General features: G+C 41.7%; 1 protein-coding gene and 1 non-coding gene across 4 annotated transcripts; both read left to right on the forward strand.

Annotated features, from left to right (window-relative positions):
* Positions 1-9,909: 9,909 nt before the first annotated feature.
* Positions 9,910-18,177, forward strand: MAGED2 (MAGE family member D2). 3 transcript variants are annotated; one of them, XM_061410259.1, is made up of 13 exons: positions 9,910-10,025; positions 11,523-11,596; positions 11,958-12,431; positions 13,031-13,339; positions 13,460-13,523; positions 13,784-13,863; positions 14,401-14,495; positions 15,189-15,268; positions 15,363-15,405; positions 15,741-15,803; positions 16,906-17,020; positions 17,452-17,858; positions 18,043-18,177. In XM_061410259.1, exons 2-12 carry the CDS (start codon positions 11,552-11,554, stop codon positions 17,848-17,850), a joined length of 1,767 nt encoding a protein of 588 aa, XP_061266243.1. In that variant the 5' UTR covers positions 9,910-10,025; positions 11,523-11,551; the 3' UTR covers positions 17,851-17,858; positions 18,043-18,177. The 3 variants fall into 3 exon arrangements, with proteins under 3 accessions (XP_061266243.1, XP_061266242.1, XP_061266244.1); XM_061410258.1 differs by lacking the exon at positions 9,910-10,025 and adding an exon at positions 10,551-10,655; XM_061410260.1 differs by lacking the exon at positions 9,910-10,025 and adding an exon at positions 11,308-11,408.
* On the forward strand, positions 16,617-16,744 carry LOC133243615 (small nucleolar RNA SNORA11). Its single transcript, XR_009735165.1, has one exon. It is a non-coding gene; the product is annotated as a small nucleolar RNA SNORA11 (small nucleolar RNA).
* Positions 18,178-72,089: the final 53,912 nt, after the last annotated feature.

The following is a 72,089-nucleotide window of genomic DNA, read 5'->3' on the forward strand; positions in this document are numbered from 1 at the left end:
CAAGGTCCCAATCCTGGTCCTTTCTGACACAGATATTAGCCTTGAGACAGGAAGGACTTATGGTCCCATAAAAATTAAGACTCTCATGGACATGAAACTTACAATGTGCAGAATAGTCAGAGGCCAAGACAGTCTAGAGCAGGACTGAGAAAATAAGATAATGGTTCAAAATAGAACTGCTGGACTCAGACCATCTGGGTTTGAGTCTTGATTCTGCCACTTACTGACAGTGTAATATTGAGAAATTTAATTAATTGCTCTGTACCCTCAGTTTACTTACCTATACAATGAGAATAATAATAGCACCTACTTCATAAAGTTGTTAGTTGAAGATTAACTAAGGTTGTACTTTCAGAATGCTTGACACACAGTAAGTGTTCAGTGAACATTAGCTTCTAGGACTAGAGGGGGATGAGGCCTGATTGAGCTCAAAAGTATGGGAAACTCCCTCCGGAGACCTAGGTTGGGGAGGGGTGTGGAGATGCTGAGTTGATTGGCATCAGTCTGTCTGTGGGAACCCAGAGGTGCTCTGGACTGTGTCTGTAGGAATTGTGGAGGGCAAGAGTGAGAAGTGGAGCCTAGAAAGAAAATTACTTGAAGATTTGCACACAAGAGGTCAGCATCAATCAGAACCCCTATCTCTCTGCCCTTTCCACCCACATAGAGAACATGTAGCTCCAACACTTACCTTCAGGCAAAATCTCTAATGACATTTTACAAACTGCATAGGGAACATTCAGACTTCTACTATGGCATTTGGTACCACAGAACAAGGCCTCCTCATTCTTGTATTTGGGTGATCCATGGCCTGTTAATTGCCACCTCTCCCAAGTCCACAAGAGGTTTCCTGTCAGAATTCCCTCATGGGAGAGAGCCCTAGCTAGAACACAGTCTTGCTTATATAACAACTGGCTCCCAGTCCTTTTCCCTTAACTGGGATGGATAACCAGGGGTCCTCAGGTAAATTAAGGGAACCTGCAGCATGAAAGCAAAAGACTGAAGTAAGTGAATAGAACAACTGACCCCAGAGAAATTTGGAAATTGTTGAAAGAAAAGAGAATTTCATAAAAGAAATTACCTTCAGCAAAATTCAAGAGGGTAAAACAGAAATAAAACAAGAACAAAATGCCACAGAACAGGAACAATGAGAGAAAAGAAAGACTCAGGAGTGGAAGTAAGTTGCTAAAATTAAAAGAAAAGCAACAGGAGGACTGGGAAATAAAATTAAGGAAATTTTCCAGGATTTAGGGCAAAAAGACACAAAGAAACACAATGTACAAGAGAAAATTCAAGAGATGAAGATTAATCCAGCAGGTTCAGCATCTGAATAACAGGAGTTTCAGCCAGAGGGAGCAGAAAAAATGAAGGACAATTTGTCAAAAATGAAGGACAACATATTAGAAGTTAATTTTCCAAAGCTGAAGAAGGATCTCCAGAATAGTCCCCAGAAAAATGAACCCAGAAAAATGAACCCAGGAAACAGTGGATCCAACCCAAGCAGTTATTGCTACAGCCCCCCTCACAGGTCTTCAAGTTTTCTATTTTGTCATTCCTCACCTCCCGCCCCACCCACTTCCCCAGTATATCTGCACAACAGCCAGAGGGAACCTTTAAAAACTCAAGTCAGATATTCTCCCACCTCTGCTCAAAACCCTCTTGTGGATCCCACTGTGCCTTTCATGGGGGCGGGGGGCTTGCTATAAGAGTAGGCCCTCATTACCTATCTGGCCTCATTTTCTGTTACTTCCCTCTTTGCCTTCCTCCACCTGTCTAGCAACACTGACTTTTATATTCTTCAAAAAATGATGAGCAGGAGGCAATGCTAGGCACAGTCCTGTTCTAGGGCCTTTGCATTTATTGTTCTTTCTATTTGGAATGTTCTTTCCACCGGTATCCACTTGGCTAGTTCTCTCACTTCATGCAAGTTTTTGTTCATGTGCTACCTTTTCAGTGAATCTTTCCCTGACCAACCTATTTAAAATTGCAATATTCCCTGTCCTTTTTTCCCTCACTTTTTTCCTCCATGGCACTAATCAAACTTAAACTTGTTATATATTTCACTTATTTATCTGATCATTTTCTTTCTTCCTCGCTAGAATATTACTCCATGGGGACAAGGATGTCTGTCTATTTCACTGCTGTATCCTCAGATTCTAGAACAATGCCTGGCACATAGTAGATACTCAATAAATATTTGTTGAAAGAATGAATACAACAAAGGCAAACAATTCAAAGAAAAAAGAAAGGCTATTAGAAAATTCATGTGTATGTGTTTGTGTGTGTGTGTAACTGTTCAAGAAAATCATGGGCTAACTACAAAGCTAAATGAAATGCAACATGATTATAAGCAGCTGATAGAATATAAGAGGGACTCCTTCTGGCTTTAATAGTAGAAACATTCTCTTTTAAGATGCCCAGATATTGTGATGTTGGACTTGTAGAGAAGTAACTGTATTCCTGGCTCACCACTTACCTTGGTTTTTAAAAATAGTCATGATAGTGTAGATGCTGTTTATTGGTTTTCAAGTTTTAAAGTCAATCTGGGGACAAAGCAGGGAAGACCTGGATGTGGCCGCAGAACAGAATGTAAATGTTAATAACCTAGACAATGTAAAGGAAAGATGAGACTGACAATGTGGGTCATTGAATGGTAGAGGGAGGGTGGTGATTCTAATATCCTTGTCTTAAAAAGTGGGTGGTCAAAATTAACTGTCAAAAATAAATGGAATAAAGTTTAAGTATATAGTCTTTTCAAGTTACAAAGTCAACTAGGAACAAAAGAGGAATATCAGTGTTAAATATTGCAGGGGAGTCGAGGGAAAAGTGAGGCAGTGTACATAAGCAAAGCCCTCATTGTCATACTTGGGAGTCAACAGGATATTGTCTGAATTTTATAAACCAAAACCTAAAGTATATAGGTGTTATCTAGAGTTGTAAGGCAACCACCAGCAGAACTAAACGCAAGAACTGTTAAAAGTTTGCTTTGAAGGGGTGGGACGGAGATGAGGAGGGTCATTCTCCTTCCATACTGTTTGATTTTTGCCTTGTATACACATTATTCTAATAAAAATAAGATCTTAAAAATTTATAATGATTTTACAAGAAAATAATTATATATCCTATGATACTTTATGACAATATCAGAAAGGGTATGTGGATATCCAATTAGACTTGCCCTCCAGAGAGGGAAATGATACTGTAATGTGCCTTGATATGTTCATGAAGAGGGTTGGAAAGGATATTATGGGACTTAATATCCCATATAGTGGTAAAGTCTCTGGTATTTGGCATCACAATGACCTGGGTTCAAGTTCTTTTTCTGCCATTCACTAGTTGATCTGTCATGGGCAAGTTACCTCCCTTATCCTCAATTTGTCCTTTGTAAGGAAATCCAACCAGTCCATTCTGAAGGAGATCAGCCTGGGAGTTCTTTGGAAGGAATGATGCTAAAGCTGAAACTCCAGTACTTTGGCCACCTCATGCAAAGAGTTGACTCATTGGAAAAGACTCTGATGCTGGGAGGGATTGGGGGCAGGAGGAGAAGGGGACAACGACAGAGGATGAGATGGCTGGATGGCATTACTGACTCGATGGACATGAGTCTGAGTTAACTCTGGGAGTTGGTGATGGACAGGGAGGCTTGGTGTGCTGCGATTCATGGGGTCACAAAGAGTCGGAAATGACTGAGAGACTGAACTGAACTGAACTGAACTGAAAGTGAGGCTAATGCTCATACAGTAGAAATGTAAGCCCTTGAAGAGAAAAAGCCACCTCTGTAGAGGTGTCAAATGTAAGCCCCTGAAGAGAAAAAGCCACCTCTGTGGAGGTGTCAAATGTAAGCCCCTGAAGAGAAAAAGCCACCTCTGTAGAGGTGCCTAATATATAGTTGGTGTTCAGTGTTTGCATGTGAGGCCTGAACCTGCCTCACAGGTGTGTGCAAAGAGAAGAGGAGGAGTGTTAGTCCAAAAGTGGGTAGTTGGTTTCCTTGTCTAAGAGAAATTTGCCTTTGGTTTAACAAAATGTAGTCATTTTGGTTGTGGAAACAATAGCTCTCAGGGCTTAAAGTGATACAAATTTAATTAAATTGCCCTGTACATAAAAGGGAGAAAACAATGAGAGTTCACTAGCAGCTCAAGGGAGAGGGCACATAAGCCTGGAAATGGAAAGGAGGGGACCTCCTCTCTCTGCATGTTGGGAACAGAAAGAGCCCAACAGAGATATGGATTGGGGTCCAGGAGAAGGGTTGGTTAGGAAGCCTGTCTCAGTGATGTGAACAGCTTAGGAAATGTGAAGAGCAAGAAAGTCTGATGTTCAATATTAACTTGATTGCTATGCTGTGCTGTACAACTTAGATGACTAAAGAAGTGATAGGTAGCCTTGGAAGGAAACCTTTGCCACTTGCTCCCAGCTTTGAGAATTTTCCAACATTCAGAGGTACTGATTCTATATAGTTTGGGGAAAGGGAAATATGTTAGGAGAGGACTGGTGGTGAGGATATTCTGGGCTTTCCACGTGAACTTTAGGGGTCTGAAATCTTGACTGCGCCAGTATTAGGCAGTTTCATTCCCTGACATTCTGCACTAAGCAGTCTTTAGCTTGCCTTTCCTTATCTCCTGAACAAAGCTACCTGGTAATAACTCAGCTTTTCATCTTTGTTCCAAGTAAATGTGTAGGATCTATGTGATTGCAGGTATTTGCCTGCTGATCCATGAATGCTGGAAACCCATCTGGGACCCAGTGACGTAGGTTTGTTCAGAGTTTCTGAGCAGGTGCTGAAGATCAAAAGATTCCAAGAGTTCACAAGGAGAGAAGGTCACTGGGGAATCTCTCTAGTCAAATGGTGAAGATTGCAAGTGAATTTGTTTTGTTCTCTCCTGATAAAGTTTCATCCTGTCCTTTGACCCCCCAGATCATAAGATAAGGGCAGTTATGGTATTTTTCTAGGAAGGTGGTGATAGTTCTAGACAAACTTCAAAGTCTAGGAAGTTTGACTTTGAAAATTTTGGGGAATGCCTCTCCAATGGACATGGACTGAGAGTTCGGCTGAGTTTCTTGAGTCCAATAACTGCTAAGAGTCTGACTTTATATTCTTTTAAAGTTACTCCAGGATCCTAATGGCCACAACCAGGACTTAAAATGCTGTGGAATTTAAAATGATGGAGGTATAACAGAAGGTAGATGTAACAGAGGGCATTCCACGGGGAGAAATTGTATGAACAAAGGCTCCTACATAAGAGAAGGCAGGACATGTTTGGTGATAGTGAATATAGGCAGCACTCAGAAAAATAGCAAGAAAAAGGCTGAAAAACTAGTCAGGGCTATATTTTGGGAGAGGCTCAGAATCAGAGTCAGACATTTCTTTAAAAAGTAGTTTATACACACTGTCAGGAATACTTCACCTGCAATTCACATTTCAACTCACTGCAATCATAGAACTGCTGTATGACTCACATATAGAGAACAAACTAGTGGTTATCAGTGGGGAGAGGGAAGGGGATTAAGACATGCAAGCTACTAGGGAAAAAATAAGCTACAAGGGTATATTGTATAATACAAGGAATATAGTTAACATTTTGTAGTAAGTGTAAAAGGAAAGTAGCCTTTCAAAATTGTATTAAAAACATAACATCAAAAATTTAAAAAAGAAACCTTCCATATGGCATAGATTCCCAAACAGTGGCTTCAATAAGGCCTACACATATTGATCTCACCTAAAAGAAATTCAGAGTTAGGCAGTCCAAATCTGGTGAGGTGGCCCTATGAAATTGTTCAGTTTAGTTCAGTTCAGTTGCTCAGTCGTGTCTGACTCTTTGCGACCCCATGAATCGCAGCACGCCAGGCCTCCCTGTCCATCACCAACTCCCGGAGTTCACCCAGACTCACGTCCATTGAGTCAGTGATGCCATCCAGCCATTTCATCCTCTGTCATCCCCTTCTCCTCCTGCCCCCAATCCCTCCCAGCATCAGAGTCTTTTCCAATGAGTCAACTCTTTGCATGAGGTGGCCAAAGTATTGGAGTTTCAGCTTTAGCATCATTCCTTCCAATGAACACCCAGGACTGATCTCCTTTAGGATGGACTGGTTGGATCTCCTTGCAGTCCAAGGGACTCTCAAGAGTCTTCTCTAACACCACAGTTCAAAAGCATCAATTCTTCGGTGTTCAGCTTTCTTCACAGTCTAACTTTTACATCCATACATGACCACTGGAAAAACCATAGCCTTGACTAGATGGACCTTTGTTGGCAAAGTAATGTCTCTGCTTTTCAATATGCTATCTAGGTTGGTCATAACTTTCCTTCCAAGGAGTAAGCATCTTTTAATTTCATGGCTGCAAGCACCATCTGCAGTGATTTTGGAGTCCCCCAAAATAAAGTCTGACACTATTTCTACTGTTTCCCCATCTATTTCACATGAAGTGATGGGACCAGAGGACATGATCTTAGTTTTTTTAATGTTGAGCTTTAAGCCAACTTTTTCACTCTCCTCTTTCACTTTCATCAAGAGGCTTTTTAGTTCCTCTTCATTTTCTGCCATAAGGGTAGTGTCATCTGCATATCTGAGGTTATGGATATTTCTCCCAGTAATCTTGATTCCAGCTTGTGCTTCTTCCAGCCCAGTGTTTCTCATGATGTACTCTGCATATAAGTTAAATAAACAGGGTGACAATATACAGCCTTGACATACTCCTTTTGCTATTTGGAACCAGTCTGTTTTTCCATGTCCAGTTCTAACTGTTGCTTCCTGACCTGCACATAGGTTTCTCAAGAGGCAGGTCAGGTGGTCTGGTATTCCCATCTCTTGAAGAATTTTCCACACTTTATTGTGATCCACACAGTCAAAGGCTTTGGCATAGTCAATAAAGCAGAAATAGATGTTTTTCTGGAACTCTCTTGCTTTTTCCATGATCCAGCGGATGTTGGCAATTTGAAATTGTTAGAGGTCCCTATTCTTTTTAGTTTACTCCTCCACTATCCTTAGGGTGATGACCTTTGTCCTCAGAGCCTTTATTCCAGAAGACATCCTGTGTCCAGGTAAAAATCAGATGTTCTATCACTAGGAAAGGAGACGGGAGTGTATATTGAGGTAAATAATTAGAAATCTATGCCACAAGTGTCTGTACTGAACCTATCCCCTCCAAGGTCGCCAGAGACCAGACCACCACCTGACTGCTACAATCCCTAACCATTTTTTCAGGCCTTTTCTTGACCTCTGGGTAGCATTCAATGCTATTGACCCCTCCCTCCCTTTGAAATATTCTCTTCCCTTGCTTTTGTGACATTACTTTCTCCTGCTTTTCAATCTCCTTTGTCATTACTTATCTGTCTCTCTCCTGGGCTCCTCTTCCTTTGCATATGCTGAGGTCACTGCTGGCCTCCAGGGCTCTTCCCTGGCCTCCTTCTCTTCTTAAGGTTTTCATTCTTCCCAGGTGCTCTTGCTCTTTCCCATGGATTAAAGAATTGTTCATATTATAGATCTGTAACCTCAGTCCAGACCTCATTTATAAGCTTCAGATATGTATACTCACCTGCATGTGGGTCATTTCCATTTGGCTGTTGCGCAAGTACCTCAAAATCAATGGTCCCCTCCATTAGTATTCCATGTATTACTGAAAGGGGTTACCTTCTACACATTTGATCTCTCAAATTAGATTCCCAAGAGTTCCCTTTGACACTTCCCTCCTCCTCACTTCTTTTCCTACATCCAATTATTCATAAGGTCTTGTCATTTTTAATTTAATATTTCTGAATTCAGCCATTTCTCACCACCTCCACTGCTACCATTCTAGGCCTAACCACAGTCACTGCTTAGCTGGATGACTACTCTCCATTTTTCCAGGAAGACATCTAATTCATACTTCTAATGGGCTAGGCAACTAGAATGGTGTTCTTTCTTTAAAACAAATCTATGCTGTATCCAAGCCTAGAACCCTTCAATAACCTCTTGGTGTTCTCAAGATCAAGAACAAAGTCCTTACCTTGGCATTCAAGGCTTGCTGTGATTTGAAAGGAATGGGGATTTAGAGTACTGGAACTGGAAGAATGGAAGAGCTGTGTCTAGTGCAAAATAAAGCCCTGTAGCCCCATGGATGAAGGAGCCTGGTAGGCTGCAGTCCATGGGATCGCTGAGGGTCAGACATGACTGAGCAACTTCACTTTCACTTTTACTTTCATACATTGGAGAGGGAAATGGCAAGCCACTCCAGTATTCTTGCCTGGAGAATCCCAGGGACGGGAGAGCCTGGTGGGCTGCCGTCTATGTGGTTGCACAGAGTCGGACACGACTGAAGTGACTTAGCAGCAGCAGCAGTAGCTGGGGGAGAGAACCTAGGAGACAGAAAAGTCGTGAGCTGATGTCACAAACTTGGAGGAAGCAACAATTTAGAGAAAAAACCAGGAGAATAGAAACCCACTGTGAATATCTATAAAGTGTGTATATGTGTATACATATGTTGAATTGTTCACAGAACATAGGGATTCACATTTCATTTGCTTAAATGAGGAAAGGGTGACTTCATAAAGCAGAAGGCATAACCATTTAAATTATTTTTGGATGTAGGAAAGGCATTGAATATTAATTCTATAACTGACCACTATGTTGAAATTTTTATGGTTTCTAATAATATCAGTTGATGCTCTCAGGTTGTCCAGCTCTGCATTCATATACTCTGTAATTAATAATAATGTTGTCTTTCCATTTTTTATACATCTTATTCTGTTCTCCTGAATAGATTCAATTACTTATATGAATCTGTTATGTGGTAGAAGTACCATTTCAAATCATTTGGGGGAACGATGGATGAATCTGCACATGGTGTAGGGAAGAAGCTGCATTTTTTTTTTTTTTGAAAATAATCCTTATACAAATGCTGGAGTGATCAAACTTTTAAATGTAAATAATACAGCCATAAAACTGGAAAAAACTGATTATTATACAGTAGAAGTCTATAAAGCATCTGTAAGCATGAAGCAGAATCAGTCACGATAAAGGAAAACCTGATACATTTCACTACATAATAATTAAACCTTTTTGTACAGCTAAGAATATTATAAATAACATGAAAGATATTTGTAATATATGCAGCACACAAATGTGCAAGAGACATTGCTTGTGGAAATGTTATTCTGTGTATCTTTTTAGAGTAAGCTGACAAGTTCGTGTATCAAAATAGAGTCAGCTCTGCTTGTAACAGTAAATAAAAAATGGAAACAATCTAAATGTCTATGTACCCCTGGACTGGTTAAATACATTATGGGACATTTATACAGAAAAAATTAGGGGCTAGTGCACTGAGACGACCCAGAGGGATGGTACTGGGAGGGAGGTGGGAGGGGTGTTCAGGATGGGGAACACGTGTATACATGTGGCGGATTCATGTTGATGTATGGCAAAACCAATACAATATTGTAAAGTAATTAACCTCCAACTAAAATAAATAAATTTATATTAAAAAAAAAAGATTATGGAGCAGTTAAGAAAAACGTACACTATGGAAAGCTGTAAACAGCTTAATTCTAAAGAATATACAACTGGGAAAAAAACCCAGGTCACAGAGTAACAGATACAGTGTACCATTTGTGGGGAGAAAACTCAAATAATCAGTATATGAATAGAAACAAATCTGGAAGAATGTATATCAAAATATTAATAGTGGCTATTTCTGGGGCATGAGCTAAGTATGTTACAAATTTCTGTATTATTTGAAATTTCACAACTACATTACTTTTGCAATAAACAAAAATAAAGATATAAAAATAAATATATTCAATGAATGAATCGCTTTGAGGCGGTGGTTTTGGTTTGGAATGGCTTCAGACCGAGCCTGGTACAGTGGCATAAACACGGGCTTTGGCGTCAGACAGCCCTGAGCTGGGCCCCATTGCCCCACCCCCCGAGGAAGGAGAAGGGGGGTGGCAGGGGGCTGCGGAAAGGGGCTGGGCTGGGCTGTCTGCAGCTCTAGTCCAGGACGCTGACTTCCAGAGGGACTAAGAGACGGAAGACAAATTCCGGACTCGCTGGAGGACAAGGTGAGGGACGTTGAGATTGAGGTTTTCCAGACAGTAGTTCCAGTCCTCTCGAACATAGAGCCAGGCAGGTGGGCAATTTTTACTGCACCACTGCAGCTAGGGGAGAGGTTACTTGGACTGGGATTTAGGCAACGAAGACGACCAAGAGAGTAGTAGGTTTATGGACTGGAGAGCAGAGAGTAGTTGAGGAAGGGAGGGGAGAAAAACTGGGAACTGGGCGTGTTGAATGGTGAATGGGGAATATGAGGGGGAAGGGGAATGCTGAGGGGAACTGGAAATTCAGAAAAGAAAATAGGGGAGTGTAGAGAATGGTTAAGGAATACTAGGGGAGGGAGTGCAGTAGTAACATGAAGGAGGATGGTGTGAGGAATGGAAATAAGGAATCCTGTGGGGTAAATAGGAAAGTCAATGGAGAACTAGGGAGCGGGGATCAAGGCAGAGGGAATACGGACTGGTACGAAGTGGGGGATAAGGAATGAGGAGTAGGGAGCGGGGGAAGGGCAGACGGAGGCCCCCCTAGGGAGGCGGAAAGGGGCGGGGCCACTTCCGGCCTGGAGCGGAGAGGGAAGTCTCTGAGTTTATGAGGGGCTCAGAGGGAGTGGACGCACTCAGGAATTGTAGAAGGACGAGGTGAGCAGCCCTGGATCTGAGCCCGGGAGGGATCTGCCCCACCCTCTGGGATATGCAGAAATCCTACTCTAAAGGACCGGATCGTACCGGATCCATCCAGTCAGGAAGGGAGGGGACCGGACCCTGTTTGGCTGGGCCTAAAGATGGAATCACTAGCTCAGTACTGATTTGAGGAGGGGGTGTATTAGGGACGGGGAAGAACCAAGATGCACTTGGGCACTGTTTGGAGGGGGGGCATATTATGAAAAAGGGCGGGACCAGGCGGTGTTCTGGACTTGGGGTGTATTCAGTAGGGGAGGAGTCAGGACTAACGGACACTACGACAATTTGAGAGTGAGGTTTGTTGGGGAGGGGGCGGGACCGAATGATACTATGAACTTGGAGAGGGGCGTGTTGGAAAAAAGGTGTTGGACTGAGTCCTCGACTATTACGCATGCGCACTATGGATCGCTAGAAAGGGGCGTGTAGAGAAGGGCCAGCTTGGAGAGACACCAGCTGCAGAGTGCGCATGTGCAGGGTGGACATCAAAGAAAGGGCTTCTGCTGGGAAAGCGGGTGGGGCTGAGATGGGCCCTGCAACGGATGCGCATGCGCATTGTCGACTTGCGGCTGGGGAGGGGGGTGCACTGGGGAAGGGGGCGGGGTCCTCAGGGCTGCCGCGCTGGCACATCTTCCTGGAGAAGGGGAGGGTGCGGCTGCAGAGAATTGAGACCTAGACGTTCTGGAATACTGAATTTGAGAACGAAGTCTTTGGGTGGGGGGGGGGGCGTGGGAGGGTTTGGGATTGGATGGGGATCAGCCTCCAGGCAGAGCGGGAGAGAAGACGTTCAGTGGGTTTGCCTCTTGACCCAGGCTTTCTCCCCTTCAGGCTCAGCTCTTGCCAGGCCGACTTGAGACATGTCTGACACAAGCGAGAGTGGTACGGGTCCAACCCGCTTCCAGGTAAGCCCTTCTGCCCTCTCCCTAGCTGCTTTTGCTCTCCAGCTCTTGTTGCTGCCCCCAATCCCTTGGCACCTCCCCTCCCATCCTAATCCTTCTCCACCTACCTCCTTGCTTGGGTGCTGCCCCCCTCCCCCAAGTAGAGGGAAGGAGGAGGGAAGGAAGGAGGGAGGAAGCAACGCTAGAGGGAGAGTGGGCCCGCCCCTTTTCTGCTCAGGAGAGGCCTTGTTGGGCAGAAGTGGTCAGAGCACACCACAAATAGGAATTAGTATAGGTAAGAGAAGTGAGGCCCTGGAATTTTGGAGCCATTTGCTTAACTAGGGGTGGGGAGAAAGTTTGTGAGCTTCCCTGCTTCATCTTGCAGGCTGAAACTTCAGAAGAGGACCCTGGCTTGAAGATGCAGACCGTACTGACAGTGACCCAGAACTTAGAGGCCTCAGAAACACCGAAGGGCTCAAAGACACCAGAGGTCTCAAAGGCCACGAAGATCTCAAATGCTGCAGGCGTCTCAAAGGCCACTGAGGCTCAGGAGGTATCTGCCACTCAGGCTTCACCTACCACTAAGCTGACCGATACCCAGTTTCTAGCAGCCAAAAAGAAGAGTCTGGCAGCTGACACCAACATGCAGCATACTGACCCTCAGGCTGTGACAGTGCCTGCTACTGAGACCAAAAAGGTTAGCTCTGTGGCTGATACAAAGGTCAATACAAAGACCCTGGAGACTGAGTCTACTGCCTCTCAGGCTCTGGCAGATGAACCTGAGCCTGAGGGTGCAGCTGGTCAGGCTCAGGAGAATCAGGATACCCGGCCCAAGATCAAGGCCAAGAAAGCCCGAAAGGTAAGATCTTTGCTTTTCTACTTCTCTTAGTTGGTTCCTGGTTCTGTAAACCTTTAGAAGGTTGGTTCCCTCTCCTCATAATAGCTGTGGGGGGACACAAAGAAGAATTTGTTATAATTCCTGTCTTCAGAAAGCTCATAGACTGGACATGAGATAGGAATACACATAGCTGAAATCTAAACAAAATGCAGTTTATGTTTACGTAGTAGCTTACCATATGTCAAGGGCTTGAGCTAGGCATATTCACACAGGTTATCTCATTAAATCCTGAAAGTGATCTAGTTTTGTAGAGAAGGAAGTTGAGTCCCAGAGAGGTGGAGTGACTTGTCCAGGGTGATATAAACAGAATCAGTGGTGGACACAGGAAGAGGAGAAGCCTCAGGCTTTACACTTGGGTTGCTCCTGTCCTGGTGGGAAGATGAAACTCCTACTTGGAAACCAGTGAAAGATGAATCCAAGACTCAACATGGCCAATATCTAGTGAGTCGGGCTGTTACTACAAGGGTGGGATTAGAGGGGACTTCTGGAAGAGAGAAGATGAAGGAAAAAGGACCATCTGTTTCATCTGGCAATGTTGTGTTTGCTCTCTGTTGATGCAGGTGAAACATCTGAATGGGGAAGAGGATGGCAGCAGTGATCAGAGTCAGGCTTCTGGAACCACAAGTGGCCGAAGGATCTCAAAGGCCCTAATGGCTTCAATGGCCCGCAGGGCTTCAAGGGGCCCCATAGCATTTTGGGCCCGCAGGGCATCAAGGACTCGGTTGGCTGCTTGGGCCCGGAGAGCATTGCTTTCTCTGAGATCACCCAAGGCCCGTAGGGGCAAGGCTCGCCGCAGAGCTGCCAAGCTCCAGTCATCCCAAGAGCCTGAAGCACCACCACCCCGGGATGTGGCCCTTTTGCAAGGGAGGGTAAGAACCCTGTCCTCTCCACTCTGCATTATTCTCTGCTTTGCCTGCCTTCTTCTCTGCCATTGTGTCAAGTTTTTTGCAAACACATTTTGATCTTTCCATCTTTTCCACTTCTCCCAGGCAAACGATTTGGTGAAGTACCTGTTGGTTAAAGACCAGACAAAGATTCCCATCAAACGCTCAGGTAGAGTCCTACTAACCCCTTCCTTCCTCCAGCTCTGCCCTCCATTGCCCTGTCCCCCACATGCTGAGGGCATTTCTTGCTCTCTTGCTTCCACTTATGCCCTCTCAAAGTTCTAATTTGGCAGTAGTAGCATCTCTGTTCACTAGCTCAGAACCTGTTTGTGCTACCCACAGCAGGGTTGGTAAAGGGTGTATAGTTTGGGTATGGGGGCCACTTGGCTTCACTTCAGCCCAGGTGCTCGCAACACTCTCCCCTTGCAGACATGCTGAAGGACATCATCAAAGAATACACTGATGTGTACCCTGAAATCATTGAACGAGCAGGCTATTCCTTGGAGAAGGTGAAGGGGCAGACCTGGGGGATGGGTGCAATGGGGAAACCTTGAATCAAACAAAGGTGTACATGTCTCTTCTGGGGGGCACCACAGAGACTAATCCAGCCCCATCACTGTGCAGATGGGAAGACAGTGGCCTAGCAAGGGGCATAGACTAGCTTGAGGTCACACAGCAAGTCCATGGTAAAAGCACAGCTAGAACCCAAGCTACCCAGCTTAGTCTTGGCTCTGTCCACTGCTGGACAGTCCTGTAATGTACTTCAGATACTCACTTCTCAATTTCTTTACCCACTCTCTGGCTCCCTGGATTCCACTGATCACAAAGATGACAATAACAGTAATGCATTTGTTGTCTGTTTGCTGTGTGCTGGCCACTCAGCTAATTGCTTTATGTGCATTATCTCACTGATTTCACATGCACACACACATACACACACACATACAAGCATATACACACACACAGACTCCTGAGTACATGGGGAGCTATGGGATGCCAAGGAAGCTGAATTATGTGGTCTCACAAACTGTTCTCCCCATCCACAGGTTTTTGGGATCCAATTAAAGGAGATTGATAAGAATGATCACTTGTACATTCTTCTCAGCACCTTAGAGCCCACTGATGCAGGCATACTGGGAACGTAAGCTGGGATAGGGCTGGGATGGGAGGGAGGCATCTGCTTTCGTTCATGGTACTAGTTCATCCCTATCTTCTCCCTATACCCCCTTAAGAAATAGGAAGGACAGAACCCCAGACCCCTTTTCTATCATCCACACATAGTTGGAGCCCTGCACACAGGAGTGGTACCTGATTATGATTGTAGCGTGTAGAAGCCTCGGGTAGAAGCACTCTTACTGTAAGATTTTCTGGTTTTCCAGAAGCTTTCCAAGAAAGCAGACTTGTCATAACTTGTCTCTTCGTATTGGCCTTGGTAGAATAGTTCTCACAGGAGGGCTTCCTGGTATGAGTGGATCATGGTGCTCGATGGGCAGGGGCATCAGTGGGGCTATGCCTAGAATTTTCTTGAAACTGATGGGTCTAGGGGAGTAAGAAGGGACTCAGAGTTGACTGGGTGCTCAGATCATACCATTCTTCTATTCTCTCAGCAACACAGGAAGAGAAGGATGTGTTTTTCCCATTTTATGAATAGGAGACTAGGCTCAAAATCTTAAGTGCCTTACCCAGGATACATAGAGCTTGAAGCATAGACTGGGCAGAATTCTCCCATATTTGAAGAATCTGGGAAAAGCTAGCCTAGTGAGCTGGCTAGTGAGTTTTTTTTTGCAGATGGCTGCTGGATGTAAACCTTCTCTCTGTCCCATTATTCTCCTAGGACCAAGGACTCACCAAAGCTCGGTCTCCTCATGGTGCTTCTTAGCATCATCTTCATGAATGGAAATCGATCCAGTGAGGGTGAGTGGCTGGGTTGGCAGCTGGATGGGGGGGTCATGGTCAGAATTGCACATGTTCATTTTCTATCCCTGTTTCCTTTTTCCTCCCCTTGCAGCTGTCATCTGGGAGGTGCTACGCAAGTTGGGGCTGCGCCCTGGGTATGATTGGACTCTGTCAGCACTTGCTGTCCGTGTTGTCCTTTGGCAAGAGAGGATGGTCCCAGGATTGCATCAGCCTGCTGGTGTGGTGGGGTGGGCGGGGGTGCTGGATTGGGTCCAGGGTTCTGACCTAGGTGGATGGGGAAATGGTCCTGAACTCTGCTTTATGTCACTGACTCTTGGGTTTCTATGGAATTTCCATCTTATGCTGGAAGCTTCTTTTCCATGTGGGAAATGTCTCTGTCCATATCTGGGAAGTGCTGTAGCCCCAGTTATATTTATCTGTGTATATAGTTATGTATGTATTTATTTATTTTATCATTCTCTACTGTAAGGATACATCATTCGCTTTTTGGAGATGTGAAGAAGCTCATTACTGATGAGTTTGTGAAGCAGAAGTAAGTCTGTATGGTGTTGCTGTGTTCCATGTATTTTGCCTGTCTTCGAAATGAGTGATAAAGCTCTGGTGCATGTGCATGTGCCTGTGCATGTTATATAAGTGCATATGCAAGTGGTAGCTTATTCCTGAGGTAGTGGCAGAGAACATGAGTACACGTTTACCGACCTACTTGTGCTCTCATATATGCCTTTGGAGCAGTTCTTCAGGGGAAGGATTGTCATCACCAGTATTGTATGTGTGAGGAAACTGAAACTGACAGAGGTGAAGTAATTTGCTCAGGGTTATACAGGCAGCAGATAGAAGAGTTGTATTTAAATCCTGACTTCAATACCTTGATTCTTTTTACTATGCTAGCTGGGGATTCATAGAAATTAATTTCCATAAAGAAATGCCATAGAATGGTAGCTTTAGGCAGCAATGTACTGTCCTGGAGTCTTGACTTGAACATCTCATTTCATTTTCATAGCTACTCTGCAGAATAGCTGCCATCATCCCAACCCCAGTATCAGTTGAGGAGCCTGGGGCTCAGAGAGTAGAAGTCTGAACATGGCCCTGGCTGGTAAAGGACCCATTTGGATCTGAAGCCCAGTCCTCCTGACTTTTCTGGCCAGGTCCCACCCTGTTCTTGGTCCTTGGAGAACATGTGTGCACTCACGCAGCTGTACCAGCCCACATACCTGTATGCTCACACACAAATGTTTGAGAGTATGCATTGAATCCGCTGCTCTTGGTTGACTGTTTTGTCCCATACAGTCATTTCCTAGGATGGACTGTACCAGGGTTCAGCCAGGCCACGGATGAGCCCATTGGTGGGGTGTGTTCAGAGCAGGGGGCCTAAAGAACTGGCTTCTCTATTTGCAATACACCCAATAGGAATCTGGGTTATTGTGACAGGGGCACAAAACTTGTGGCCTTCCTATGAAGAAATACTCTATACAGGCCCCTTGTACCTCCACATGGCTGCTGGGTAGGGTCAGTGAGATAGGGCTGAAGATTGGAAGAAAAGCTGCAGTAGTCAGTGGGGGAGTTTGCCACCTAAATGCATGAATGGGCCATTAGTGGTCTTATAGACATAAAGGCTTTGACCCTCTCTTTTCAAGGTACCTGGACTATGTCAGAGTCCCTAATAGCAATCCCCCTGAATATGAGTTCTTCTGGGGCCTGCGCTCTTATTATGAAACCAGCAAAATGAAAGTCCTCAAGTTTGCCTGCAAGGTAATTGGAGAACTGCCCAAGCTTGGCATACCAAGAGCATGGGGTGCCACTGTCTGGGGTAGGCTGTGTGCAGAGCAGTCTGTGGTTCATGCATGAACATTCTGAAGCCTGTATTAATGTGCAAACACTTTATTTGAATCATTTAATACTTACAACTGACATGTCATTGCCTTACTGCAAGTGAGAATACTCAGGCTCAGAGGTTGTTAGGTGTCATGTCCAAGGTCACAGAGATAGTAAGTTTCAAAGCAGAGCTGAAATATTAGGTATGAGCCTGGTGGGCTCCCGTCTATGGGGTCACACAGAGTCGGACACGACTGAAGCGACTTAGCAGCAGCAGCAGCAGTAGCAGCATGGTATCATAATTTGCATAGAGCAGGCACTTGGTGCTCAGATTTAGATCCTTCAGATGGTTGTTCTTCCTGTTGTAGGTACAAAAGAAGGACCCTAAGGAATGGGCAGCTCAGTACCGAGAGGCAATGGAAGCAGATATGAAGGCTGCAGCTGAGGCTGCAGCTGAAGCCAAGGCAAGGGCTGAAATTAGAGCTCAGATGGGCATTGGGCTCGGCTCTGAGAATGCTGCTGGGCCCTGCAACTGGGATGAAGCTGATATTGGACCCTGGGCCAAAGCCCGTATCCAGGCAGGAGCTGAAGCTAAAGCCAAAGCCCAGGAGAGTGGTGGTGCCAGTGCTGGTGCCAGTGCTGGTGGCAACTTTGGTGCCAGCACCAGCCTGACAGCCACTCTCACGTTTGGGCTCTTCGCAGGCCTTGGTGGAGCTGGTGCCAGTGCCAGTGGCAGTTCTGGTGCCTGTGGTTTCTCCTACAAGTGAGATTTCAGGTATCTACTTATTTTTTGGGGAAGCCAGGGCTCATGGGGGTGGGATAAAGAGCTGGGTGGTTATAGGAAGGCCAGGGTTGGAGGATCACATGGAGAGTGTGAGAAGACACTACTTTTGGCATTTTATTCCTTCCTATTGGTGGATATAATTGACTTTTTTATTTTCTTTTACTTGTGTTTTCAGATATTCCTAATCCCAGCAGTCTTTCTCTTCGAGCCAGGGTGCATCCTCAGAAACCTATTCAACACAGCGCTCTAGGCAGCCACTATCAATCAATTGAAGTTGACACTCTACATTAAATCTATTTGCCATTTCTGAGTTTATTGCCTTTTTTGGTGGGCTGTCACGTTTTTGTATCATATTTTAAAATGAACTGGGAAAGTTTCCACCTCAATCTGTGCTTAGCTTGAGGTGACATTGCTGAATTCAGTGGAGCAAGATTAGCATGTTTCCTGGGATAGGTTGGGCCCCATCTCTATCCTATAGAGCAGGCAGGGTTGCAGTGGTGTGGGAGTCACAGGGATTGTAGGCACAGAGGGCATACTTAGAAGAAGCTCTGATATGGGCAAATCTGGTCCAGAAAAATAGAGGCGATTGGGCATCAAGTATTGACTCTCCTTTTGAGAAACTTGGGTTAGACAAGAAGGAGAGAGAGGTAGGTAGCTAAAGAGAAGTACAAGAATAATGAATTTCTTGGGAAAAGAGAGATTTGAGCAGGCAGGAGCCAAAAGACAGGGAGATGTTGAAGGCTGACTCATGGAGCCTAGTCCCTGAGGAGGTGGAAGGGGAGGACCTGTGGGAAGGGACTGTACAGAAAGGACTTGGAGAGGAGACTGTAGGATTCCAGACAGTGGGGAGGCCCCAGTAGAGCAGGGAGCCCATGATTTATGGTAGACCCCCTTCCCCATGGCAAAGTGCTCAGTAATCTTGTAGGAATGAAGATGAGTGTTAGTTTATTCCAAGTATTTGGTTCTGTTATTCAGTGGTGGAATAAGGACAAGACCAAGGGCAGCAAGTGTATGAGTCTGCATCTTTGTTACCATGTCCACAGTGTAGGTTCACAGAATGGAGAAAGAGATGGACCAGGGAACCCAAGCATTCTTGGTGAGGAAGATAGAGTTTGAGTGACAGATTGGGAAACAGTGCAGGGGTTTGTGGACAGGAGTCTCTGAAGTCTATGAACAAGACAGAAAGGTAAGTGAATATAGTAAGTGCCTGCTATGTGCGGTGTTATAGCTGTCTGGGAGTAGAGAACCAGAAGGATGAACTGAGGGACTAGTTCGATGGTCAGACAGTAGAATGATTAAGAAGACAGCAGAAAGAACTCTGGGCAGTGGGAAGATCCATGGAATAGCTGGTTAAAAGGGAAGAAGATGATGGTTCCTAGAGATGAGGAGGGGTCAGTGGCCTGGTTGGGTTATCCATTTGGACAGTGTAATCACCCAGAATGGAGGCAGAAGTTAGGGTAGAGAGGAACACTGTGAGCCAAGTGCCAGAGTCCCCTTGTGTAGTTGAAGGTGTCCTCCCAGCTCTACTACCCACTAAGGCATGGGACCCTCAGGCAGAGATCCACCTTTGCCCTGTTTTGGAGAGTATTTCCCTGGACCTTCCTTTCCAGGAAGCTCTCAGCGTCTAATCCCCACATTCAGTTCAGTTCAGTTCAGATGCTCAGTCGTGTCCAACTCTGCGACCCCATGACTTGCAGCATGCCAGGCCTCCCTGTCAATCACCAACTCCTGGAGTTTACTCAAACTCATGTCCATTGAGTCAGTGATGCCATCCAGCCATCTCATCCTCTGTCGTCCCTTTTTCCTCCTGCCCCCAACCCCTCCCAGAATCAGAGTCTTTTCCAATGAGTCAACTCTTCACATGAGGTGGCCAAAGTATTGGAGTTTCAGCTGCAGCGTCAGTCCCTCCAATGAACACCCAGGACTGATCTCCTTTAGGATGAACTGGTTGGATCTCCTTGCAGTCCAAGGGACTCTCAAGAGTCTTCTCCAACACCACAGTTCAAAAGTATCAATTCTTCAGCACTCAGCTTTCTTCACAGTCCAACTCTCACATCCATACATGACCACTGGAAAAACCATAGCCTTGACTAGACAGATCTTTGTTGGCAAAGTAATGTCTCTGCTTCTGAATATGCTATCTAGGTTGGTCATAACTTTCCTTCCAAGGAGTAAGCGTCTTTTAATTTCATGGCTGCAGTCACCATCTGCAGTGATTTTGGAGCCAAGAAAAACAAAGTTTGACACTGTTTCCACTATTTCCCCATCTATTTCCCATGAAGTGATGGGACCAGAGGCCATGATCTTCGTTTTCTGAATGTTGAGCTTTAAGCCAACTTTTTCACTCTCCTCTTTCACTTTCATCAAGAGGCTGTTTAGTTCCTCTTCACTTTCTGCCATAAGGGTGGTGTCATCTGCATATCTGAGGTTATGGATATTTCTCCTGGCAATCTTGATTCCAGCTTGTGCTTCTTCCAGCCCAGCATTTCTCATGATGTACTCTGCACATAAGTTAAATAAGCAGGGTGACAAGATACCAGACCCCTAATCTGGGACAGAGTCTTACAGACAATGAAACTCTAGTAATAGCTGCCTTTCCCCTCTTAAGACTAAAAGCAGTAGAGAAACAAGGCTTATTTCTTAGGGAACAGGATCTAAAAAAGAAAAAGCTGCACCAGGAGCAAGGAAGTTCCTTGCCTGTTGTCATGAATCGAGACCTGCTTTTGCTGTGGAGGTGTTGAGCTGTTCTTCACTGGAAGCATTGATTCCATAGGCCATGGTTGCCTCAGGGGTTGGATAGTACCTGGGAGAAGTAGGCAAGGTCAGAGGCAGCTTAGACCTAGGAAGGATTCTATAGCGAGTGGGTACCATGTCCAGGGCACCCTCAGATTCCCAGGTCATGTCCATCTGAAAATGGGGGGTAATGTGAGGGGGTGATGGTGAGGGGTGGCAAAGGACTTGGAGACTGTGATTCTAATAAAAAGTTTAAAGTGCTTGATAAGAGATAAGAGTGAATCATAGTCATGAAGAACTCTGACCTTCCCACTTACCTTCCCTCTACAGACCACTGGGTTTGCAGGGCTCCCCACCTCTTCTTTCCTACAAGGCTTAGACTTTGGAAAAGGATGGGTTTTTTCTCACTACCTCAGGTTTAAGGATGGAAGGCATGTGAGGTAGGGAGGAAGAGATCAAATATGGTTCAAGGCAAATGGGGAATGGCCAGAACTAAAAAGAGGGAGTGCTAGGGGAAATGGGGACAGACTATGGCTCATGTTTTTGTCACCTTTATTAGCTTGGAGGCCACTACTGTAATAAATGAACTCCCACAGTATTATCATTAAATTCCAAATAATTCTAGAATATATCATGTATTAATATCTCCCGTTTGCCTAGGAGTGGGAAGAGCTCCAAAAGCAATTTCTCCATCTATTTTTTTATTATCACCCCCAAGCTTTTTTAGACATTTTTGTCCCAATTGCTACCCCCCATAAAATTTGAATAACACAAATATTCTGTGCACCTATTTAATGTATAATGTATATTTGTACTTTATATAGAAAAAGGTTTTTACTCAATATATGGTTTATAATGACTAAAATATTTAAAGTTTAACAATTTAAGATACTATAAGCAACTTTATAACTATTTGCTGATCAGCTTTAAATGTAACACATTGTAATGTATCAAATTACATATGTAAATCAGCAATTTATATAGCTATGTGATAATAGCAGTATAACCAATATTTTAAAATACTATTCAAAACATTTTTCAGCAACAGTAAAACATGAAATTTTAAATTAATTTCTTAAAAATGATTTTTAGTGTAATTAACTTTCAAGTATTGCATGATAAAAGAAAATTTTTAACTAGCTGCTGGGTATCCATTCAGGTATCATCAACATTCTTACAATAAGTGCTCTTCAGTGCTTGACTGAAAGATCAATTGAATAACTTTTGTAGAATTAAATAAAAGCTATTTTTAATTCTCAAAGCCCAGACAACACTCTGAGACACTGAGGAAGTCTTCCAATCATAGCCATCTATTTGCCATGGTTTTATAGTGCTGATTTTGCATATATTTTGTGTGTCTTCCTCATTGTTGCTCTTGTGAAACTCAAGAAAACCCAATAACAGAAATTAAATACTAAAGAGTAAGATTCTTCAAGTAAGGCTGAGCTTTAGGGGGACACAAACTATGATGAAAGATTTTGGGGAATTTTTGTCCTCCACAAGGACCAATTTTCACTCCCTTGTGGTTGATTACCCACAACTCCATCTGCCCTTTCCCCCTGCATTAATACAAGACCTACGTAACATTTCACCTGAATTGAATAAACAAGATAGAATGAGTGCTGAGTTGGGGCGGGGGGAGAGGGGGAGGAGTGGGAGAGAGGGAAAGGAAAGAAAGGAGGGAGGAAAAGAACAAGAAATAACTACTAGAGACCAACCATTTGTGAAAACAAAGTGAGGGGGACAACATTTTTATTTCTCCAAACTTACACTTTCAAAAATGCCTTAGTCCAACATAATTCTATTAATTCATGTATAATTGCCATTCACCCATTTTCCAAACACAGATCAACCCAAACCTTTTCACCTACTATCTCCAGCCTCAAGTCCACGAATTTTGGGTGATACCCTTTTGTCTACCTACCTTGCAACCTATTCTAGATATGTTGCAGGCTTTGAACTAGGTTGTACGTTGAACTACCATGTCCTGTGTGTGTATGGCTATTGTATCATTTGGATAATCTTTGGATTATCACTGAGTATGATGTGGATGAAGGTGCCAAAGGAATTTCCTGGGACTCATATATAAGGTACATTAAGCCCTCTCCAGTGGGTCCAGCAATCCTGAGCATGCTTTGTAGAATTAACTTGTATGAGACCCTAGAGGTTGCCTCCACAATGACTGTGTGAAATCTGAGCTCTTGGAAGTCCTGTATTGGCTTGCAATAATCTGCATTTACCTTTTGCCACTGGACATGGTAGTGCTAGGGTCATGCAGTGAATCTCCTGGGTTCTAGATATGCTCTTCCCTACCCAAATGTGAGGCAGACAGACTCCCTATTTCCCCATGGTAGTTGGGATCACTCATCTCAGTCACATAGTGAACTGACCCCCTCCCCCACTCCTTTCTTGCCTATTGGTTCAACGTCATGCTGCTAAGTCACTTCAGTCATGTCCGACTCTGTGCGACCCCATAGACGGCAGCCCACCAGGCTCCCCCGTCCCTGGGATTCTCCAGGCAAGAACACTGGAGTGGGTTGCCATTTCCTTCTCCAGTGCATGAAAGTGAAAAGTGAAAGTGAAGTCGCTCAGTCGTGTCTGACTCTGTGCGACCCCATGGACTGCCACCCACCAGGCTCCTCCATCCGTGGGATCCTCCAGGCAAGAGTACTGGAGTGGGGTGCCTTGAGGAACTCCAAATGGCCAGGTAGAAGTCTCAACTTCCTGTGAATCGAAATTGTTTAACTAAGTGAAGTGATGAGAAGTGTCATTCCCTCTTCCATTCTTTAGTTTCTTGACCTATGTATTCTGTTTATGGGAGAAAGAGCATCATATATTGGTTATTGATTCACAGAATATGCTGAATTCTGCAGAATGGCCTTCAGACTTCACAAAATGTTGTTTCCTGTCACTAGATTGAAATGTTTCGTAGGCCATCCCACTCTTCTGCAAAGGCAGTTGCTTATGGGTGATGGTGTATGGGATAAGAACAGGTAAAGCCCTTGTTGTTAGACCATTTATCTTACCTCTTTCACTGTGAAATGTGTTTCATGACCAGAAGAAATATTGTATAGGATAATTCAAAGATGTACAAAGTGTATAAAGTAATTAAAAAATCCAAGGATGATGGTTCTGGTAAAAGCACCAGGGGAGGCAAATCCATTCCAGAATATGTGGTTATTTCCATAAAGACAAATTGATGCCCAGTCCCTGATGGAAAAGGTCCATTGTAATCCCTCTGTTATCCAAGGACTTGTTGGTCTCCTAGGAAATGGTGACATATTGGGGTTTCTACTGTTGAGAAATTGGGCACTCAACAGTGTTGGTAGCCAAGTCAAACTATGAGAAGGTAAATCCATGTCAAACCCCTGAGTACCATTCATCCCTTCTACAATGGTAATTTTGTTCATTGGCTCATCTAACAAGCACTAGGATGTCTAGAGAAAGAGGTTGACGGATGTCCACAGGCTGGGTCATCATGCTCCCATCATGCTCATGCAACACAAATATTCTCACAGTCAGCCCATTCCAAAAGATCCATTCACTTATTCCTCATATACATGTAGGCAAAGCAATTAGACTGTGCCTTATAAGCACTCTCCACGTATTTTGCTGCCTCCTTGTTATTGCTACCAGTTCTCCAGTATTGTTCTTTCCCAGCGTCTGACCATCTGACAAGACTGTTAATTGGCATTGATCAGAGACCCGGGTAGGACACTGTCTGAATTAAGAGATCAACCAGATGCACTGCTCTAAGTTATGTCTCCTCCCTTCCTTACCTCCCATCAGGGTCACATTTCAGTAGGGCTGTTAACTTTCAGTTAGTTCCTGCTTATCAGACAGTATCATCTGCAAATCATGCTCCTGGGTTTTTTCTTCTTCAGTAAACTGATTATTGGGACTAACCACAAGGACCTAGGAGTGAGCTGAGGGAGAGGAAGCAATGTGATGGGAGTAGCCGTGAGTCTGTGCCCTCTCTAACTCGCTTTTGCTTTCAGGACCTGCTCCAGAGTGACTTTGAATATAACAGTGCTCTTTGGTGGTGGAGTGCTGTTGTCTGTCCAATGTTAGGGGCTGGTAGATCAGACGGCACCAAGCCTAGGATGGGCAGCTCAGTTTGCATGGTCATTTGGGGTCCCATGGTTATTTGTTCAAGCTCTACCAGGGCCGGTGATTTAACTTTATGAACTCAATCATCAGGTGCCAGGAGCTGTTTCTCAAAAGGAAGGTAATTATTTGACAAAAAGCATGGCTTATGCTCCAAAACTGTAGAGATTTGTGCTTTAATTCTCTGCTTGGGGCTTGTCACAGGCCTCATACAGCATCGCAATCTGTCACAGACACTCACTCAACTCACTCAGACATTGACTTGTTCATTCAACAAACATCTACTGGTAACTACAGTGTTCACGGCCCATGCTGGGTACTGGGGTGGCATGTTCTCAAGACACAGCCCGTCCAGTGAGGGAAACAGTGACAGGAGCAAAAGGAACCACTTAGGTTTGTGGGAGTGCAGATGAGCAACTGAATCACTCTTCTTCTGCAGATAGGCATGTTTTTAATCACAGATGATGCGTGAGGAACATCTGCACAAATGTACAGACACAGGCACACATTTTTATGTACAAATATAGGCATTGTGTCCACACATTCTAATTATGGATTATGAATCAGCAGTCAGTGTGCTCTGGTAGAAGGAGTCCTGATTGGGAGACAAGTGACGGGATTTAATCTACCCTGGCTCCCTCACACGTTCCCTATGTGGCCTGGGGCATGTCCTGGGCCCATCCTGGCTTCATATCTCCTGCCTATAACATGAGAACAGCATTAAGTCACCCAGCCTGGGCTCTGTGAGTGTCACATTAGATAGTGGATGGGGAGCACCCAGAGTACTTTGTGCCCCAGGAGACTTACATCTTCACTAATTTCTCTTCAGTTTACCCACTAAGTGAGCCATCTGTTTTTTAATAGCATTCTGATTGATGAAGAGAGTAAATGTGAGAGACAATGGGAATGGGTGAATGTGTGATAAAGAGTAGATGAATGTAATGTAATGAATGATTCAGTAATTAAGTGTGAATGAGGGAATCACTGAATGAATTATCAGTAACCTTTTCCTATATATTCTGCTAAGAGATGCAGAGGCCACACTTGCTTTCTTCTGGAATTACGACTCAGAATGGGAGGCAATGGGATGACAGTGTGAAGGACAGGCTGCCCCAGAGGATATCTCAGGCCCTATAGGCCAGAGAAACACTGAGGCTGCCAGCCTTGCTTCAAACTTCATCTCGAGGCATTTGAAGGCCACACTGGCTACCACAGAATCGTTATATGAGCTGTCCAAATATGGATTCCTGGGCCTCACCCTACTGGAGTCTGCATGAGTAGGTTGTGGAGGGGCCCAGGAATCTATCTTTATAACCCATTTGCAAGTGAGCTTGATGTCCAATCATATTGGAGAACCAGTGATCTGGGCTAGAGGCCTCCTCTGAGGGACGAGTGGGACAGACACAGAGAAATCACCCATGTTATGTGGCCACTCTCACTAAACTGTTTATCTGCGAAGGTCCTACCTAATTTGACCCTGCTCACCCAGAGAGACAGTGTGGAATGTGGAGGGGGGAGACACAGACACAGACCTGGGTTTAAATCCCAGCTTTGACCTTCTGTGAAGGTGAGGCAGCAGGCAAATCACCCACTGGCTCTCCTTCACTTTTCCCATCTGCACAATGAGCATGCATAATCTTCGGCCCAGGACCACTGTGAGAATTTGAGAAAATTCCTCCCCACAAATCACTGGTACCCAGGAATGAAGACCTGATGATAATTGTAATCCTTAGCATTATCAAGAGATAATTATCAGAGAAGGCAATGGCACCCCACTCCAGTACTCTTGCCTGGAAAATCCCATACATGGAGGAGCCTGGTGGGCTGCAGTCCATGGGGTCGCTAAGAGTTGGACACGACTGAGCGACTTCACTTTCACTTTTCACTTTCATGCATTGGAGAAGGAAATGGCAACCCACTCCACCGTTCTTGCCTGGAGAATCCCAGGGACAGGGGAGCCTGGTGGGCTGCCGTCCATGGAGTTGCACAGAGTTAGACACGACTGAAGTGACTTAGCAGCAGCAGCATTATCAAGCACTTACTAAGATCCAAGTATGGTTCCAAATGATTTACATAAATGATCTCACTGAATTTGCACTAACTTTATCTATGAAAGAGGAGCTATTATCCTTCCCATGCTACAGATGAGGAGTCTGAGGTGTAGAGAGTGTGAATAACTTGTCCAGGGGCCCACAGGCAGCAACTGAGTCTTTGGAGCCTGCACTCTTAAACCCTAAGCCATAAATGGCAGCTCCGTCCTCCCCCCCACCCATTCTCCTTAAGGGTTAAAACAGAGGGGAGAGCCAATCCTGTTGAGATCAAACAGAACAAAGACCTCTGAAAGGAAGGAAGCCAAGGGAATGTATGTAAGCAGGCACCTCAGAGAGTATGGGGGCTCAGTTTGCCCCTAAGCTTCCTGACAGCTGTAGCAGGAAAGGGGGTGGGGAGCAGAATTCCCTAGTTTCCATGTTCTGGGGTGGGGGAGTGGGAAAGGAGGCACAGAGGCATATCTAAATGGACATTTGTCTTGGACTGAAATTCCAGAGGAGTTGATCTTGTGGCCAGCTCAGCAAACATCCGGGACCAGAAATTCATCTGTGATTTCATGAGGCACTAAAAGGCTTATTCACACACGTGATTCTGTGAGAGTCAAAAGGCAGAGGGGGAAAAAACATGAAATTCTATCTAGAAGAGAACCTTGCTAGACTGTAAGTTCCCACAGCAGTAAGGGGTGTTGGGGGAGACTGAGGCCCTGTCTGTGTATCGGTTTCTCTCTGCAACGCACAACACAGGGTCTCTCCAGGAGGAGATCCAGGCTCATGAGGACATGACACTCCTCCAGAGCCTGGGCTCCAGGATGGATGGCAAATGAGCCAGGATGAAGTTGTGAGTGATAGCCAGACTGCCAGAGCCTGGAAGCTGAGTGGAGGCTGGGTCTGTCAGGCTGGGCATGCTTGGAAGAGGCAGAGTAGGGGCAGCTGATTGTAGGTTTGGGAGAAGCATGTGGTATTTGGCAGGTGGGGTGGGGCATTGCAGGCAATGGAGCAGCAGGTGGTGCAGAGCTCACTTCTCATCCTCCCCAGATATTGCCCCTTTTGATGTCCCTTTACTTGGCTTTCTGCCTGGTGGACTCTTCTTACCACCACCCATGCAGGTGAGGCTGACTTGCCCCCATCCACTATGATTGAGAGGGGAGAGACCTGTGTCCGAATTACCTTCTGTCCATCACTGCAGGACCAGTCTGCCTTCCCCAGCTCAGGGATCATGGCCAACTTTGTGGTCCAGAATGATGTAGCATTCGAGGACATAGTAGGAGACGTGCACGTGATAGGGCCAGCAGAATGGAAAGTGGGCTCAGGAGTCAGACAGTCCAGGGAAACAAGGCTCTGGCCTCCACGAGGTACTTGTTTGTTTCTCCCTGGGGATCAGTGAGGACTAGTGCACGCAGACAAGATGGTGTGTAGCAACACATGACTTCACAGCGGGGAGGCACGTGTACCCCAAAGGCTTAGAGACCTGGAACTTGAATTCAATAAATGGAACTGAACTCCAGGTAAACACACTCATAAGTGAAGCAAGCCATAGCCCACCCCTAACCAGTCCTTTTAGGAAGGGAAATATCGGCCAGTGATTAGACTCTCACACTTTCTGCAGCTCTGATACTCTCATGTTCTCTTGGGCTTTCTGGATGTCTCTACATTTTAAAAAGCCTTTTAGCCTCATTTGAGCCATTTGCCTAAACTGGGAGCCCTTAAATTCTGAGCTCACACACTCACAAAGAACATGCCAAGATCCCGTCCTCTTCCAGAGGAGTAGAGGCTGATCCGGGACGCTTGTCTTGACAACAATTGTGTGGCAGCCTGAGATGTCTGGTCCCAGCCTGCTTGTTCCACAGCACCTCTCACTGCCTCCAGCACACAAACCATCCTCCAGCTGCCCCCACACCATGACACATCACACACCGTTGTCCCAAAGCACCCGAACCTACCAAACATCTGTGCCTGAGTATGTGCTCCAACTATCTGCCACCTTGGGAATGTCTTCTTCCTTTCCCCACTGGTGCGTGTCCTCCTTATCCTGAAGACTGTGCTTCAGTGCCACAAGCTGACTGTGGCTCAGATTATGAACTCCTTATTGCCAAATTCAGACATAAATTGAAAAAAGTAGGGAACATCACTAGACCATTCAGGTATGACTTAAATCAAATCCCTTACATACAGTGGAAGTGACAAACAGATTTGAGGGACTAGATCTGATAGACAGAGTGCCTGAAGAACTATGAACAGAGGTTCATGACATTTTACAGGAGGCAGTGATCAAGGCTATCCCCAAGGAAAAGAAATGCAAAAAGGCAAAATGGTTGTCTGAGGAAACCTTGCAAATAGCTGAGAAAAGAAGAGAAGCTAAAGGCAGAGGAAAAAAGGAAAGATATACCTATCTGAATGCAGAGTTTCAAAGATGAGCAAGGAGATATAAGAAAGCCTTCCTCAGTGATCAATGCAAAGAAATAGAGGAATCAATGGAATGGGAAAGACTAGAGGTCTCTTCAAGAAAATTAGAGAAACCAAGGGAACATTTCATGCAAAAATGGGCTCAATAAAGGACAGAAATGTTATGGACCTAACAGAAGCAGATGATATTAAGAAGAGAATGCAGAGAACTGTACAAAAAAGATCATCATGACCCAGATAATCATGATGGTATGACCACTCACCTAGAGCCAGACATCCTGGAATGTGAAGTCAAGTGGGCCTTAGGAAGCATCACTATGAACAAAGCTAATGGAGGTGATGGAATTGCAATTGAGCTATTTCAAATCCTGAAAGATGATGCTGTGAAAGTGCTGCACTCAATATGCCAGCAAATTTGGAAACAGCAACAGTGGCCACAGGACTGGCAAAGGTCAGTTTTCATTCCATTCCCAAAGAAAGGCAATGCCAAAGAATGCTCAAACTACCACACAATTGCACTCATCTCACACGGTAGCAATGTAATGCTCAAAATTCTCCAAGCGAGGCTTCAACAGCATGTGAACCGAGAACTTCCAAATGTTCAAGTTGGAAAAGTGTTCAACCTTCCACATGTAAAGCTGCCTTTAGGAAAGGCAGAGGAACCAGAGATCAAATTGCCAACACCCAACACCCCCTGGATTATAGAAAATGCAAGAGACCTCCAGAAAAACATCTACTTCTGCTTTATTGGCTACTCCAAAACCTTTGGCTGTGTGGATCACAACAAACTGTGGAAAATCCTTAAAGAGATGGGAATACCAGACCGCCTTAGCTGCCTCCTGAGAAATCTGCATGCAGGTCAAGAAGCAAGAGTTAGAACTAGACATGGAACAACGGACTGGTTCCAAATGGGGAAAGGAGTATGCCAAGGCTGTACATTGTCACCCTGTTTATCTATCTTATATACAGACTACATCATGTGAAATGCCGGGCTGGATGAAGCACAGGCTGGAGTCAAGATTGCCAGGAGAAATATCAATAACCTCAGATACACAGATGACACCACCCTTATGGCAGAAAGTGAAGAGGAACTAAAGAGCCTCTTGATGAAAGTGAAGGGGAGTGAAAAAGCTGGCTTAAAACTCAACATTCAAAAAACTAAGATCATGGAATCCAGTCCCATTATTTCATGGCAAATAGATGGGGAAACAATGGAAACCCTGACAGACTTTATTTTCTTTGGCTCCAAAATCACTGCAGATGGTGACTGCAGCCATGAAATTAAAAGATGCTTGCTCCTTGAAGAAAAGCTATCACCAACCTAAATGGCATATTAAAAAAGGAGAGGTATGAATTGTGAATAATTTATACCTATGGGTTTCTGAAGCCACTTCTTTAAAAATAAAAATAAATAAAAAGCAGAGGTATTACTTTGCCAAAAAATGTCTGTCTAGTCAAAGCTATGGTTTTTCCAGTAGTCGTGTATGGATGTAAGAGTTGGACCATAAAGAAAGCTGAGCACTGAAGAACTGATGTTTTGAACTGTGGTGTTGGAGAAGACTCTCGAGAGTCCCTTCGACTGCAAGGACATCAAATCAGTCAATCATAAAGGAAATCAGTCCTGAATAATATTGGTGCTGAAGCTCCAATACTTTGGCCACCTGATGTGAAGCACTGACTCATTGGAAAATACCCTGATGCTGGGAAAGATTGAAGATGGCAGGAGAAGGGGACGACAGAGGACGAGATGGTTGAATGGCATCACTGACTTGACAGACATGAGTTGAGCAAGCTCTAGGAGTTGGTGTTGGAGAGGTAAGCCTGGCATATTGCAGTCCATGGGGTCGCAAAGAGTCGGACATGACTGAGCGGCTGAATTGAACTGATACTCCCATCCAGGGTGTGCTCTGATTCCTGCATCCCCAAAACAAGAACCCTTCAATCCACCTACCTACCATTTTGCTCGAGTATGCCTGCCTTTCAAAGCCCAACCCCCTCACTCCATGAACACCTAATCCGTTATGCCCACTACTGCCTGTGTTGGGAACCCTGAAGTGAATCACACACTGATCTTATTTACTGTCTCCAGGTGAAACAGAGACATGCAAGAATGACACAAGATGAGAAGTGCTTTGTCAATGACAGCTTAAGTATGATGGAAGCCATTGTGAGGGGTGAGGAGGTCAGAGAGTGCTCCCTGGAGGAAGTAAAGACATACTGTGGTCTTAAAGAATTCAAAGACATGTGCCAGGTTGGGAAGGACGCTCTCAGAGGCAAAGGCAATCTAGTAAACTGAGGGTTGCATGATACAAAGAATGGAGGTTGGAAAAATCCACGGGTGTGAAGGGAACTACAAGAGGATTGGAGCTCCTGAAGCGTTGATTTGAGGCTCATGGTATGTTCAGAGGTGAGCCTGAAGGCCATGAGTGCTGCAGGGGCTTGATAAGGAATATAAAATTTATGTTGAGAGGTTTGAGCCATCCAAGGGAATGAGTCCAGTGGTGAGTGGGTATGAATTTGTGGAGGGGGAACGAGTGAAGAGCATTGGACTGGAGAAGGACTTGTGGGGTCAGCAATGGAGATCCATGGGTTGAATCCAAGAGAGCTAGGGAGGTGACCCAAGCAGAACGTCTAGAGCCAGAAGAGCAGATCTAGGATGGCAGTTGCTAAAGCAGAGCTTCTCAGTCTAGCAGCTATTGACCTCCACAACCCTTGGGATATCCAGCCCCACCAACTGACATTGGGCTGTTCAGGGTTCTAAATGCCCACCACTTCCCCCATTGTGCTACACAAATGTAATCATTTTCTTTGCATGCCACGACTGACAAATATTAGGCAACACTGCTTATGGAACACGGGGAGAACATGGAGCTGAAGAAAGAGACTGAACCCTATGGGCCTGAGAGCCTGTAGGAGAATAAGGAGCTTTCGTCATCTCTGAATCCCAGGGGGACAAGATTCTTCTAAGGACCAGAAGTGATTGTCAATTGTGAACAACATCAGGCAGGTGCAGTCTGAGGAGAACTGAAGTACATGAAGTGAGTTTTCAAACCAACTAGTCATTGCTGCCTTTGGTGAGAGAAGGATCAGTGGTGAGGGTGGGAGCTAGGCTCCAGTAGGCAGCGGAGTAAACTGGAGGTGAGAAGACCGTTACAGCTGTGAGTTCGTTACCTCGGCATGCTACTGGGAAGAAAGGAGCTGGTTTGAAGTTTGTGTGGGATTGGGATGAATGGAGGTTGTCTTAGTGGATGGAAAAGACAGCAACATTTTTAAATTCTAAAGAAGACCCGGTCGGGTGCATGGGTGGGGTTGGAGAGTAGGAGTCTGGCTGGTGGAAGAGGTCCTGGAGGCTGGGCATGCATGGGGTCAGGGAAGGATTGTTTTGTCTTTCAGTAGAGGGATGAGGCATATAGGCATGTGGACCTTGTGCGAGAGGGGAGTGGGCAGTCCAAGGGACATGGCCTGGTGCCCTTACTGTTCTCCTGTGGAGGGAAGGGAGACGGTTCCTGAGAACAGCGTGGCATGATAGCTGAAGGGAGTGTGAGAGGTAATGCCGCTGGTTTATAAGATGTGAGGTGTGGCACCACCAGTGAACCTGGGTGCATGGAGAGGTAGGGATGTGATTTTCCCAGAAGCTCTCACCTACACACGTATGGGAAGAACATGGAAAGAGAGCTGGACTCTGCCTGTTGCTTGGGCAGTTGCAGGATGTTTGACTCAGGCTTTGGGGGACTGCTGTAGTGTGCAAGGGAAAGTGCCTACAACACCTAAACTTGTGCTTGTGAATTAATTAAAAGGCTGGCATGGAGGAGAAGAGCAAGATGTCCTCCCACCTTCCTTCCTTCTCTCCACTCCCAGCTCCCGCCCTCCAAGAGGGGAGGAGATAGTGTGTCCAGCTTTGTGATCAGAGAATGCCTGAATGTCTGAGAGGAGAATAAGCTGGTTATCCTGGGGTAGAGCCTGCTGCAGGCTTCTGGGCAGCACAGACCCTCTGCAAGCCTATACTTGCTTAGGCTGAGCTGCACTGGTCCTGGGGGCCCTCCCAATTTCCCTCTCCTTTTCCCTCAGCTGTCCCAGGCCCCAGGCTCTGCAGAAAGAGAGATGGAGTGGGGGATGGGGGTCAGCAGCCAATCACATACCTGATAGCCCAAGGCATCTGCACCTGGTCTAACCAATCCCTTCTGAACAAACTGCTCACTCAGACTCCGCTCCCTCCTCCCCTCCCTGCTCTGCCCAGCAACAGCAGAAAGCAGGCTGAAGGAGGAGAGGGAGGCCCTGCAAACTCCCAGCCCCTGGCAGCAATGGAGCTGGGCCTCAGACTCACTCTATAGAGAGAGGCTGAAACAGTACTTACATTTCCTGGAACCCAGGCAAATCGTCCCTAGGGGCCCTCAAGACTGTGCAAGCCCAGCTCTCACAGACAGGAACTCACATATTACAGACATCCTGATCCTTGGAGCCTTTGGCCTCAAGCCAGTCTCATTCTCTCCACACTCAGGGGCAGGCCCTGGGCTGGCAGTCTGACCAGCAGAGATACATAGTTCTGGTGGAGGAGACGGACATTGAGCAAGCAATCCCACAAATGCCTATTTAATGGCAAGAGTGGTAAGGCCTAGGAAGGAAAAGAGTAGAGTTTTATGTAGCAAAATAAGAGAGGACTTGATTTAGATGCTTCACAGTTTTTGTTGATTTCACTTCTGTTTTCCTCAGATTTACAACGGCTATTTTATTTATGACTTTGCACCCAGAGGCCTTCCACCTGTTGGTAAAAATGTGGGGTTTGTTTTTGCCATGAGTGGCTCCATGTGTGGTACCAGGATGAAGCAGGTAACAGGGGCCCTGGGGGTCTTTTGTAGCTTTTGATTTAGAAAGCTCAGAAAGCAGAGTGCTGGAACAGTGGTTCCCTGAGACCGGACTCCCTGCCATCCCATCACCCTTTGACCTTATAGGCCTAGGCGTACCTTAGTGTCTTGGTTCCTTGTCAATCAGAACCCCCATAGACATGGAGCCACAGAACCCTAGGAATACTGAAACATAGGACCACAGGGCCTGAGCCCATCGATAGCCTCCACCACAAGCCTCCAGGTCTCATAAGGGCTCAGAGTTAAAGAGCCTTTGAGCTAGAGCACTCTGGCATCATAAAGACTGAGTCAAAAATATTAAAACTTTGATCATTTTAGACTCTGAACTGTCAAGGGACCACAGCTTTGTTTTCTTGTTTTTTGACTACATAGCCAAAAGAGTACTGTGCCCTGGGCTTATAATTCTTAGGAGCCATAGAGTCCTGGGTCCATCTAGGCTTCAATCTTGTTCCCCTTACTAGAGCACCGTTGAAACAGAACCTTGGAGGCATAAACCAAAAAGATTCTGATTTTAGAGCCTGAATCCATAGACTTCTGGAAACAGATTTTCAAACCATCAGACTGTGAAGGTCCAGAGTATAAGGTCCTGATCTTAGGGCAGTATCACCTTTGTTACTTAAAGAAGCATACTTTGGAAGTAAGGTATAGAATTCAAGATCCCCTGAATTTTAGCATCATGGGTACCTGGGTGCCTATGACTTCACAAAGTCTTTGGAAATTAAACTCTTTAAGGGTAAGATTTTTTTGTGTTATAAGCTCCAAGTCTTTAACACTAGTTATCCTAGGCCAGAGTGGTTTTTCACCCCCTGAACCATAGTATCTTTTGACTAAACCTGAGGTCTACATGTCCAGTCTACAGTCAAATGTATTTAATGATTACTTCATTTCAGATATGGTATTTTTTCATTTTAAAAATCAGCATTAGTGAGTTTAAAAGAGATTATTGGAAAGTATCTTAATTGAGACAAAGACATCCCCAAAAATGAAAATAATAGAGAGTTAGAAACATGTGTCAGAAAGCCAAATGATAAAATCAATTATATTTTTGTTTATTTTTATTGAAATATAGTTGATTTATAGTATTGTGCCAATCTCTGCTGTACAGCAAAGTGACTCAGTTATACATGTATATACATTCTTTGAATATTCTTTTCCATTATGGTTTATCATAAAATATTGAATATAGTTCCCTGTGCTATACCCTAGGATCTTATTGTTTATCCATTCTATATATAATAGTTTATACCTATTAATCCCACACTCCTAGTCCTTCCCTTCCCCATCCCTTTCTGCTTTGCAACCACAAGTCTGTTCTCTATGTCTGTGAGTCTGTCTTTGTTTTGTAGATAGGTTCATTTGTGTCATAATTTAGATTCCACATATAAATGATAATGATGAAATAAATTAATCTATAGCTTAGAGAATACCAGTTAGGGAAAGCATAAAGAAAACTAGAATTAGGTACACCATGGGCAAGCTGTTGAAAACAATGGAAGTGAAGAAATAAGCAGGATCACTGAAAGTGAATTATTATATCAGGAAATAATAATACATCTTAGAAATGAACTTGGAAAAATATCTATGGAAAGTCACATGCAATGCAATGACTTTTTAAAAGGAATTATATATTAAAAAAATAACAAGCTATGTTCTATACCCAGTCAAAATGTTCTTCAAAAATTAAGATAAGGGACTTCCCTTGTGGTCCAGTGGTTAAGAATCTGCCTTCCAGTGCAGGGGATGTGGGTTCAATCCCTAGTTGGGGAAAGATCCCACATGCCTCAGGACAGCTAAGCAAGAGCACTACTGAGCCTGTGTGCTCTAGAGCCCATGTGTCAGAACTAGAGAAGCCCACTCACCACAACAGAAGATCCCACATACCTCAACTAAGACTCAGTGCAGCCAAATAAACATAATTATTTTTTTTAATGAAGGTAAAATTATGACTTTTTTAATACATATTGACAGAATTTTTTGTAAGCAAACTCAAGCTACAAGAAGAATTAGAGGATGTTCTTTAAGTTAAAGTAAAATTAACCTAGATAGATAGACAAACAGACTTTTAGAATGGTTGAAGTTCTCTTGGAAAAAATATACATGAGTAAATATAAAAGAATACTGTTTCCCCATCCTGTGGAGGATTCATGTTGATATATGGCAAAACCAATACAATATTGTAAAGTAATTAGCCTCCATTTAAAATAAATAAATTTATATTAAAAAATAAAAAATAAAATAAAATGGGAAAAAAAGAATACTGTTTTTACAACAATATTATTGCTTACTATAGGATTTATAGTAGGTACAATTAAAATATTTAAAAATTTAGGTGCATGAAGGAAATGGAGTTAGATGGTGTTATTCTTTGATTCTTTAAGAAGTGATTAAGTTTCTAAGTTAAGGTAGACTATAATAAAGCAAGAATGCATATTGTAATATTCAGGGTAAAGACAAAAGCAACAATACAACAATATATAACTAAAAATCTAATAAAGGAGATAAAATGGAACAGTAAAATATTATTAATAACAAATCCAAAAGAAGTCAGAGAAGGAGAATTAAAGATACAAAGAACAGATGGGACAAATCAAAAAGTAGTATTAAGATATTAAGTTTATGGGAGGAGAAATGATGTTGAAGGAACTTGAGCTCACTTCCTTTTACAAGAACACCAAAATCACAACTAACTGCTGAAAAACCAATTTAAAAAAGGACCAGAACCTACCAAGAAAGATATTCTATATCCAGAGACATAAAGAAGAAACCTGACCAGTTGGCAGGAGGGATGCACTTGTGATATACTCAAATCCAATACCCCTGAGTGGTCAAATCACAAACTAGAAAATAATTATTAATATATTGAAGAAGCAAGAGTTTTAAGACCCATGTCAGTTTCCCCAGCCTGGGTGTCTGGTATCAGGAGGAGGAGCCCCCAGAGTATTTGGCTTTGAGGATCAGTGGGGCTTTATTGCTGGAGCTCCACCAAACTGGGAAAGACAGACTCCACTCTTGCAGGGCACACTCAAGCTCTTGTGTTCAACAAGACCCAGGGCAAATTAAGTGACTTCATAAGAGCCTGGGCCACATCTACCTGCTGGTCTTAGAGAATCTCCTGGGGAAGTAGGGGTGGCTGTTTTTCTCCCTGGGGTCATAAAAGTTGGTGTCAGAAATACTGGCACTTTCACTACAGCAAACATTATCTTCAATGGTGAAAAATTTCCCCTAAAGTCAGGAGCAAGACAAGGGTGCCCACTCTCACCACTACTATTCTACATAGTTTTGGAAGTTTTGGCCACAGCAATCAGAGAAGAAAAAGAAATAAAAGGAATCCAGATTGGAAAAGAAGAAGTAAAACTCTCACTGTTTGCAGATGACATGATCCTCTACATAGAAAACCCTAAAGACTCCACCAGAAAATTACTAGAGCTCATCAATGAATATAGTAAAGTTGCTGGATATAAAATTAACACACAGAAATCCCTTGCATTCCTATACACTAACAATGAGAAACCAGAGAAATTAAGGAAGCAATTCCATTCATCATTGCAATGAAAATAATAAAATATTTAGGAATATATCTACCTAAAGAAACTAAAGACCTATATATAGAAAACTATAAAACACTGATGAAAGAAATCAAAGAGGACACTAATAGATGAAGAAATATACCATGTTCATGGATTGGAAGAATCAATATAGTGAAAATGAGTATACTACCCAAAGCAATCTATAGATTCAATGCAATCTTTATCAAGCTACCAACGGAATTTTTTTCAGAGAACTAGAACAAAGAATTTCACAGTTTGTATGGAAATACAAAAAACCTCAAATAGCCAAAGCAATCTTGAGAAAGAAGAATGGAACTGGAGGAATCAACCTGCCTGATTTCAGGCTCTACTACAAAGCTACAGTCATCAAAACAGTATGGTACTGGCACAAAGACAGAAATATAGATCAATGGAGCAAAATAGAAAGACCAGAGATAAATCTACGCACCTATGGACAACTTATCTTCGACAAAGGAGGCAAGAATATACAATGGAGAAAAGACAATCTCTTTAACAAGTGGTGCTGGGAAAACTGGTCTCGGAATGGCGGAGAGCACATCCCAGGACTGGGCAGGTGGCAGGCTGGGCTCAACCACCAAGGTGGAGCCTGTAAAAGAATGAAACTAGAACACTTTCTAACACCATACACAAAAATAAACTCAAAATGGATTAATGATCTAAACGTAAGGCCAGAAACTATGAAACTCCTAGAAGAAAATATAGGCAAAACACTCTCTGACATAAATCACAGCAGGATCCTCTATGACCCACCTCCCAGAATATTGGAAATAAAAGCAAAAACACACAAATGGGACCTAATTAAACTTAAAAGCTTTTGCACAATGAATGAAACTATAAGCAAGGTGAAAAGACAGCCTTCAGAATGGGAGAAATTAATAGCAAATGAAGCAACTGACAAAGAATTAACTTCAAAAATATACAAGCAACTCCTGCAGCTCAATTCCAGAAAAATAAACGACTCAGTCAAAAAATGGGCCAAAGAATTAAACAGACATTTTTCCAAAGAAGATATACAGATGGCTAACAAACACATGAAAAGATGCTCTACATCACTCATTATCAGAGAAATACAAATCAAAACCACAATGAGGTACCATTTCATGCCAGTCAAAATGGCTGCAATCCAAAAGTCTACAACCAATAGATGCTGGAGAGACTGTGGAGAAAAGGGAACCCTCTTACACTGTTGGTGGGAATGCAAACTAATATAGCCACTATGGAGAACAGTGTTGAGATTCCTCTAAAAACTGGAAATAGAACTGCCATATGACCCAGCAATCCCACTCCTGGGCATACACACCGAGGAAACCAGAATTGAAAGAGACATGTGTACCCCGATGTTCATCGCAGCACTATGTATAATAGCCAGGACATGGAAGCAACCTAGATGTCCATCGGCAGACGAATGGATAAGAAAGCTGTGGTACATATATGCAATGCAATATTACTCAGCCATTAAAAAGAATACATTTGAAACAGTTCTAATGAGGTGGATGCAACTGGAGCCTATTATACAGAGTGAAGTATGTCAGAAAGAAAAACTCCAATACAGTATATTAACGTATATATATGGAATTTAGAAAGATGGTAATGATGACCCTATATGTGAGACAGCAAAAGAGACACAGGTGTAAAGAACAGACTTTTGGACTCTGTGGGAAAAGGCAAGGGTGGGATGATTTGAGAGAACAGAATTGAAACATGTATATTATCATATGTGAAACTGATCACCAGTTCAGCTTCAATGCAGGGTGCTCAGGGCTGGTGCACTGGGATGACCCAGAGGGATGGGATGGGGAGGGAGGTGGGATGGGGGTTTAGGATGGGGAACACATGTATACCCTTGGCTGATTCATGTCAATGTATGACAAAACCACTGCAATATTCTAAAGTAATTAGCCTCCAATTAAAGTAAATAAATTTATATAAAAAATATTGGGGTTTTCATCTACTTGAGCCCTTGGAGGCAGACATCTTGCTTGTGTAATTAGCCCCTAGGCCTTGTTGTTGTTTTTCAGTCACTCAGTCATGTCCAACCTCTTTGTGACCCCATGGACTGCAGCACACCAGGCTTCCCTGTCCTTCACCATCTCCTGGAGCTTGCTCAAACTCATGTGCATTGAGTTGGTGATGCCATCCAACCATCTCGTCTTCTGTCATCCCCTTCTGTCTTCAATCTTTCCCAACATCAGGGTCTTTTCTAATGAGTTGGCTCTTCCCATCAGGTGGCCAAAATATTGGAGTTTCAGCTTCAGCATCAGTCCTTTCAATGAATATTCAAGACTGATTTACTTTAGGGTTAACTGGTTTGATCTCCTTGCAGTCCAAGGGATTCTCAAGAGTCTTCTCCAACACCACAGTTCAAAAGCATCAATTCTTCGGCACTCAGTTTTCTTCACAGTCCAACTCTCACATCCATACATGACCACTGGAAAAACCATAGCCTTGACTAGATGGACCTTTGTTGGCAAAGTAATGTCTCTACTTTTCAATATGCTATCTAGGTTGGTCATAACTTTTCCTCCAAGGAGTAAGTGTCTTTTAATTTTGTGGCTGCAGTCACCATCTGCAGTGATTTTGGAGCCCAAGAAAATAAAGTCTGTGACTGTTTGCATTGTTTTCTCATCCATTTGCCATGACGTGATGGGACCAGATGCCATAATCTTAGTTTTTTGAATGTTGAATTTTAAGCCAGCTTTTTCACAGCACCATCCATCAACAGAAAGGCTGCCTAAAGACTTTCTGAACCCACAGCCATCTCTAAGAATGCCCCTTAATGTGGTTATGCCCACCAGAGGGCCAAGATTTAGCTTTACCCAGCAGTGGGCAGGCCTGACCCTTCCTACCAGGAAGCATGCCCAAGTCTCCCAACTAGCCTCACCCATCAGGGGGCAGATACCAGAAGCAAAAACAAAACAAGCAAAAAATACATTTCCTCAGCCAGTGGAACTGAGTCTGTCAACAGGTCAGGACCTGCCCTGGGACCAGCTGATGCCTGGACTGTGGATGACAAGAGGGGAGTGTACTCCTGTGACACATAGGCCACCCCCAACAGAAGGGCCACTTCTCCAAGGTTGAGAAATGTAACTAACCTGCCATATACATAAAACCACAAATATAATTTAGACCAAATGAGACAGCATAGGAATATTTTCCAGACAAAGGAACAAGATAAAATCCCCAAAGAACAAGTAATTAGAGTGGACATAGGCAATCTACCCTAAGAAAGAGTTCAGGGTAATGGTCATAAAGATGATTCAAGAACTCAGGAAAAGAATGGATGCTCAGAGTGAAAAGGCACAAGATGTTTTTAACAGAGTTAGAAAATATAAAGAACAATCAAAGTTGAAGAATACAATAACTGAAATAAAAGCCACAATTTAAGGAGTCAATGTCAGAATAGATGAGGCAGAAGAAATGGATAAGAGTGCTGGAAGACAGAGTGGTGGAAATTACTGCTGTGGAACAGAGGAAAAGGAATGAAAAGAAATGAGGACAGCATAAGAGACCTCTGAGACAACATCAAATGTACCAATATTCACATTATAGGGGTCTCAAAAGAGAAGAGAGAGAGAAAGGACCTGAGAAAATATTTAAAGAGATAGTAGCTGAAAACTTCCCTAACATGGGAGAGTAAATAGTCACTTAAGTCCAGGAAGCACAGAGAGTCCCGTATGCGATTAACCTAAGGAGGAACACTCTGAGATACATATTAATCAAACTGACAAAAATTAGAGATGAAGACAAAATATTAAAAGCCGAAAGGGGGCTTTCCCTGGTGGCTCAGTGGTAGTGAATCTGCCTGCCAATTCAGGAGACATGGGTTTGATCCCTGGTCCCAGAGGATCTCACATGCCATGGAACAACTAAGTCCCTGTGTGCCACAACCATTGAGCATCTGCTCTAGAGCATGAAAACCACAGTCACTGAAGCCTGAGAATCCTAGAGACCGTGCTTCACAAGAGAAGCCACCGCAATGAAAAGTCTGCTCTCTGCAACTAGAGAAAAGCCTGTGTAGCAATGAAGACCCATCACAGCCAATAAGTAAATAAAAGTATTTTTTTAAAGAAACAAGGGAAAAATAATATATAACATCCAAGGGAATCCCCATTAGGTTATCAGCTGATTTTTCAGCAGAAACTCTGCAGACCAGAAAGGAATGGCATGATTTATTTAAGGTGATGAAAGGGAAAAATCTACAGCCAAGAGTACACAGGAAGACTTGCTCAGATTTGACAAAGAAATCAAAAGCTTTATAGACAAGCAAACACTAAAAAAATTCAATACCACCAAACCACCTTTACAACAAATGCTAAAGTAACTTCTCTTGGTGTAAAAGAAAAGGCTACAACTAGAAACAAGAAAATTACAAAATAACAAAGCTTTCTAAAGGAAACATACAATAAAGGGAAACATACAATAAAGATAGGAAATGATCCACACAAATATGATATCTAAACCAGTAATCATGAGAGGAGGAGAGAACAAGTGCAGAATATTTGAAATATTTTATAATAACCTATTGGAGAAGGCAATGGCACCCCACTCCAGTACTCTTGCCTGGAAAATCCCATGGACGGAAGAGCCTGGTAGGCTGCAGTCCATGGGGTCGCTAAGAGTCGGACACGACTGAGCGACTTCACTTTCACTTTTCACTTTCATGCATTGGAGAAGGAAATGGCAACCCACTCCAGTGTTCTTGCCTGGAGAATCCCAGGAACGGGGAGCCTGGTGGGCTGCTGTCACTGGGGTCACACAGAGTCAGACACGACTGAAGTGACTTAGCATAGCATAGTATAGCATAGCATAATAAACTATAAGGGAAACGAATCTGGAAAAGAATATGTGTGTATATGTGTGTGTGTTTATATATATATATAAAATATTTATATATAATATGAATATATATATAAGCTACATATACATGACTACTCATATACATATGTCTATCACTATGTGTGTGCTTAATAACTCAGTTGTGTCTGACTCTCTGCAACCTCATGGACTGTAGCCCACCAGGCTCCTCTCTCCATGGAATTCTCCATGCAAGAATACTAGAGTTGGTAGCTATTCCCTTCTACATATATATACATATATTTGTTGTTTAGTTGCTAAGTCATTTCTGACTCTTTTGCGACCCATGGACTGTAGCCCACCAGGCTCCTCTGTCCATGGGATTTCCCAGGCAAGAATACTGGAGTGGGTTGTATTTTCCATCTCCAGGGGATCTTTGAGCCTACTATCTTTTAAACATTTAAAAAAGATATTAGGCTCAAACCGAACTATGTCCTCATTACATTAAATATATCTCACAGTTCAGTGGGTGGTTTAGTCTCTAAGTCATGTCCAACTCTTGCAACCTCACGGACCATAGCCTGCCAGGCTCCTCTGTCCATGGGATTTTCCAGGCAAGAATACTGGAGTGGGTTGCCATTTCCTTCTCCACACACTTCAGTGAAAAGACTAAAAAAGGTAGAATTCAATTATATGTTTAAAAAAAAAATAATAGATTGACCTTAAATACAAGGACACAGGCTGAAACTAAAAGGATGGCTGGTGTCTTACATTAATGCCAGACCAAACAGTCTTTGAATCAGTACATATTAGCAAAGATAAAGATTAACATTTTATAATGATAAAAGGACCCATTAAATTGTAAGATACATTTATAATTTTTTGCACCTATTGTCACAAGTTTGATATATATTAAAAAAATAAAAATATGAAAAATAAACAGTATCTGCAATAAATTATAAACTCCTCTACAAAATTGATAGAAATAAATTCACAGTTATAAGTAGAGATTTTAACATGCTTCTCTCAGTAACTAATAAGACAATTCAGTTCAGTTCAGTTCAGCCACTCAGTTGTTTCCGACTTTTTCAACCCCATAGACTGTGGCACTCCAGGTTTCCTGTTCATCACCAACTCCCGGAGCTTGCTCAAACTCATGTCCACTGAGTCGGTGATACCATCCAGTCATCTCATCCTCTGTCATCCCCTTTACCTCCTGCCTTCAATCTTTCCCAGCATCTGCTGCTGCTGCTGCATTGCTTCAGTCATGTCCAACTCTGTGCAACCCCATAGATGGCAGCCCACCAGGCTCTTCTGTCCCTGGGATTCTCCAGGGAAGAATACTGGAGTGAGTTGCCATGTCCTTCTCCATTTCCAGCATCAGGGTCTTTTCAAATGAATCCATCCTTCACATTAGGTGGCCAAAGTTTTGGAGCTGCAGCTTCAGCATCAGTCCTTCCAATGAATATTCAGGGCTGATTTCCTTTAGGATTGACTGGTTTGATCTCCTTGCAGTCCAAGAGACTCTCAAGAGTCTTCTCACCACAGTTTGAAAGCATCAATTCTTTGGCACTCGGCTCACTTTATGTTCCAACTCTCACATCCATACACGAGTACTGGAAAAACCATAGCTTTGACTAGATGGACCTTTGTTTGCAAAATAATGTCTCTGCTTCTTAATATGCTATATAGGTTGATGATAGCTTTTCTTCCAAGAAGCGAGTGTCTTTTAATTTCATGGCTGCAGTTACCATCTGCAGTGATTTTGGAGCCCAGGAAAATAAAGTCTGTCATGGTTTCTGTTGTTTCCCTATCTATTGCCATGAAGTGATGGGACCGGATGCCATGATCTTTGTTTTTTGAATGTTGAGTGTTAAGTCAGCTTTTTCACTCACTTCTTTAACTTTTATGAAGATTCCTCTTTGCTTTCTGCCATAAGGGTGGTGTCATCTGCGTATCTGAGATTATTGCTATTTCTCCTGGAAATCTTAATTCCAGCTTGTGCTTCATCCAGCCTGGCATTTCACATAGTGTACTCTGCATAAAAGTTAAATAAGCAAGGTAACAATATACAGCCCTGACATACTCCTTTCCCAATTTGGAACCAGTCTGTTGTTCCATGTCCAGTTTTAACTGTTGCTTCTTGACCTGCATACAGATTTCTGAGGAGGCAGGTAAGGTGGTCTGGTATTTCCATCTCCTGTAGAACTTTCCATAGTTTGTTGTGATCTGTACAGTCAAAGGTTTCAGTGTAGTCAATAAAGCAGAAGTAGATGAAAAGAATGAAAAGGACATTTTTTTTTTGAAAAAAAAAATGTGTCCTTTTCATTATAGGGGACTGGAATGCAAAAGTAGCAAAAATAAGACAATTAACAATTATGTAAGGATATGTGTGATTTGAACAACAATATTAAGCAGTTTGACTTTGAATGACATCTATAAAGCACTACACCAAAGGACAGCAGACTATACATTCCTTTTAAGTGCCCATGAAACAATTTCCAAAAGAGACCATACTCTGGGGTATGTTTTTTTTTTTTTTTCCATTTTAGAATAAACATTAAAATCACAATGATATACACTACACCTACTAAAAAATGTCTTTAAAAACAAAACCAAACTAAGGCAAACCAAAACTTCATAATCAAATGCTGGTGAGGATACAAAATGATAGAAACTCTCATATATTGCTGGTGGGAATGCAAAATAGTACAGCCACTTTGGAGAGTAGTTTGGGAATTTCACATAAATTTAGGGGAAAAAAAAAAAAAAACTTGCCCTATAGCCCAGAAATCCTATTCCTAGGATAAATTTTTTTCTAATAGAAAACAAAACTTAAATTCACATAAACTTTGTAAAGAAATGTTTTAGTGGCTCTATGACAATTAAAAGAAAACAACTCAAATGTTCTTCAACTGGTGAATATTTAAGTAAACAGTGCTACATCCATACAATGGAATGTCAAGTATTTACCCTGGATAAATGAAAACTCACGTTCACATGAAAATCTGTTCACAAGTATAGCAGATTTATTTATGATTGCCAAAACCTGGATATAGCTCCAATGTCCTTCAAATGGTGAATAAAAAAAAAAAAAAAAAAAAGCTTTGAAGTATGCATACAGTAGAATACAGTGCTCAATCGTGTGTGACTCTTTGAGGCTCCATGGACTATAGCCCACCAGGTTCGTCTGTTCATGGAATTTTCCAGGCAAGAATACTGGAGTGGGTTGCCATTTCCTACCATACTGTGTAGTCTTCCTGACCCAGGGATTGAACTCTCATCACTTGCATCTCCTGCATTGGCAGGCAGATTCTTTACCACTGAGCCATGTTGGAAGCCTCTAATAGAATACTGGTGGTGGTGGTGGTTTAGTCGCTAAGTCGTGTCTGACTCTTGTGACCCCATGGAATGTAGCCTGCCAAGCTCCTCTGTCCATGGGATTTTCCAGGCAAGAATACTGGAGTGGATTGCCATTTCCTTCTCCAGGGGATCTTCCTGACCAAGGAATAGAACCCAGGTCTCCTGCATTGGAGGCAGATTCTTTACTGACTGAGCTATAAGGGAATACTACTCAACAGCAAAAAGAAGCAAACTACTTATACATGGAGCAACACAGATTAGAGAAAAAAGAAAAACTACAGATTTCAAATGCGACATACTGTGTAATTCCATACATATGATCTTCTGGAAAAGGCAGTGTTATTGAAAAACAGCTCTGTTGTTGTTGGGACTAGAAGAGGGGTGAAGGAATAGACTATAAAAGGACAATATGAGAGAATTTTTTGAGGCTGTAATTGTTCTGGCTTCCCTGATAGTTCAGTTGGTAAAGAATCCGCCTGCAATGCAGGAAACCCAGGTTCAATTCCTGGGTTGCGAAGATCCTCTGGAGAAGGGATAGGCTACCCATTCCAGTAATCTTGGACTACCCTTGTGACTCCGCTGGTAAGAAATCCACCTGCAATGCAGGAGACCTGGGTTAGGTCTCTGGGTTGGGAAGATCCTGTGGAGAAGGGAAAGGCTACCCAATCCAGTGTTTTGGCCTGGAGAATTCCGTGAACCGTATAGTCCATGGGGTTGCAAAGAGTCAGACACGACTGAGCGACTTTCACTTCACAATTGTTCTGTATCTTTCTTTTGTTTTAGATTATGTGACTGTATGTATTTTTTTAAAATAATAGAATTATAAAGAAAAAATAGTAACTTTTACCCAATTCAAGTAAAGGAAGTAATAAGAAGTACTTATTGTGAGAAACTTTATGCTTGTAAAGCTTATAACTTCAATAAAATTATCAAATTTCTTAAAAAATACAACTTACCAAAACACATAAAAGATCAAAAGCATGAATAATTCTCTATACGTTAAATAAGTTGAATATGTAATTGAATTTCTTTCTACCAAGAAAACTCAGATGTAAGTGGATGCACTGCAAATTCTTGGAGCATTTAAGGAAGAAATATTTGCCTATTTTACATAAACTCTGTCAGAGAATATAATAAAGATGAAACATTTTGCAAATTGTGTTATGAGACCAGATTTACCCTGATACCAAAACCTGACAAAGAAACTATAAGAACTATAACTTTCATGAACATGCAAAAGTTATAAGCAAACTATTTGCAAATTAAACCCCATAACATATGAAAAAGATAATGCATCATGACCAAGAGATATTTATTTCAGGAATTCAAGTTAATGAAACAGTCAACAGAACAAGGAGGCAATCTATAGGATGGGAAACCTTATATTTAATTAGGGGTTAATATAAAAAATATGCAAGCTACTTCTGCAACTCAACAGCAAACAAAACAAAAACAAAAAAGCAAAATAACAACTTGATTTAAAAGTGGCCTAAAAACTTGAATAGATATTTTCCCAAAGAAGACATTAAATGACCAACAGATAACATGAAAAAAAAATGCTCAGTTTCACTAATTGTCAGGGAAATGTAAATCAAGCCCACAGTGAGATATTACCATGCACCTGTCAGGATGGTGTGTGTGTGTGTGTGTGTGTGTGTGTGTGTGTCTGGAGACAGAGTGAGCAAGTGTTGGTGAAGATATGGAGAAATTGAAACTCTTGCACATTGTTGTTGGAAATCACAGTGATGCAAACATTATGATCAAAAAAGAATTGCTGTATGGCTCAGGAAACTCAAACAGGGGCTCTGTATCAACCTAGAGGGGTGGGATGGGGAGGGAGATGGGAGGGAGGTTCAAAAGGGAGGGGATATATTTATACCTATGGCCAATTCATGTTGATGTTTGACAGAAAACCACAAAATTCTATAAAGCAATTATCCTTCAACAAAAAAATTAAAAGAAAAAAAAAAAGAATAGAACTACCAATTCCGCCTCTGGATATATATTCAAAGAAAACAAAATCACTATCTTGAAAACATATCTGCACTCCCAAGTTCATTGCAGCACTATTCACGATAATCAAGATGTGAAAGTGTTAATCACTCAGTTGTGTCCAACTCTTTGCAATGCCATGGGCTGTAGCCTGCCATGCTCCTCTGTCCATGGGATTCTCCAGGCAAGAATACTGGATTGGGTTGACATTTCCTTCTCCAGAGGGTCTTTCCAAGCCAAGCAATATAATATGTTTATAAATTGCAAAAAAAACAAAGCATGAATCATAAAGAATAAACTTTATCAAGTGGCTTTTGTCAATAGTGCAAAGTCCTGCTCTTTGAAAGACAATATCAAGAAAATGAAAAGGCAAACCACTGACTGGGAGTATATATTTGCAACGTGTATTAGAGGGAAAAATTCAGATTAAATAAATAACTCTAAAAAGTCAACAATAAGAACACACAAAACTAATTAAGAACCGTGATAAGCAATGCTATGAGGAAGAAGCCAGGTTCCAAATCATACACTACGACATCTTGGGAAAACAAAATTATAGAATGAAGAACACATAAGAAGTATCTAGGAATTAAATTTGTTTGGAGAGTTTGACCAGAAAGGTTTTGTATAGTGGAATTTTAGGATGTGATGAAACTCTGTGGTTTCTTGATCATAAGCATTGTTATATGACTCTGCATTTGCTAAAATCCATAGAACATACATTGTACATACATAGAACATACATATAAAATACATAGAACATACATAATACACGTAAATTAAAAACAAATTAAAATACGGCTAAATATTTGAACAAATGTTTCACAAAAGAAGATGTACGAATGTGCAACAAGCTTGTGAAGGGTATTTAATATCACTGCTTATCAGGTAAATAAAAATTAAAACAACACCAGCAGACCACTTCACAACCACTGGATGAATAAAATTAAAGGACTGAGAATTCCAATTGCTGATGAGGGTGTAGGACAAGTGAAACTCTCATGTGCTGCTGGTGGGAGTGCAAAATGTTATAGCTACATTGGCAAACAATTTCAAAATATCATAATTTCAAATATACACTCAATGATATTACTCAATCTCATCCTCAAGTATTCACTCAAGAGAAATAAACATATGTCCATAAATGGCTTACACAGAAATGTTCATAGAAGGTTTATTTATAATAGCCTCCAATCTGGAAAAGAGACTGCTAACACTTTTTGATCAGTGAATTGACAAACATTATGGTATATGTACATGATTAAAGCTATTCAGCAATAAACCGAATAAACTTATGTATGCAAAATCATGAAGAAGTCCCAAATATGAGTTTTAAAAGTCACTCAAAAGAGTACATAGTGTATAATTCCATTTATTAATATACAAAATCCTTTTATAAATTCCTTTTGTCAATCCTTTTTTAGAAATGAATTTATTTATTTTAATTGGAGGATAATTACAATATTGTGATGGTTTTTGCCATACAACATGCATCAGTCAAAGGTATACATATGTCCCTCCCATCCTGAACTCCCTTTTCATCTCCCTTCCCACTCTATCCCCTCTATACCTCTATAAATTCCACTTATATGACAAAAATGATCTTTTTTTTTTTTTTTGACAGAAAGAAGCTAAGTTGTTGCCTAGGCCTTGGAGCACGAGGGAACTTTTTTGGGTGATGAAAATATTCTACATCTTGATTGTGGAGGCTGTTTCATGGGTCTATACATTGCAAACTTGTTAAACTATAAATGTAAAATGGCTGCATTATACTGTATGCAAATAATACCTCGATAAATTTTACCTTAAAAAACTAAATGATTGCTATTCTCTGCATTACCATAATAAAGCAAAGAGTGGCCATCTCAATAGATGTACCAAGAGAGTCGATAAAGTCAGCACTTGTTCAGGATTAAAATTCTTGGCAAACTTTATTTTGATTTAATAAAAGGTATTTGCAAACAATATACAGATGGTATCTTACTTGTTCAGTCGCTAAGTTGTGTTCAACTTTTTGTGACCCCATGGACTGCAGTATGCCAGGCTTCTGTGTCCTTCACTATCTCCTGGAGTTTGCTCAAATTCACATCTACTGAGTCTGTAATGCTATCTAACCAGCTCATCCTCTGCCACCCTCTTCTCCTTTCGCCTTCAATCTTTCCCAGCATCAGCGTCTTTGAAATGAGAACTCTTCACATCAGGTGGCCAAAGTATTGGAGCTTCAGCTTCAGTATCAGTCCTTCCAATGGATATTCATGGTTGATTTCTTTCAGTATTGACTGGTTTGATTTCCTTGCAGTCCAAGGGACTCTCAATAGTCTTCCTCAGCACGACAATTCAAAAGCATCAATTCTTTAGCATTCAACCTTCTTTATGGTCCAACTCACACATCTGTACATTACTGCAGGAAAAAAAAAAAAAACAAAAAACATTGCTTTGATTTTACAGACCTTTGTCGTCAAGGTGATGTCTCTGCTTTTTAATATGGTGTCTAGGTTTGTCATAGCTTTCCTTGAAGGAGCAATTATCTTTTAATTTCATGGCTGCAGTCATCATTGGCAGTGATTTTGGAGCCCAAGAAAATAAAATCTATCACTGTCTCCCCTTCTATTTGCCATGAAGAAGTGGGACCAGATGCCATGATCTTTGTTTTTTGAATATTGAGTTTCAAGTCAGCTTTTTCACTTTCCTTTTTCACCCTCATCTAGAGGCTCTTAAGTTCATTTTCATTTTCTGCCATTAGAGTGATATCTTCTGCATATCTGAGGTTATTGATATTTCTCCTGGAAATCTTGATTCCAGCCTGTGATTCATCCAACCCAGCATTTCACATGAAATACTCTGCATATGTTATATAAATAGGGTGACAATATACGGCCTTGTCATACTCCTTTTCCAATTTTGAACCAGTCAGTTGTTCCATGTCTAGTTCTAATTGTTGCTTCTTGATCCACATACAGGTTTCTCAGGAGGCAGATAAGGTGGTCTGGTATTCCCATCTCTTTCAGAATTTTCCAGTTTATTGTGATCCACACAGTCAAAGGGTTTTTTTTTATTTTTTAATATTTTACAATATTGTATTGGTTTTACCATACATCAACATGCATCCGCCACGGGTGTACGCGTGTTCCCCATCCTGAACCCCCCTCCCACCTCCCTCCCCATGCCATCCCTCTGGGTCATCCCAGTGCACCAGCCCCATGCTTCCTGTATCCTGCATCGAACCTGGACTGGCGAATCGTTTCTTATATGATATTATACATGTTTTAATGCCATTCTCCCAAATCATTCCCCCCCCCCCCACAGAGTCCAAAAGACTGTTCTGTATATCTGTGTCTCTTTTGCTGTCTCGCATACAGGGTTGTCGTTACCATCTTTCTAAATTCCATATATATGCATTAGTATACTGTATTGGTGTTTAAAGGTTTTAATGTAACGAAGCAGTGAAAGTGTTAGTCTCTCAGTTGTGTCCGACTCTTTGTGGCTCTATGGATTGTAGTGTCCATGGAATTTTCCATGTAAGAATACTGGAGTGGCTTGCGATTTCCTTCTCCAGGGGATTTTCCTGACTCGGGGTTTGAACCCAGGTCTCCCACATTGCAGGCAGATTCTTTACTGTCAGAGCCACCAGGAAAGACCTAATGAAGCAGAAGTAGATGTTTTTCTGGAATTCCCTTGCTTTCTCTACAATCCAATGAATGTTGAAAACTTGATCTCTGGTTCCTCTGCCTTTTCTAAACTCAGCTAGTACATCTGTAAGTTCTCGGTTCACGTACTACTGAAGCCTAAATTGAAGGATTTTGAGTATAATCTTACTTACCCCACTTACTAGCATGTGAAATGAGTGCAGTTGTACTGTAGTTTGAACATTCTTTGGCATTGCCCTTCTTTGCTAGATTTACATCTGTTTCTTTTTGATGCTAATGTAAATGGCATTATGCCTTAATTTCAAATTTCCATTGTTCATTGTAGATGTATAGGAAAGTGATTGAGTTTTGTATATTAACCTTGCCTACAGTATTGCTATAATCATTATTTCTAGGATGATTTTCTGCTGATTCTTTGGATTTCTTTACATAGACAATCATACTATCTATGAAAACAAAACCAACTTTAGATCTTCCATCCCAATATGTATGCATTTATTTACCTTTCTTGTCTTATTACGTTAGCCAAGACTTGCAGTATGATGTAGAAGTGGTGAATGAGGACATCCTTGCCTTGTTCCTGATCTTGGGAAAGCATTTCTAGTTTCTTGTCTTTAAGTATAATGTTAACTGTAGGATTTTTGTAGGTATTCCTTATTGAGTTGAAGAAATTTCTCTCTATTTCCAGTTGCTTAGAGTTTTTATCATGAATAGGTGCTGAGTTTTGTCAAATGCATTTTTTTGCATCTATTGATTGATTTTTCTTCTTTAGCCAGCTGATATGATGTATTAAATTAATTGATTTCCTTAGTTGGAGCAGCCTTGCATACCTAGAATAAATTGCACTTGGTGTGTAATTCTTTTTATACATTATTGGATTATATTTGCCTGTATTTTGTTCAGGATTTTTGATTCTAAGGGAGAAAAATAAAGTGCCAGAAACCATCCCTGAAGATACACCAGCTTCAACTGAAATATACTCAAAAAGCTAATGCAACTATAAAGATAAGAACTAATGGAAATCAGGACAATGGTATATGATCCAAATAAGAATATCAACAAAGAGAAGTTATAAGATGGAAACAAAAATTCTGGAACTGAAAGCTATAAGAACTAAATGAAAGAATTAACTTGGGAAGTTCAACAGACTTGATTAGACAAAAGGAAAAATCAGTGAGCTTGAAGATAGGACTTTTAAAATTAGTGAGTCTGAGGAGATGAAATTAAAAAAAAAAAAAGAATGAAAACAAATGAGGAAAGCCTAAGGAACTCATGGGACACAATAAAGGAGGCAAATATACAAATTATGGGAGTCCCAGGAAGAGATATGACAAGGTGACAAAGAGATTATTTGAAGAAATAATAGCTAAAAATTTACCAAATGAAAGGAAAGATATGACTCTACTAATCCAAAAACTTAACAAATGTTAAGTAAGATAAAAAAAAATCCATACCATGAAATATAATTCAGTTGTTGAAAGTGAAAGACAATGAGAGAATTTTGGAAGTAGCAAGTGAAAAACAATTCATAACTTACACGGAGTCTTCAATAAAATCTTCAGTCAATTTATCAGCAGAAACCTTGGCGACCAGAAAAAATAGAGTAAAATATTTAAGATACTGAAAGAACTGTCAATTCTTTCTTTTTCATGTTAAAATGGACTTTATTTTCCTCCCAACTTTATTGGGATATAATTGACCAAATAAAATTATATATAAGTAAAATGTACAACTTGATGATTTGATAAGCAAAACATTGTGAAATGATTAACATAATCATATAAATTAACACATTCATCACTTTGCAGGGTTTTTTTTTGTGTGTGAAAATGTTTAAGATCTACTCTTAGCAAATTTCAAGTATACATTAAATATTACTAACTATAGTCACCATGCTGTACATTAGATAACCAGAGTTTATTAATCTTATAACACATATCCATTGACCAGAATATCCCCATTCCAAGGTCACTGGTTTGATCTCCATAGGGGCCAAGTTTGCTTGTTACTTTGGGCTTCCCTTGTGGCTCAGACAGTAAAGAAACTGCCTGCAATGTGGGAGACTTGGGTTCAACCCCTGGGACGGGAAGATCCCCTGGAGGAGGGCATGGCAACCCACTCCAGGTATTCTTGTCTGGATAATTCCCATGGACAGAGGAGCCTGGCAGGCTACGGGCCATGGGGTCACAAACAGTAAGACATGACTGAGTAACTAAGCACAGCACAGCAGCCCCCATTAATCACCACTTTACTGCCTGTTTCTGTGAGTTTCACTTGTTTTTTTTTTTTTTTAGATTCCACCTGTAAGTGAGGGTAATATCTCCTTCTGCTTCATTAGCTACTCTAAAGCCTTTGACTGTGTGGATCACAAAAAACTGGAAAATCTTCAAGAGATGGAAATACCAGACCACTTTATTTGCCTCTTGAGAAATCTGTATGCTGGTCAAGATGCAACAGTTAGAACCAGACATGGAACAACCTACTGGTTCCAAATTGGGAAAGGAATACATCAAGGCTGTATATTGTCACCTTGCTTATTTAACTTATATGCAGAGTACATAATGCAAAATGCTGGACTGAATGAAACACAAGCTGGAATCAAGATTGCAGGGAGAAATATCAATAACCTAAGATATACAGATAACACCACCCTTATGGCAGAAAGTGAAGAGGAACTAAACAGCCTCTTGATCAAGGTAAAAGAGGAGAGCAAAAAAACTGGCTTAAAACTCAACATTCAAAAAATGAAGATCATGGCATCTGGTCTCATCACTTCATGGCAAATAGATGGGGAAACAATGTCAACCAGACCACCTTACTTGCCTCCTGAGATATCTGTATGCTGGTCAAGGCTGTGCACCTGAAACATATAATATTGTACCTCTGCTGCTGCTGCTGCTGCTGCTAAGTCATGTCAGTCATGTCCGACTCTGTGCAACCCCATCAACAGCAGCCCACCAGGCTCCTCTGTCCCTGGGATTCTCCAGGCAAGAATACTGGAGTGGGTTGCCATTTCCTTCTCCAACGCATGCATGCATGCTAATTTGCTTCAGTGACGTCTGACTCTGTGTGACCCTATGGACAGCATCCCTCCAGGCTCCTCTGTCCACAGGATTCTCCAGGCAAGAATACTGGAGTGGGTTGCCATTGCCTTCCCCTCAACTATGCCTAAATAAAAAAGAATACACACAGATGGCAGACAGTTATTTGAAAAGTTGTTCAACATAGTCAGAGAAATTTGAAATCAGAATCACAAAGAAATATTACTTCACATTTGTTAGGATGTCTTTATAAAAGTCAAAAGATAACTTGTATTGTCAAGAATGTGAAAAAAGAGTACTCTTGTCCAATATTGGTGGGAATGTAAATATGTACAGCCATTATGGAAAACATTGGAAGTTTCTCAAAAAAAAAAAAATATATAACAACCATATAATCAACAACCCCACCCCTAAGTATGTATTCAAAGAAATAAAGTTATCTTAAAGAGATATCAGCACTCTCATGTTCATTGTTGCATTATTCGTGAAGGTCAAGATCTGGAAAAACCCATATGGATAATGTGTCCATAAGGGTAATGAAAAAATATATATATGAACATTATTCAGCCATAAGAAATAACACAATCCTACTTTTGTGACAATGTGGATGAAGCTGCATCTCATTATACTAAAATAAGCCAAACAGAGAAAAACAAATCTATATTCTCACTAATCAGTCAGTTTAGTTTAGTTGCTCAGTTGCGTCTAACTCTTTGTGACCCCATAGACTGCAGTACGCTAGGCTTCCCTAGCCATGACTAACTCCTGGAGCTTGTCCATTGAGTTGGTGATGACATCCAACCAGCTCGTCCTCAGTTGTCCCCTTCTCCTCCTGCTTTCAATCTTTCCCAGCATCAGGGTCTTTTCCAATGAGTCCAATCTTCGCATCAGGAGGCCAAAGTATTGGAGCTTCAGCTTGCTTTCAATCTTAGCTTTGACCAGATGAACCTTTGTCAATAGTGTTTCTGCTCTTTAATATGCTGTCTAAGATGGTCATAGCTTTTCTTCCAAGGAGCAAGTGTCTTTTAATTTCAAGGCTGCAGTCGTCATCTGCAGTGATTTTGGAGTCCAAGAAGCCAGGAAGAAAAACACCAATACAGTATACTAACGCATATATATGGAATTTAGAAAGATGGTAACAATAACCCTGTATACGAGACAGCAAAAGAGACACTGATGTATAGAACAGTCTTTTGGACTCTGTGGGAGAGGGAGAGGGTGGGAAGATTTGGGAGAATGGCATTGAAATACGTATAATATCATATATGGAACAAGTCGCCAGTCCAGGTTCGATGCATGATACTGGATGCTTGGGGCTGGTGCACTGGGACGACCCAGAGGATGGTATGGGGAGGGACAAGGGAGGAGGGTTCAGGATGGGGAACACATGTATACCTGTGGCAGATTCATTTCGATATTTGGCAAAACCAATACAATATTGTAAAGTTTAAAAATAAAATAAAATTAAAAAAAAAAAAAAGAAATATAGTCTTGACAACCAAAGCTGAAAGAAAGATCACCACAGAGGAGTCAAGATGGCAGAATAAAAGGATGCAGAATTTGTCACTCTTCATAAGTACACAAATAATTCATCTACAAACAGAACAATTCCCACAGAGCACCTGCTGGACATTAGCATAAGACTTTGGACACCCAGAAGAATGAAAGACAGAAGATAAAAATAGTAGAATAAAAAAATGGACCAGAAACTCTTGTGGGGAGCTGAAGGTGACAGGAGGCCCCATCACTCAGAAAAACTCCATCACAGTGGGGAAATCAGCTTGGACAGAAAAAGACCTTTGGGAAATCAAAGGAGAATGCAGCAGATGGTCTGTGGAAGGCAGGACAAAGTAAGAACAGCATGCAGAGGTGGTCCTAGAATGACGGAGGAATAGGATGGGGAGACCACTTTCTCCCCTACAAAGTCATAAAAAGATCATTTGAATGCTGAGCAACTTCCACAAAACAACTTCTGAATGCTGGCGGATGACACCATGCACCCAGAAAGGTAGCCCATTCTCGTTTAAAGGAGGTAGGACAAAATATAAAGACAAAAAGAGTGACAAAAGAGTTAGGGATGGAGACCCATCCTGGCGAGGGAGTCAAGAAGGAGGAGAAGTTTCCAAACACCAGGAAACCCTCTCACTAGCAGGTCTGTGGGGAGTTTTGAAATCTCAGAGGGCAACATAACCAGGAGGGAAAACAAAAACAAAAACCAAAGTCCACAGAATATGTGCCTTAACCACAACTCCCAGCGGAGAAAGCCCAGACACTCAAGTCTGCCACCAGTGAGCAGGACAGATGAGGTTGCATGCTTAGGGTAAGGACCAGGCCTGAATGCCCTGAGGACAATCTGAGGGAGCTAAAGTGAGATAGCAACCCAAACTGTGGGATAGCCAGAGAGAGAGAGAGAGAAGAAAAAAAGAGAGAGAAGAGAACTTTGGCATGGAAAGCTCTAACCTAAGGCACAGGCTGGCCTGCTCACAGAACAAAGGATTGAGTGAATACCAAAGGAGAGCTAGCCAGCTGTGGACAGGCCCATTCCCCTGACGGAGGCAGAGAGGCAGGCAGGCAACAACCAGAGCTGAAAGGCAAGGGACAATCTTGGCCCCAGAGACGGCATCATCCACCAAACTGTGAGCAGGCTCCCAGTTGCTAACCAAGTCTTCCTGGGATCCTGGACAGTTGACATCTGCCAGGAGGGTCGCAACCTGAGATTCCCCAGAGGAGACACACAGCACACCTGAGACAGTGCTCTTGCAGCACACCCAGGAAACTGAGTGGCTGGGACTGGGGAGGTGATAAGACACACTACACACACCTGGCATAGTGCACTCACCAAGCACCTGGTTGCCTGAGCTGTTTGCACCTGGGAAGGGCACAAAACGCATGTCCAACTGAGTCTGTGCCTTTGTGGAGTACCTGAGAACCTGAACCTGAGCAGCCTAGACATGGGAAGTGAATGCAACACAGGGGCTGCTTTGGACAGTTCCGCTTCAGAGCAACCCGGAACCTGAGCAGTGTAGACAGGAAAAGCACAGGCACCATGAGCTGGGGCAAAGTCAGTGTAGTCCATACACTGCACGCACTCCCCACACACGCCAGTGGTATTTGTTTGCAGTGTTCCTCCCTCTACACAGCACAACTGAACAAGTGAGCCTAAATAAGTGACCACCTTCACCCCCTTGTGTCAGGGTGGAAATTAGACACTGAAGAGACTCGCAAACAGAGGAAGCCAAAATAAACAAAGAAGAGGGAGCCGCTCTGGAAGTGACAGGGGCAACAGATGAAAACCCTGTAGTTAGCATTGACTAAGCACTGGACGACAGAGGATGAGATGGCTGGATGGCATCACCGACTCAATGGACATGAGTTTGAGTGAACTCCGGGAGTTGGTGGTGGACAGGGAGGCCTGGCGTGCTGCGATTCACGGGGTCGCAGAGAGTCGGACACGACTGAGTGACTGAACTGAACTGGACTGAAGCATTGGAAAAGGCCTATAGACCTTGAGAAGAAGTATAAGCTGGAACAAGGAACTATCTGAAACTGAACTGACCCCACACTGCCCTCCACAGCTCCAGAGAAATTCCTAGATATATTTTTACTATTATAATTTTTAAGTTCTTTATTACTCCTTTAATTTTCATTTTTACAACCTACTATTACCTTTAAAAAAAGACCCTATTTTAAAAGCAAATTTCACATGCATATTTTTAATAATCTTTGTGATTGATTTTATTTTGCATTTTTAATATTGTATTTTTGAGAGTCTAAACTCTACTCTAGATTTTTAATCTTTGCTTTTTGGTATTTGTTATCAATTTTGTACCTTTAAGAATCTAATCTTCAGTACCCATTTTTACTTAAGGGTGTGATTACTGATTTGATTCCTGGGTTGGGAAGATCCCCTGGAGGAGTGCATGGCAACCCACTCCAATATTTTTACCTGGAGAATCCCATGGGCAGAGGAGCCTGGCAGGCTGAAGTCCATGGTGTCACAAAGTCCGACACAATGAAGCAACTAAGCACAGGACAGCACAGCACAAACTTACCTAAGGAGACAAAAGACCTATTATGCAGAAAACTGTAAGATACTGGCTATAGAAATCAAAGACCTCACTAACTGAAGGAGAGATATACCATGTTCTTTGTTTGAAAGAATCAATATTATGAAGATGACCATACTATCCAAAGCAATCTATAGATCCAATGCAACCAAATTACAATGGCATTTTCCACAGAACTAGAACCAAAAATTTATAATTTGCATGTAAACATAAAAGACCCCAAGTAGCCAAAGCAACCTTGAGAAAGAAAAATGGAAGAATTAAACTCCCTGTTATTGTTCAGTTACTAAGTCTTATCTGACTCTTTACAACCCCATGAACTGCAGCACACCAGACTTCCCTGTCCTTCACAATCTCCTGGAGTTTTCTCTGACTCATGTCCATTGAGTCAGTAATGCATTCCAACCATCTCATCCTCTGTAGTCTCCTTCTCCTCCTGCTTTCAATCTTCCCCAGAATCAGGGTCTTTCCCAATGAGTCAGCTTTTTTCACCAGGTGGCCAAAGTATTGGAGCCTCAGCATCAGTCCTTCCAATGAATATTCAGGGTTGATTTCCTTTAGGATTGACTGGTTTCAACTCCTTGCTGTCCAAGGAATCTCAAGAGTCTTCTCCAGCACCATGATTTGAAAGCATTAATTCTTATGTGCTCAGACTTCTGTATGGTCCAACTGTCACATCCATACATGACTACTGGAAAAACCATAGCTTTGACTAGGTAGGCCTTTGTTGGCAAAGTAATGTCTCTGCTTTTTAATCCACTCTCTAGGTTTGTCATAGCTTTTATTCCAAGCAGCAAGTGCCTTTTAATTTTCTGGCTGCAATCACTGTCCACAGTGATTTTGCAGCCCAAGAAAGTAAAGTCTTTCACTGTTTCCACTTTTTTTTCCCCATCTATTTGCCATGTAGTGATGGACTGGATGCCACTATCTTAGTTTTTTGAATGTTGAGTTTTAAACCAGATTTTTCACTCTCCTCTTTCACCCTCATCAAGAGGCTTTTTAGTTCCTATTCGCTTTCTGCCTTTAGAGTGGTATCATCTGCATATCTGAGATTGTTGATATTTCTCCTGGGATTCTTGATTCCAGCTTGTGAACCATCCAGTCTGGCATTTCACATGATGCACTCTGCATATAAGTTAAGTAAGAATGGTGATAATATATAGCCTTGATGTACTCCTTTCCCAAGTTTGAAACAGTCTATTGTTCCATGTCTGGTTCTAACTGTTGCTTCTCGCCCTGCATACAGGCTTCTCAGGGAACAGGTAAGGTGGTCTGGTATTCCCATCTCTTGAAGAATTTTCTCCAGTTTGTTGTGATCAACACAGTCAAAGGCTTTAGTGTAGTCAGTGAAGCAGAAGTAGATTTTGGGGGGAACTTCTTTGTTTTTTTCTGTGATCCAGTGGATGTTGGCAATTTGATCTCTGTTTCCTCTGTGTTTTCTAAATCCAGCTTGTACATCTGGAAACTCTCGGTTCACATACTCCTGGAGCCTAGCTTGAGTGATTTTAATCATATTCTTTCTTCCCTGACTTCAGACTATTCTACAAAGCTACAGTCATCACCTCACACCAGTCAGAATGGCCATCATCAAAGAAAAATACAAAGAATAAATACTGGAATTGATGTGGAGAAAACAGAACCCCCTTGCACTGTTAGTGGGAATGTAAATTGGTACAGCCACTATGGAGATCAGTATGGATGTGCCTTATAAAACTAAAATTAGAACTACCATATGACCCTGCTATCCCACCACTGGGCATAAACTCTGAGGAAAACCATAATTCAAAAAGACACATATACCTCAGTGTTTATTGCAGCACTATTTACAGCAGCCAGGACATGGAAGCCACCTAACTGTCCATTGATAGATGAATGGGTAGAAAAGATGTGGTACATATATGAAATGGAATATTACTGAGCCATAGAAAGAACAAAGTTGGGTCATTGTAGTGATGTGGATGGCCTCAGAGTCTGTCATACAGAGTGAAGTATGTAAGAAAGGGAAAAACAAGTATCATATATTAACACATATATATCACATACATATGAAATCCAGGGGCTACCCAGGTGGCTCAGATGGTAAAGAGTTTGCCTGTAATGCAGGAGATCCAGGTTCAAACCCTGGGTCAGAATGAATCCCTCCCACAAGGGATTGGCTACCCACTCCAGTATTCTTGCCTGGAGAATTTCATGGACAGAAGGGCCTGGCAGGCTACAGTCCATGGGATCACAAAGAGTCAAACATGATTTCACCCTTTCACTTTCATTAAGTCTAGGAAAAGTGTACAAATGAACTTATTTACAGGGCAGGGATATAGATGAAAATGTAGAGAATGGATAAGTGGGCACATGAGAGGGAGGGGATTGTGGGATTAATTGGGAGATTAGCACTGACATATATACACTACCATGTGTAAAATATATAGTTATTGGGAGGCTTCTGTATAGCACAGGGAGCTCAGCTTAGTGTTCTATGATGACCTAGAGGGGTAGGATGGGGGGTTTGGTGGGAGGCTGATGAGGGAGGGGATATATGTATACATATAGCTGATTCACTTTAACAGAATAAACTCACACAACATTGTAAGAAATTATACTCCAGTAACGATAATAAAAACAAGAAAGATCACCATATAACTTGGTAGGACAAAAGTTAAAAAAAAGAATAAGGATGGGACTTGTGTCTCTGGGAGTGAGTTCTCAAGAGAAAAGTTTCTTCTCCCTTGGAACCCACTTCAGGGACTGGGAGGTCAGTTGGGACAGTTAGGGAACCTCATTGAGAGATCAGCCCAAACAGTCTTCACAGTGTTACCACAATCCCCAGCCTGACACACAAACCATGCCTGTTAGTGTAGGCAGTGGCTGGGTGCTGAAACTTGGACTTCAATGGACAGACTCAAAGAGAAGACTTGATTTGGCTGCACGAAAACAGCCCAAAGGGCCTAAGGTGTGTTCTTTACTGCAACTGAGGTTGTACTGCATAAAATAGAGCCTATGTCCAGTATAGGACCCCCATTGTTAACATGCATGTGAAGGGAACAGCATGGCTCTGCCATAGCAGCCTTATTCTTAGCATGTTCACAGGGGTTGAAGCAAAGCTTTGGGATTGTGTAAGGACCAGTGTGTTGCTCACATGCAGAAGCAGTGCTTAAATCTAAGTGAATTCCTGGTGGATGTGCTACTTCAGTGGATTCACACTGGTGGCATTGTGAATGCAGCTCTTGGGTGACAGCTGAGTTGATTACTGTGCTCTCATAGCTGAGGTGTATCAGGTGTCAGCAGCAGCAGGCTTTGTGGCCAGATACATGCAGAAGCAAGGCTGAAACCTGAGCTGATTACCAGCATTCCCACAGTGGAAGTGGGGCCAAAGCAATTCCAACAGCTGTGTATTTTTTGAGCAAACACACTGGGTGACAAGTGATGTCATAGAGTTGCATGTCCTGAGAGACAACTCCTGGGGAGAAACACACAGCAGCTCCTTTCCAAGTGGGAAATCTCCTTTCCCAGCACTCCAGTCCTACCTACCTTCCACCAAGGTGTATAACAGGTTCAGGGGATCTCTACTCCAACAACTAGGGAGCAAACTCTGCCCCTGATAGAGCAAAGAGGATGTCCCACCCAACATCCACTGCAGGTTCTGGTCACCACAACACCAATCACACCACTATCAAGGGACTAATAGGCAACACATTCTGAGGAAGGATGTGGCAGGCATCCATACCAAATATAGTCCTTGAAACAAAAATATTGGAGTCATACAGCCTACACAAGGATGCTCCTGCATAAAAACAGACATTCAAAAAACAGACATAAAAACAGTAAATAAATGTATCTCCTAAATTTGTAGAGTCAGAGGAATATAAGCAAAATAAAAAGTCAAGGAACAACTCCCAATTAAAAGTTGGGAGTTTTATCTTGAAGAACTCAATAAAGCCCCTGAATGAAATACATACATACATACATGTATATATATATATACACACACACCTAATATAGGAGCACCTAAACGTGTAAAATAAATGCTAACAGACATAAAAGATGAAATTGACAGGAATTAAATAATAGTGGGAGACTTTGCCACCCCACTGACATCAATAGACAGACCATCCAGACAGAAAAAAAAACAGTAGGGCAACAGGAGTCCTAAATAACATAATAGACAAGTTGGACTTCACTGATATCTACTGGACACTACATTAAAAAGAAAAAAAAAAAAAAACAGAACAACAATGACAAAACCCAACCAAACTAAAAAAAAAAAACAAAAAAACCCAAAAAACCCAAACCAGAAAATACATTCTTTTCAAGTGCTCATAGAGCATTCTGTAGGATAGACCACATACCAGATCACAAAGCAATTAATTTAAATTTAAGCAGATAGTCATTATTTCAACCATCTTTTCTGACTACAACAAGCATGTTTCTAGTATGAAACTGGAAATAATCAACAGAAAGAAAATCAGGAAAAAATAGCTATCATGGGGAGATTAAACAACATGCAACTAAAAACCCAATGGATTAACAATGAAATCAAAGAATAAATCAGAAAATACCTTGAGATGAGCAACAGTGAAAACACAACCTTACAAAAATCTATGAGACAAAGCAGTTCTAAGAGGGAAGTTCATAATGATATAGACCTTCCTCAACAAACAGGAAAAATTTCAAATAAACAACCTAACCTACCACCTAAAACATTTAGGGGGAAAAAGAACAAAATCCAAAGTCACCAGGATGAAGGAAGTAATAAAAATTAAAGAGGAAATGAATAAAATAGGGATTAAAAACAAGAGAAAATATCAATAAAACCAAGAATTGTTCTATTTTTAAAGGATAAACAAAATTGACAAACCTCTAGCCAAAATCACCAAGAAGAAGAGAGTACCCAAATAAATAAAATAAGAAATGAAAAAGAAATAACATCTGATATCACAGACATACAGAAAAATCATAAGACAATAGTATGAATAGTTATATGCCAACAAACCATACAACCTAGAAGAAATGGACAAATTTTTAGAAACATGTATCCTGCCAAAACTGATTCAAGATGCAGATAATTTGACTACTCAAATTGTAATGAAATCTCTAATAAAATAACATTGCAAACAAAAACCCAGGGCAAGACAGCTTCATTGGGGGATTCTACTGAACATACAAGGAATAACTGATAATTTATCCTTCTCAAGCTATTACAAAGCATTGAAGAGGAAGGAACATTCGCAAATTCATTCTATGAACCCACCATCACCGTTATACCAAAGCCAGACAAAGAAACTACAAAAAAAGAAAATTATATATACAGTGGAATATTACTCAGCCATAAAAAGAACAAGATAATGCTATTTGCAGCAATATGGATGGACCTACAGATTGTCGTACTGAGTGAAGTCAGACACAGAAAGACAAATATATGATACTGCTCATATTTAGAATCTAAAAACAAGGGTACAAATGAACTTATTTACAATATGGAAAGAGAGTCATGGATGTAGAAAACAAATTTATAGTTACCAAGAGATGGGGTGGGAGAGATAAATTGGGAGGTTGGAATTATATATACACACTATTATATATAAAATAGGTGACTCAGAAGAACCTGCTGTATAGCAGAGGGAACTCTACTTAATACTCTGTAATGGCCTATATGGGAAAAAAATCTTAAAAAAAAGAGTGAATATACATATATGTATAACTGATTCATTTTGCTGTATAGCAGAAACTAACACAATATTGTAAATAGACTATACTCTAATAAAAATTAGAAAAAGTAGGCCAATATCTTTGATGAAAAAAGATGCAAAAATCCTCCATAGCATATTAGGAAAATGAATCCAACAATACATAAAAAGGATGACACAGCATGATAAAGTTAGGTTTATTCCAGCATCACAAAGATGATTCAACATGTACAAACTAATCAATGTGATACACCATATTAACAAAAGGAAAGACAAAAACAATATGATCATCTTAATAGATGCAAAAAAAATTTGAGAGAATTCAATATCCATTCATGATTAAAAACTCTCACCAAAGTAAATATAGAGGGAACATATCTCAACCTAATAAAAGCCATTTATGACAAACCCACAGCCCACATAATCATCAATGGTGAAAAGCTGAAAGCCTTTCCACTAAATTCAGGAAAAAGACAAGGATGCCCACTCTCACAACTTCTATTCAACATAGTATTTAAGTCCTAGCCCCAGTTGTCAGACCAGGAAAAGAAATAGAAGATATCCAAATTGGAAAGGAAGATGTGTAACTGTCACTATGCAGATGACAATACTCTATATAGAGAACCCTAGCATCTTCACACAAAAACTGTTAGAACTAATAAAAGATTTCAGCAAGGTTAAGATATAAAGATCTGTTGCATTTTTTATACTAACAATTAAATATTTGAAAAATAAAGTTTAAAAAATCTTGTTTAAAACTGTGTCAAAAAATAAAATATCTGAACGAGATGATGCTGTGAAAGTGCTGCACTCCATATGCCAGCAAATTTGGAAAACTCAGCAGTGGCCACAGGACTGGAAAAGGTCACTTTTCATTCCAATCCCAAAGAAAGGCAATGCCAAAGAATGCTCAAATTACCGCACAATTTCACTCATCTCACACGCTAGTAAAGTGATGCTCAAAATTCTCCAAGCCAGGCTTCAGCGATACGTGAACTGTGAACTTCCAGATGTTCAAGCTGGTTTTAGAAAAGGTAGAGGAACCAGAGATCAAATTGCCAACATCTGCTGGATCATCAAAAAAGCAAGAGAATACCAGAAAAACATCTCAGTTCAGTTCAGTTCAGTCACTCAGTTGTGTCCGACTCTTTGCAACCCCATGAATTGCAGTACGCCAGGCCTCCCTGTCCATCACCAACTCCCGGACTTCACTCAGACTCACGTCCATCGAGTCAGTGATGCCATCCAGCCATCTCATCCTCTGTTGTACCCTTCTCCTCCTGCCTCGAATCTCTCCCAGCATCAGAGTCTTTTCCAATGAGTCAACTCTTCGCATGAGGTGGCCAAAATACTGGAGTTTCAGCTTTAGCATCATTCCTTCCAAAGAAATCCCAGGGCTGATCTCCTTGCAGTCCAGGGACTCTCAAGAGTCTTCTCCAACACCACAGTTCAAAAGCATCAATTCTTCGGCGCTCAGCTTTCTTCAGAGTCCAACTCTCACATCCATACATGACCACTAGAAGAACCATAGCCTTGACTAGATGGACCTTTGTTGGCAAAGTAATGTCTCTGCTTTTCAACATGCTATCTAGGTTGGTCATAACTTTTCTTCCAAGGAGTAAGTGTCTTTTAATTTCATGGCTGCAATCACCATCTGCAGTGATTTTGGAGCCCCCCAAAATAAAGTCTGACACTGTTTCCACTGTTTCCTCATCTATTTCCCATGAAGTGATGGGAACAGATGCCATGATCTTCATTTTCTGAATGTTGAGTTTTAAGCCAACTTTTTCACTCTCCTCTTTCACCTTCATCAAGAGGCTTTTTAGTTCCTCTTCACTTTCTGCCGTAAGGGTGGTGTCATCTGCATATCTGAGGTTATTGATATTTCTCCCGGCAATCTTGATTCTGGCTTGTGCTTCTTCCAGCCCAGCGTTTCTCATGATGTACTCTACATATAAGTTAACTTATTTATAAGTTAAATAAGCAGGGTGACAATATACAGCCTTGATGTACTCCTTTTCCTATTTGGAACCAGTCTGTTGTTCCATGTCCAGTTCTAACAGTTGCTTCCTGACCTGCATATAGGTTTCTCAAGAGGCAGGTCAGGTGCTCTGGTATTCCCATCTCTTTCAGAATTTTCCACAGTTTATTGTGATCCACACAGTCAAAGGCTTTGGCATAGTCAATAAAGCAGAAATAGATATTTTTCTGGTATTCTTTTGCTTTTTTGATGATCCAGCGGATGTTGGCAATTTGATCTCTGGTTCCTCTGCCTTTTCTAAAACCAGCTTGAACATCTGGAAGTTCACGGTTCACATATTGCTGAAGCCTGTCTTGGAGAATTTTGAGCATTACTTTACTAGCGTGTGAGATGAGTGCAATTGTGTGGTAGTTTGAGCATTCTTTGGCATTGCCTTTCTTTGGGACTTGGATGAAAAGTGACCTTTTCCAGTCCTGTGGCCACTGCTGAGTTTTCCTAATTCGCTGACATATTGAGTGCACTAATTATTAGTGAAATGCGAATCAATACTACAATGAAGTATCACCTCACACCAGGCAGAATGGCCATCATCAAAATGTCTACAAATAATAAATGCTGGAGAGAATATGGAGAAAAGGGAACCCCTGTAAACTTGGGATTGTACATTGGTGCAGCCACTACGGAAAACTGTATGGAGGTTCCTTAAAAAGCTGAAAATAGGAATACCATATGTTCCAGCATTTCTACTTCTGGCTATATATTTGTAAATACCAAAAACTCTAATTTTAAAATATAAAATGCATCCTGGTGTTTACATAAGCATGACTCACAATAGCCAAGACATGTAAGGGACACAAGTGTCCATCAAGAGATGATTGGCTTAAGAAATTGTGGTATATATGTACAATGGAATATTACTCAGTCATTGCCATTTGTAGCCATACTGGTGGACCTAGAGAATATTGTACTTAGTTAAGTAAATCAGACAAAGCCAAATACTGTATTATATCAGTCATATGTGGAATCTAAAAAATAATATGAATGAAGCTATATACAAAACAGAAAGAGACTCACAAACATTAAAAACAAGCTTATGGTTATCAAAGTGGAGAGGAAGGGAAGGACAAATTAGAAGTACAGAATTAACACATACAAGCTTCTATACTTGAGGAACAGGGATTTACTCTATAGCATAGGGTAAGTACTTATTATATCATAGCATACAAAATTATATTCAACATGTTATAATTACCTATAATAGAATATAATGTAAAAAACATACCTGAATCATTTTGTTGTACACCTGAAACAGGTTGTGTTAGTTTCAAGTATATAGCAAAGTGAATCATATCTATATATCCATCCTTTTACAAATTATTTTCCCATATAGGTTATTTCAGAATACTGAGTAGAGTTCCCTGTGCTATACAATAGGTCTTTGTTGATTATCTATTTTATATATAATGTCTTGGTGTGGGTTTCTTTGGGTTCATCTTTTTTGGCACCCTTTGTGCTACCTGTACCTGGATATCTATTTTCTTCTTCAGGTTTCAAAGTTTTCAGCTCTAATTCCATCAAATATATTTTCAATCCTTTTCTTTCTCTCTTCTTATGGGACCCCATAATATCAATGCTGGTAAGCTTGATATTGTCCCATAAGTCCTTTCAACTATTCTGATTTATAATTGTTTTGTTGTTCTAGTTGGGTTATATCTATTTTTCTATATTCCAGATAACTTGTGTTCTTCTATATCACCTAGTCTGCTGTTAATTTCTTGTAGTGTGTTTCCCATTTCAGTTATTTTATTCTTGAGTTCTGACTGACTCTTTTTAAATGTATTTTAGTTCCCTGTTAAAATTCTGTGTTCATCTATTATTTTCCCTAGTTTATTTAGCATCCTTATTGTTTAAATCTTTAACTGGTAAATTGCTTGTCTCTTTCATTAATTTTTTCAGGTGTTTTCTTACTTCATTTGGAATCAACTCCTCTGTCTTCTCCTTTTGCTTAACTTTCTCTGTCTCTATGAAATTAGGTGAAATAGTTACCTATTCAGATCTTGAAGAGGTGTCATTCTGTGGGACCATCCCTATTGAGTCTGCATGTGCTCAGTGGCTTTGGTGGGAGAGCTAGATCTGAAGTAATCATGGGTCATGTCTTTCCCCAGGATGCACTGGCTGCTATCACTATGGTAGGAAGTGATGGTAGAGATGGAGTGGGTAGAGTCAGAGCCAGGTATGAGCCAGGGCTTCTCCTCTACTTAATGGCCAACACTATCATATCAGGGGCAGGGGTGGGTTCTACATTGCTGAAGCAGAATCCCAGAGATTCAGCTCCATGCTGACTCCATCTCCCACAACTGTGAAATCTTCTTGCCCATGGCATCCCTTGCTCTAATGGAGAGTTGTGCTATGGAGTGAGAGGTGCTGGAGTGGGTGTTGAGTGCCTCTGTGAATGCCAATAATGTCTGCCCTTGCCCCATTCAGATGCCATGACTGGTCTGAGCCAAGTCTGTGCCCTACAATACTTTCCTCAGCTGCAGCAACCTTCACCCCAATGTACTGCTATGTTGTGGAGCAAGAAGAGATAGAGTGAGCACTGGCTCAGGCTGGGATGTGTGTTAGGGTGGTCATGGGAAATGAGACAGAGTCTTGGGCAGTTTAAATCTCCTTTCTCTGCCTCATTTCAGGAATAAGCATGCATGTACACACTCTTCATGAATGACGTCTAGGTTTCTTATAGCCGTGCTGTCAGTCACACTACTTTTTAAACCAGCTAAGGGGATTCATCCCCCTGGTGTTAGACCCTGGGGCTAGGGTGTCCAATCTGTCATTTGGACCATTCATTTCCTAGGTAGGATCTCTGAGTCCTTGTAATCCCACTCTTTTTTCTGTGTCCCCTACTAGGAGTGCAGGTCATGGCCTGATCATTTCTCTGTCCTTTGTACCTGATTCCATGTGGATCTGTCTTATACAGCCTTGGTGGTAAAAGAATTTTTATGCCATTCTCCACCCATTTTCAGTGAGAATTGCTCCACATGTATTTTTTTAAATAAAAACATTACTAACTAAAGTTCATAGTTTACATTAAGGCTCACTCTTTGTGATGTACGTTCTATAGGTTTGTCAAATATAAAGTGACATGTATCCATCATTACAGTATCTTACAGAGTAGTTCCACTGCCCCCAAATCCTTTGCATTTTTTCATTTTCTATAACATCTGCTTCTGCTAAAAGGCCAACAGAGCTGCTTCATGGGTGTCCACACTGGATGCTTGGCAGAGTCTGTGCTATGGGCACAGACTGTCTGTGTTGTGGGCACCTTCGATGGGGGAGTGCTCTGGTGAGAGGAGGAGCATGGAAAGTGGCATTGTCACTGAGAAGCAGCTGCAGAGCCAGTGAATTCTATTCTTAAATCATTGGTGGTAGTTAAAAACATTCTTCATCCTGTAGGTATGGAGAGTAGTGGCCGTCATTTGTAGTGTAAGACCCACCAGATCTGGGGTCTGTGTGGCCCACATGTCCTGGCCACTGGAGTTAGAGGACTATGGCCAAGTTCACATGCATTTATCTCCACTATTTGTGTCTTCACCTCTTCTTTTTTTCAAATTAATTACTTTAATTGGAGGGTAATCACTTCATAACATTGTGATGGTTTTTACCATACATCAACATGAATCAGCCATGGGTATACATGTGTCCCCTCCATCCTGAAACCCCTGCCCACCTCCCTCCCCACCCTATCCCTCTAGATTGTCCCAGAGCACCAGCTTTGGGTGTCTTGCATAATGCATCAAACTCGCATTGGTCATCTATTTTATGTATGATAAAGTATATGTTTAGAAGTTATTCTCTCAAATTATCCCACCCTCGCCTTGTCCCACTGAGTCTGAAAGTCTGTTCTTTACATCTGTGTCTCCTTTGCTGCCCTGCATGTAGGATCATTGGTACCATCTTTCTAAATTCCATGTGAGTGAAAGTTGCTCAGTCATGTCTGACTCTTTGTGACCCCATGGACTATACAGTCAATGGAATTCTCCAGGCCAGAATACTGGAGTGGGTAGCCTTTCCCTTCTGCAGGGATCTTCCCAACCCAGGAATCAAAACGGGGTCTCCTGTATTGCAGACAGATTCTTCACCAACTAAGCTATCAGGGAAGCCCTTTAAATTCCACATATATGCATTAATATACAGTATTTGTCTTTCTCTTTCTGACTTACTTCACTCTGTATAATAGGCTCTAGGTTCATCCACCTCATTAGGACAGACTCAAATGTGTTCCGTTTAATAGCTGAGTAATGTTCTATTGTGTATATGTACCAAAACTTCCTTATCCATTAATCTGCCGATGGACATCTAGGTTGATTCCATGTTCCAGCTGTTGTATATAGTGCTGCAGTGAATATTGGGGTGCATGTGTCTCTTTCAATTCTGGTTTCCTCAGGGTATATGCCCAGCAGTGGGATTGCTGGGTGGTATGTCAGTTCTGTTCCCAGTTTTTTTTAAAGGAATCTCCACACGGCTCTCCATAGTGGATGTACTGGTTGGCATTCCCACCAACAGTGTAAAAGGGTTCTCTTTTTTCCACACCCTCTCTAGCATTTATTGTTTGTAGTCTTTTGATGATGGCCTTTTGGACTGGTGTAAGATGATACCTCATTGTGGTTTTGATTTGCATTTCTCTAATGATGAGTGATGTTGAGCATCTTTTCATGTGTTTATCAGCCATCTGCATGTCATTTTTGGCAAAATGTCTGTTTAGGTCTTCTGTCCACTTTTTTATTGGGTTATTTGTTTTTCTGGTATTGAGCTGAGCTGGTATTCTGTATGAGCTGCTTTTATATATTGGAAATTGATTCTTTGTCAGTTGTTTCATTTGCTATTATTTTCTCCCACTCTGAGGGCTGTCTTTTCACCTTGCTTATAGTTTCCTTTGTTGTGCAAAAGCTTTTAAGTTTAATTAGGTTACACTTGTTTATTTTATTTCCATTACTCTGGGAGTTGGGTCATAGAGGATCTTGCTGTAATTTATGTCGGAGAGTGTTCTACCTATTTTTCCCCTAAGAATTTTATAGTTTCTGATCTTATATTTAGGTCTTTAATCCATTTTGAATTTACTTTTTTGTATCATGTTAGAAAGCATTCCAGTTTCATTCTTTTACATGTAGTTGACTAGTTTTCCCAGCACCACTTGTTGAAGAGATTATCTTTTCTCTATTGCATATTTTTGCCTCCTTTGTCAAAGATAAGGTGTCCATAGGTGTGTGGATTTATCCCTGGACTTTCTATTTTGTTCCATTGATCTGTATTTCTGTCTTTGTGCCAGTACCATAAATGTCTTGATGACTGAAGGTTTGTAGTATAGTCTGAAGTCAGGCAGGTTTATTCCTCCAGTTCCATTCTTCTTTCTCAAGATTGCTTTGGCTATTTGAGGTTTTTGTATTTCCATACAAATTGTGAAATTATTTGATCTAGTTCTGTGAAAAATACTTCTTGTTCGTGACTTTAGGGGAAACGCTTTCAATTTTTCACCATTGAGGATAATGTTTGCTGTGGGTTTGTCATATATGACTTTTATTATGTTGAGGTAAGTTCCTTCCATGCCTACTTAATGGAAAGTTTTTAATCATAAATCGGTGTTGAATTTTGTCAAAGGCTTTCTCTGCATCTATTGAAATAATCATATTGTTTTTATCTTTCAATATGTTAATATTGTGTATCAGATTGATTGACTTGTGAATATTGAAGAATCCATGCATCCCTGGAATAAAAAGTCCACTTGATCATGATGTATGATCTTTTTAATGTGTTGTTGGATTCTTGTTGCTAGAATTTTGTTGAGGATTTTTGCAACTGTGTTCCTCAGTTATATTAGGCTGTAGTTTTCTTTTCTGTGGCATCTTTGTCTGGTTTTTGTAACAGGATGATGGTGGCCTC

The sequence above is a fragment of the Bos javanicus genome, chromosome X (genome assembly GCF_032452875.1).
Source record: "Bos javanicus breed banteng chromosome X, ARS-OSU_banteng_1.0, whole genome shotgun sequence".
Lineage (NCBI taxonomy): Eukaryota > Metazoa > Chordata > Mammalia > Artiodactyla > Bovidae > Bos > Bos javanicus.

Excerpts from the sequence above, each read along its gene's own strand:
- MAGED2 (XM_061410259.1), top strand. The coding sequence starts at position 11,552 with ATGTCTGACACAAGCGAGAGTGGTACGGGTCCAACCCGCTTCCAG. Across the intron at positions 14,496-15,188 it reads GATGCAGGCATACTGGGAAC|GACCAAGGACTCACCAAAGC; the intron begins GTAAGCTGGGAT and ends TTATTCTCCTAG. Across the intron at positions 17,021-17,451 it reads TCCTCAAGTTTGCCTGCAAG|GTACAAAAGAAGGACCCTAA; the intron begins GTAATTGGAGAA and ends TTCCTGTTGTAG.